The 69,962-nt window shown below is 52.7% G+C and overlaps 1 protein-coding gene across 1 annotated transcript; it reads left to right on the forward strand.

Annotated features, from left to right (window-relative positions):
* The first annotated feature begins 26,985 nt into the window (after positions 1 to 26,985).
* Positions 26,986 to 57,829, forward strand: PARP1 (poly(ADP-ribose) polymerase 1). Its single transcript, XM_045816932.1, has 23 exons — positions 26,986 to 27,284; positions 31,227 to 31,392; positions 32,162 to 32,277; positions 34,195 to 34,409; positions 35,961 to 36,060; positions 37,356 to 37,472; positions 38,134 to 38,310; positions 39,021 to 39,168; positions 40,215 to 40,355; positions 41,076 to 41,318; positions 41,517 to 41,585; positions 41,849 to 41,981; positions 44,001 to 44,196; positions 48,661 to 48,789; positions 50,021 to 50,104; positions 51,439 to 51,561; positions 52,156 to 52,284; positions 53,604 to 53,702; positions 54,189 to 54,341; positions 55,394 to 55,521; positions 56,267 to 56,328; positions 56,895 to 57,009; positions 57,279 to 57,829. The coding sequence occupies exons 1-23, from the start codon at positions 27,165 to 27,167 to the stop codon at positions 57,358 to 57,360; spliced, it is 3,045 nt and encodes a 1,014-aa protein (XP_045672888.1). The 5' UTR covers positions 26,986 to 27,164; the 3' UTR covers positions 57,361 to 57,829.
* The last annotated feature ends 12,133 nt before the right edge of the window (positions 57,830 to 69,962 follow it).

The raw sequence follows: 69,962 nt of genomic DNA on the forward strand, positions 1-69,962 counted from the left end.
AATATTCTCAGGAGGGGGGAAAAACAGTTATTTTTCAACTTGGGATTCTATATCCAGCCCCTATCAATGTGTTGCATTTTTCCAGATGTAAAGATTCTCAGATAAATTGCGCCCCGCCCCCCATGCATCCTGTCTTACAAAAGCTGCTGAAGGATGCGCTCCACCAGACCTAGGGTGTAAACCAGTTTAGAAGATACTGAGTCAGGAAGAGCAGAGCCAGGATTGGGCAGAGCAGCCAATGCAAGTCTCCGGATGATGGCTGTGAGCAGGCCTGCAGAGCAAGCAGACAGTGTGGAGCAGAGGGGGAGGATCTACTCGGGAAGAAGATGCCAGGGGGAAAAAAAATGGGATATTTTAAATGATAGGCTTCATCTCACCATTCAGAAATCATATTGTTGGGCATTTGCAAGCGCTAAAAGAGCAACTGGGGAAGAAATAAGGCCAGGAACATAGGAAACTAGGTAAATTCAAGAGGAGGTAACTATTAACCCCAAGATAAACAAAGGAAGGGAGGAAATATAATCACTGCATACTACTTGCTCTGCCACAAACAAATATTTACACAGTTATAATAATTCGACACTGCCTACTGATATGAACTCGAAACGCTGAAGCCATTATTCTGGGAAGGTAAGAGGCGGATAGGGAACGTGAAGAGAACACGTCCTCCCCTGCCATACTAGGATATGAACAGATCATTTCTAAACGTGGTCCGCTGAGAAAAGAAACACGAGCACATTACTCAGGGAGATGGAGGCAAATACCAGAAGACACAGCTCAGAGAGTCTTTGTTTCCTATGGCCTCATAACAAATAACCACAACCTGAGCACCTCAAAACAGCGCATGTTTATCATCTCACACTGGCCACAGGCCAGTAATCTAGGCATGGGCTTTGGCAGCATCTTACCTGGCCAAAACCATGATGTCGGCTGGGACTGGGTTCTCACCCAAAGGCTGGACCGAGGAAGAACTGTCTTCTAAACTCATTCAGGTTGCCTCATTCATTTCCTTGTGGTTGTACGACTAGAGCCCTGGCTTCCTGTGACCTGTTAGCAGGGGGCCACCCTCAGGCTTATAGACTACCGGAAGTCCCTAGAAACCACCCGCAGGTCCTTACCTTGTGGGCTTCTTTGTCACGGCCACTGACTTCATCCAGCTCACAAGGAGAGCCTCTGGACCCTGCCTGCTAAGGCGGAGTCCTCTGTAACGCAGCAGGACCATGGCACTGAAATACCCTCTCCATCGCCAGGAGAGCCTTGCTCTTGAGGGCTGCGAGCACCAGGAGGCCAGGGCCACTGGGGTCACCTTAAATCCTAGCCGGCCCAAAGACGTTATTTCTTTTTTAATTTTCTCCATATGTAAGAAATGCAAAATACACCCATTTTTTAACCAACAGTCTCTTCCCTGGAAGACAATAAGTGTAGCCGCTTTCTCTCATAACTTAAGCAATGAGTCTACGTACAAACGCACGTGCACCATAAAAACTGTGACACACGTATATCTTTTCCCCCTTTTTCTGGCAAAAGGGGGTGGAATGCTAGTGAATTCGCCTGCACCTCACTTTTTGCACGTCATATACCTTGAGCTCATTTTATATCAGGACATAAAGAGGTTCTCCATGGCTGTCCGCTGCTGCACAGCATTCACTGACCAGCCATGGACATTGAGGTCATTTTCCATCTCTTTCTACTGCAAGCAGTGCTGCAGTAAATATCTCCGAGGGGGGTCAGTTCACTAGGCTTGGCTTCTGGGAGGTGGGCCAGGAAAGGTCAGGGATCTAGCATTTTCATCATAAGCCCATTATCATTTCCCACGTGATTTTTTTTAACCACAGGCGCATATTACATTATAACTATAAAAAAGGGCTGTGTGATCTCTCCAGGGAGTGAGGGTGGCTCAGTGGGGAGCCCCTCTCGTCCTCACCCCCATTTGAGCAGGCATCCAAGTCCCGTCTGAGCTGCCAGCGCCCGCTCCCACTCAGACTCTCTTCTTTTTACTTCTCAGGGTTTATTGAGCATCTGCTACATGCCAGGCACTTGGAGGTTGGGACTTCAGAGAAAAATAACACTTTTCACTTCAGGCAAAATATCCCACTTGTCCCACTTAATGTGTAAGACCAAATGCGAACACAGCTTCTCCTGGGTTCTCAGGGGAGAAGCGGGCTCCTGGCCCCCTTGCCCGATGCCAGAGCCACCGAGAGCAGGAAGTGCATGCATCTGACTTCTGGGCGGGGTGGGGGGGCGGGGGATTTGTTTGGTGTTAAGGTCCTGCTCTCCAGTGGGTCCGAGGGGCAGCCCCAGGCAGCTGTGTGTGTCCTCGCTCCTTCAGACCCTCATCAGCCCCTTCTGGGTGGGTCTCGGCCAACCCCCCCAGGGGTCCCCATTTGCCAAACTATAAGGCTTTCCCCCACAAAAGGGCAAAACTAGAGAAACCCTCTGTGTTTCCTCCTTTTCTCACCCTCCCCTTTCTCTGCCCTCTCCCTGCTCTAACTGCAATTTTTTTTCTTCATTACAGTCACTTCTTGGCTTTAGCTGTGTCCCTGAATGTCTAAGGGGGGACAAGACTCTGTGGCCCTTCATTGGCCGTCTCCCTTTGGGCCATGGACAGTGGAGCTAGTGTTTGCAGAAGCGAGGAGGTAGGCACACACCTAGTCCGAACGGGGTGGGGCAGGGGGGTGCAGAATCAGGCCTTTGTGCTGCCTCGGTTTCCCAACAGCAATACATAATGATGAACTTGATCGCCATCAGAGTGATGTTTACGGAGCATCTCCTGAGCGGTAGACCATTTCATCCTCACGACAGCCTAGAAGACAGTGTTGCTACGATCCCTGCTTTGTGAATGAGGAAACCAGACTCCAGGAGACACCAACAATCTGCCCGCGGCCACACAGCTCCTGAGTGAAAAGCCAGTCTTTAAACCAGCACCCGCTTGTTTCTAGGGCCACGGCTCTTCATCTCTGAGTCGTGGGGTGCAGCCTCCCACTGCATGACAAACACATTTTCTGTTTTCTTTCTAGCCAGCATTGACCTGGTCAACAGCCCACACCGATACGCACCCGATCATCACAATGGTCTGGGTGCCGTGTTTCCAGCAGGTAAAAACCCACATAGCCCTGCAGTCGGCTGGCCCACATTTCTGCAGCTTGGCTGCAAGGACGGGAGACGCTGCATCAAACGCTGTGCCAAGAGCAAGGCTGCGCTTCAACACGAGGTCTCATCACGGCTTTACCTCCCAGGGTCCCCCAAGGTGACAAACCAGCAGGAGCCCTTCATGCTGCCCCCCACGCCCCAAGTCCTGCGGGTGCTGTCATGCTGGCAGCTGAGCCTGGCCCCAAGAGCCTTCTGCCCCCCGGAGAGCCAGATCAGAAAGGCCAGTGGCGTCAGGAAGGGGCAGTGGGCAGTTGGAGGAGGCGGAGGGTGAATGCACTGGCTACGGCCAACGGACAGAAGTGCGAAGATTTAAAGGGATCTGGAAGGGAGCCGGCAGGGCACGGAGAAGTGTTTTTTCCACCAGCCCCAGGCAGCAGCAGACAGGGTACTGGCCCTTCCGCCTCCTGCGGAGCAGGGCTTGCACGCTAGAGCCCCCTGCGCTGGCGTCGGAGCAAGGCCCTAAACAGGGAAGGTGAGCGTAAAGCTGGCCTCGGCACACGTCATCGGTCCCCGAGTGTCAGCTCTTTTCATGCTCGGTATTCTTGGAGGAGCTGCTGTGACTTGTCCTTCAGCGAGGTGGATGCTGTCCAAGACGCTGGGAACCTGGATTTTTGTTCGAAATCTCCCGATTTTCCGATATTGGTGACTAATGCGATTAGAACAAAAACAAAGGCGTGTGTGGATTTTACCTGGTCCCCTAAACCTGCACGCTCTGCCCTGTAGCCCGAGGCAGAAGTTCTGTGGCCCTTGGTAATGGGGTCCCCTCCACCCCTCACCCACTGGCAACCACTGATCTATCACCGGAGATTGGAAATTGGTTTGCATTTTCCAGAGTATTATGTAAATGAAACGTTAACAGTATGCATTCTTTTTTTTTTTTTTTTTTTTAGTCTGGCTTCTTCCACTCGGAATAACTTTGAGATTCATCCACACTGCTGCTTGTATCAGTCGTTCACTCCTTTTTATTACTGGTTATTCCATTACATAAACGTAGTAACTTTTTATTAAGTGCTTCCTATATGCCAGACACTGTAGCATTACTTCACCTACATGATCTCTTAGTCCTCAGATCCATTCACAAAGATGAATCGTGATCTCCACGCTGCAGCTGAGGCGAGCAAGGCTTGGAGAAGTTAAGGGAATTCCCGCCAGTTACTCAGCTTTCACTGCAGGACTTGAACTTAACGCCTTACTCCCCTGGGCATCCCTGCCATGTGTACCTGTCCCTACGAGGCCCTGGCCATCCCAGGAGTCCCAGGCTCTTCGGCGGCAAGATGCCTCTGACCTTCACCTCCAGCCCCACCCCGCAGGCTCTGGAGCACAGTGGAAAAGGGTCTGGCCGCCTCCGCACAGAACTCTTTGCACACTGGGCGTCACAGGAAAGGGGCGGAGCACCCGGGGGCTTGACCCCTGGCCGCCCAGCAACCCCGCCCCATGCCCACTGTTCGCAGAAGATCTTTAATAGACTCAGCTGGTTTCCGTGCCGGGGTGGGACACGCTGCCTGAGCCTATCAATAGAACGAGGCAGAAGGGTGACCAGGCGGCAGATGGCAGGGGTGGGCGGAGCGGCTCCTCAGTCGTGCTTCGGGTGGCGGTGAGAGACTCGGCTGCTGTGGGCCCCCATCGCTCCCCCGTCCCCTCCGTTCCCGCAGCCCGCTTGCACCGGGCTTCTTCATTCACAATCTGCCTTTTCCCTCTCCCCAGAGAGCCTGCAAAGGCCTCTGGGAGGGAGGCTGCCCGGCGACTGAGCACCAAGAAGCTTATGCCTTCGTGCCTCCATCTGGGAATCCCAGAGAGCACGCGCCAGCCTCAGGGTGCCTCCTCCAAGGGCCAGCAGGAAGGCAGGACTCACTGTCGCCGAAGGCTCCGTGTTCAGTGACTTCCACCCCAGCCCACCTGCCTCCAGCGGGACCACGCAGCATGAGGGCCTGGCTTCTGCCACCCGCCCTTCTCTCCTTGCTCCTTCTTTGGGGGAAGATTTCTTTTTCCCGGAACAAAAACCTGTTGATCTGCTCCCCCTCCACAGACCCTCTTCTTCAGTATCAAACTCCCTCAGTTCTTTCCTCAGAAGGCCTCCCTGCCCCCAGGAACTGGGCGGGGCTCTGCAAAAGTCCCCTCCCATGGGTCCCTTTTGGAGCGGGCATCGCACAATTCCCCATCAGTGAAATGCGGTGCCCGTGATGCCGCCAGCCCCACAGGACAGGGCCTCACTGGCCCCATTCCTCGTCATTCCCCCAGCACCCAGCACGGTGCCTGTGTCCAGCCGATGCTCAGTGAGTCATTGATTACTTGAAGTGAAGTTTTAATGCTCACAGAATTAAACAGTGCATTCTTTAGAGGTATGCGTAGTTAGTAAACCACATGGAAAGTCAAAAGAATCGTGCCCTCAAAAGCAGGACGGTGACCGCACACATTAGAGTGGCTGTTATGGAACCAAGGGACACAGACAGGAGAGAGCAAGTGTCGGTGAAGGTGTGGGGGGACTGGGGCTCCCGCGTGGTGCTGGTGGGAACGTGAGATGACGCAGCCGCTGTGGAAAAACAGACAGCGGTTTCTCAAAATGTTACACATAAAATTACATGTGACCCAGCAGTGCCACTTCTGGGCATGCATTGGCACAGAAGAATTGAAAGCGGGAACTCAGATATTTGCACCCCGATGGCCACAGCATCATGGTCACGATCTCCAGCCGGTGGAAGCAACCCAAATGTCTACCAGCAGATGAATGGATGACCAACATGTGGCGTATGCGTGCAATTAAATGTCACTGAGCCTTGAAAAGGAAGGAAATTTTGACCCAGGCTCCCCCATGGACGAACCTGGAGGACATCACGCTGGGTAAAACAAGCCAGGCACGAAGGGACGTATGACACGCATCCACCTACACGAGGCCCAGAGGAGTCTCATTCACAGAGGCAGGAAGCAGAACACAGGCTACTGGCGGCTGGGGAAGAGAGGAATAAAGAGTTACTACTGAACTCAGCTTATCAGCTTCAGCTGGCGATCATGATAACGTTCCAGAGAGGGATGGAGCACACCAGGGTGAGTGTCCTTAATGCCCCTGAACCGCACAGTTAAATACGGTTGCGATGGTGTGTTTCATGTTATGTGTGTTGTACCACATTCACAGAACACAAGGTGGTGGCCACCATGGGGGGAGGGGGTGGGACACACCGAGGCTACAGCTGCACCGGTGGCAGGTGTGCGGGTGCGCATTCTGTTACACTTAGGTAGACCGCTGCCTGTGTCCAGCCACCCCTGCTTCCTCTACTGCGGCGTGCGCCTGCCATGTACCCTGTTCTGTGAATCCTGAAACACACGTTTTAAAAACGTAATCCCTCTGACATTGGGATGCATCCCACAATCAACGTGATGAGAAAAGAACACCCCGTGCCACGGTGTATTTTGGTAAGTTTTTATCTTTCTCTGTGGGGCATAAAATAATGCCTGTCAATCAAGGCTTCTATCAACCGATGATGCCTTGGAGTAGATGAAACGCAGGGTATGGATTTGTAAGTAAAAACATGTCATAATGAAATTTTAAATAACAGCCTCGTTGGTGTGTAACTCACACAGAGTACAACTGGTGTAGGCAGAAAGAGGAGATGAGAGAATGGGCTGCTGGCGTGCTAGCCCGTGTTTATCAGCCAGCTCTGCGAGGAAAATACCCCGATCTGTACATTTGCCCATTTCCGTGGTGTAAACACACCCCCTTGAGAGACTGCAAACTACCGGCTCGATGCTGGCATTGGAAGAGAGGCTGACTGTCGGCCCTCGTGAGCCCGCCTGAGCCAGTGGGAGGAGGGGGGAGGCCTGGGAAGGTCTGGTCCACCTTTTCCCACCCTCCGTCCTGGCAGGGGCTGCATCTCCCTGGGGGCCCAGCTCCAGCCCACAGGTACCCGTCTGCCTACCACACCCTCTCCTACCTCTTCGGGTGGGGAATGGCTTCTCAATGGAGCCAACAGCCCCTGCTTGCCTCACTGTCCTAGTTTCCTTTCCCAGTTCTTCATTAACGCCCTTCCAAATGCCCGTAGAACATACCTTCTGTCTCCCACAGGACCTGGACTCAGGTAGGAGGCTTGCTCCTTTCTGCCGAGTGCACCAGAACGCCGTTCTGGCCCTGCCACGGTGAAGCGAGCAGGGGAGCGAGAAGTGAGCAGCGAGTCGGCCTGCGCCCCCTCTCCAGGGTCCCCACCCCCGGGCTCGTACACCGTCTCCCTCGTGTCTTGCACGTGTCCAAAACTCATTTGCTGAGTTGTACAGACTAAGATTCTCTCTTTTCCTCTCTCTCAAAAGTGCACTTTCACTCCTCATTTGAATCTTCTGTTGGGCCCATGCCCAGTGAGCCAGCGCCAGAGGGGGCTGGTATAAAGTCCTCCTAAAAAACTTACAGTAAAAAAAAAAAAAAAAAAAAATCCACAGTCCACTTATGAAAATGGCTGGATTTTGGACCAGAGTGGTTCATTTACATACACTTAGAAGAATTCGAAAGCCACGAAACCCTGGCCTGAGAACTAGGAATCAGCACAATGTGACTCAAACTCAAGGTGAAAGCCAAAGTGGTGACACGGCGTTCTGCAGTCTCGCCACCTTGTCCAGTGAGGACCACCAGCGTCCCTGCAGCCTGGTCGGCTAGGGTCTGCGAAGATGCAGTTCCTGCTGAGGTCCTGCCCCCACCCAGGCCGTTTACCCCACTGTGCCGAAGCCAGTGGTCTCCACGAGGTGCTCACACTCACCCCACCACTCAAGTGGGCTCCCGGGGTCCTGCCCATCTGCTGAGGGAAAGCTGGCTTGGGGGAGAGAGTGGATTCTTTCTGGAGAAGAGTGGGATGCGGGTTGGGAGTTGGACTGAGGTTTGCGGTAGTCAATCGTATGTGTCAACTTGGCTGGACCACGGTGCCCGGATGTGTGGTCAAACGTTATTCTGAATGTTTTTCTGAGGGTGTTTTGGATGATATTGACTTTGAATCAGTGACTTGGGGCAACGAGGCTTGCCCCCCGTAAGGTGAGTGGGCCTCGTCCAGTCAGCTGACTGTCTGAGTAGAACGAAAGACTGACCTTCCCTGAGCAAAAGGAAACTCTGCCAGGGGACGGCCTGCAGACTTGAGCCGCAGGGTTGGCGCTGCTTCCTGGGCCTCCAGCTGGACAGCTCGCCCCGCCAGCGCTGGACCTGCCGGCCTCCGTAGTCCTTCCTGCGAGCCAACTCCTCAAAATGCATCTTTCTTTACCTACACACATCCGGTTGGTTCCGTTTCTCTGAAGAACCCGATTAATGCACGGTTGGGGTTGTGAATGCATTAAGGGTTAGGGGTTACAGTTAGGGCTGGGATTGGGGTTCAAACTAGAGGAAGGACACGAGTTAGGGTTGGAACTGAGGTTCGGGTCGGCATTGATGTTGCAGTGGAGGCAGCAGATAGGGCTAGGGTTTGAGTGCACGTTAGAGTCTGGGTAAGAATTAGGGTTGGGTTGAAGTTCAGGTTCGTGTTCGGGTTAGAGTTAGGATTAGGATTAACTGTAGAATAGGGATCAAGGAGACGTAAGGTTAGGTTCAGGGTTAGTGTTAAAGCGATGATTGGTGTCAGGGTTAGTAGTGTTAGGGAGGGGCCACGTGCAGGGGTGTTCATCACATCGTGGCCTGAGGCTGGTGGAGGGAAAACAACTTCTCAAGGGCAGTTCAGGAGCTGAAAAGCCTTACTTTCCCCTTCTCCCCCTCCCCAATTATCTCCTAGACCTATCTTTTTTGGCTTACAGCTTTAGACTTTAGAGTTCCTCTGTAAAATCACAGGGTTTAGCGGTGGAAACCTTACACTCCTTGAAAAACTTACCCAATTCCTTGTGGCAAGTCCTGCTACCCTAACATCCATTCTCCCCTTCTTCACGGTAACGAAACCCTGATTTTATTTTGGGTTTCTGGCCATGCTCCCGGCTGAATGCTCCATCGCTAGAGTCTCTTCCAGCTGGGTGTGGCCTGCGACCACATCCTGGTCCTCAACAAGTGAGGACAGTGGTGGGTGAGACTTCCAGCACACCCCTCAAGGGAGCCCACGCACCTCTCTCCATCCCGTTCTTTTCCCTGCCGCCTTGGACCAGAGTTTAACCACTGCACAGTGCACCCTACCCCTGGGCTGCCTCACCCAGGCCTGCTTTCGTAATAAGAGAAAAATAAACTCTGTCGAGACCCTGTGATTTAGGGCATTACAGTTTTACACAGTCAAACCAGACCTCAGTTACCACGGCCCCTGATGTGGACGGTACCTGAAACCCCCACATCCAATCAAGAAAAAAAAAAATCTGTAAGTGGACCCATGCAGTTCAAACCCGGGTTGTTCAAGGGTCAGTGGTAGTTCCCTGGGTGGAGCAATCCAAAGGCCAAATCATGTACTGTGTAGGACACCTATTTGGCAAAACCCCAAATCCAGGAGAATGGCTACTTCTAGCGCAGGAAGGACAGAGATGCAGTCACAGAGGAGGAGAGAACCCTCCAACAGTGTTGGGAATTATCTGCTCCATAAGCGAGGTGGCGGCTCCTGGGCGTTCCACAGCCCAGCCCTCAGGGCGGTCTTAAAATTGCCGTCAGCGGTGATGATGTCGTTGTCGTTGCCTGAAAAGTGCCTTCACCGATTTTCTCACTTTGCTTTTCCTTCCGACGCAGGCACAGAACGACACGTGACACAGACCTAAGTCTGAAAGGCCTCTTTTGACAAGTGTAAAATAGGAACGTCGAAGTGACAGGACGGATACCGAAGAGAGGGCAGGAGAGGGGCGCCGAGCCGGTGGGCCGAGTGGGCGCAGGTCTGACCGGGGGTGAGGAGCCGGCTCTGGGGAGAATGCCGGGGACGGAACCAGGGAGCCGAGGAGGAGGCGCTAGGGGTGCGGCAGGAAAGTACACATCGGATCTGCCCTTTGAGAGATCTGAGTGCAGGGTGCAAGTGCTCTTCAATTATTTACTCCCTGTTTTTGCAAGTGCTTCTCCAGATGCGACCTAGCTCCAGGTCAGAGCTGTGGGGGTCGAGGCTTCTACAGGGTTGCCTTGGGTGAGTGGCTTTTATTTAGTATTAATGAATTTACGTCTGCCTTTTTGAAGAAAAAAAAAATAACCTGAGGTGAGGCAAATCCTAATCTCTCTGAATCTCGTTTTCTTCCTCTGACAAATTGGGCTCCTGAGGTCAAGTGGCCAGGTGGCCAGGTGACCAGGTGAGAGGCTGGGGAGATGAAATGGGAACCCAAGTGGAGCGTCAGCACAGCACCCGGGGCCCAGCAGGGCTCCAGAACGCGGGTTCCCTTCCCCCATCCACACATACTGTTGTTTGGTGGGATTCTAAGACTGTTTAAGATGAGATAACAGGCAGAGAAGCGCCCTAAAAGCAAAAACCCTCTGTAAATGCAAGTGATTATTGCCGTCTTTATTATTACTTTGATGGGCTCTGCAGACATGTAGTTCACAAAGGAAATAACTTGTAATAACAGCTTTCCAAGAAATTTCAGGTACTTTACACCTTTTCCAAAGCTCTAATGGCTTCAGTGGGGGAAGAAAGGTGGGCAGGGAGGCATTTTGAGTCCCTGTCCCTTCAAGACATTGGCAGGGAGAGGAAGAAAGAACTCAATGTTCTCCACCTCCACCTGAGCCGCCCAGGCGCGGAGACTGGGGACCAGCTGGGTTCCCTGGCTCAGAAGTGACCCATCCATCGGCCCACATATTGGGTTCCTGAGCAAGTGCTTTCTGCTCCTTGCAGCGTGGCCTGACAGTGAGGACACGGAGCTGTAGCTACCAGGCTGCACTGTTAATAATAAAACATCCTACAGCCAGGTCTGCCAGGGTCCTGCCTCACCACCCGCAGGGACTGCTCTGTCAAATGGGGAACCAGAACAGAACCTGGATAGGGCTTCCGCTGACTCAGCCATGGAGCCTTCTGGGAAACCTCCGCCCAGCTGACAGTCCCGTGGCAGCTCCTAGAGCCGGCTGCCGGAACCTCTAGGGGCCCCTGGGAAGACACAGAGGCACGCCACCCCCTAACTGCCCTGTCTCCCCTGGGTCAAAGACACATGTGAAGTGAGGTCTCAAGCTCACCTGCGCCTGATTTGCATAGGACTGCCAAATTTCTGCGCAGCCTTTGAGAGTCACTTCTATTTCTTCCCACCCACCCTGGAATCTTGTTCTTCCTGCAGCCCAGGAAAAGCTTGCCTCGTCCCACATGCCTGACAGCTCCTTTTGTGATTCCTGAGCACGAATCCCAACTGTCACCTGGGGCCGTGCAGCCTGAGTTGAACCTGTCACTATTTCCTGCTCCGTCGCCTCCCTAGCCACCTACACTCACCTGCTTCTAAAACTGCGCTGAAAGAATTCCCAGTTTATTTCCATCGATTCGCTCTACTCCTTTCAACTGAACTTATTTGACTTTTCCTTAAGAGCCTGATGGGCCCGGAGTCAGGGCCTGGCCCAGGCCTTCTTGGTGAATATTCCACTTGGCGCTCCTCTGCCCGCCAGCGTCCACGCGTTGCCCATGTCCACAGTGGAGAGGGGTGGCCGGTGGGCAGCCCTGCCCTGACCCCTCTCTTTCCCATCAGCCGGAGAGTCCTGTCCGAGACACTGGCCCAGCGGGCACCGCACAGCCATCCTCACATGCGAACAGGCACGCCACCACCCGGAACGGATAACATAGAAGGATACAGGAAGCAGAAACCGTCCAACCCTCCCCCTGAAGGAGGTCTGGGCATCAGAAGAAAGACACCTCTTAGCTCGTTAAGGGGCCGTCAGGCAGCCAGAAGGGTCTGCTCAGGCTGGAGATGACGGTTCCAGGGAAGGTCCTGCCCTCTGCCAACTCCGCATCTCCACCCACCCCCCCGCTGTCCCGCCCGACCCCCAGGTTCCTGGGCCTCAAAGTGCCACAGAAATGCTGGCTCTGATCCCAGAGAGGCCCCCAAGAAGGGTACCAGGACTGTTGAAATGAGATGATGGATGGAGGCTGCCAAAAAGCCAAGCACCCGGCACAGGTGAGCTGCTGGCGTTGGGTTGGGACACTTATTACTGTTATTAAGGTAAAGGGCTCTGCAGGCCCAAAAGCTAACAAGGGAGAAGTAAAAACAGCCAATCCAATAAGTGTGCCTTCCTCTTCCTGAAATCCCCGTACTGTGAGAAACAGAGAAGGAACAGAGAAGGCGAGTCTACAGAGCTGGAATCTATACACTTCCCCCTGCAATTTGCAATTCATTGTCTGTAAGGACTAGTGAACTCAGGGCCTCTCGTGCAGGGAGGGGTTCTAATGGGCTCAGTCAGGCAACACCCTCGCCCCGGGGCCTGTGCTGAGAGCAGGACAGGGCCAAGGCCGGGAGGCTCCTTTCTGCTCTTCCGGACCTTCCCTCGACTCCTGAGATCCTTCTGAGAAGACTGCCTGCTGCAGACAGAACTTTTCTCTCCCTGCTTGTCGGCGCCTCGGAGGGCTCAGTGCTCCCACTGAGCCACTGGCTGCAGGCTTGATGGGGGACCACGGCCCAGACCCCACCCTCAGTGCCTCCGATCTGACCTGACAGCCCCTCTCCACTCCTCTAAGACCTAGGACAGGAGGTCTAAGTGCCACCAGCTCTCCTGAGCAACATCTGCAAAAAGTCATTTAAAAAGCAGTTGGGTTTATAGCCTGCCCTCAGCCAGTTGTGCGGAAGCAGGTGTGGGAGTCGGAGCTCTGCCCTCAGCCCTGCAGGGAAACTGGAGGAGGTGACCCTGGTCTTCATGCCGCTCTGCCTCCTAGGTGGGGAGCGGGGGCGGGAGTGCCGCTCAAGTTCAAAGATCCTCCCTTCACCCCCTCACTCAGCAAAGTGGGCATGAGGTGGGGCCCCCAATCAGTCAAAGCAGGGTGGGCCTGGTGGAAGGTCAACCACAAGGAACTCTAGTCACCCACCTTGGTGTAACTCGTGGAAACCAACCAGAGGCAGCCTTTTCAAATTACTTATAATTGTTACAAGATCGTTCAACTCAGAAAAGATTATCCAGGACTAAATTATCTAAACGAACTCTTCTTATTTAAAATACATACATTCCTTTGGACTCAGAGTAAAAACCCACTAGTGCCTCACTTAACCTCTGGGTGGGTGTCTGGGACGGCTCCTTAGTCACCTTGCAAAACAGATATCCCCTCCCCCTAGCAGCAGCCCAGGCCAGCCTGCATGTTGGATCCAGTGTGGAGACTTGCTTAGGGACTATGGATTTTATGTGAAATAGCAACCTCAGCTACGGTGATCCTAGATTTGATAGCCAGAGGACGTGCTGGCTCTGTCACTCCCGCCCATCTGGTTGTAGGTGTTCGGACATGCAAATGAGCCAGTTAATGCACGTAGGATGAGGTGGCATTCATTAGGATGCAGGCGGCCCTCATGGGTTGGTTTTGAGGCATAACTCATACCTTCTACACGAATGTACCTCGGTCTCCGTCAGAACAGAATCAAACTTCCAGGGGCAGTTCTGTTTCTCCCAGTCCTTCCCAAACTGCCCCTTCCCAATGAGCCCCTTAGTGAGCGGGCAGTGAAGCCAGACCTGATCAGTTTCCCCAGCCGGAGACAGAGCTTATAAACGTCCAGTGTGCGGGAGCCATGTCTATCTGGCCCCTGCACCCCTAGCACGACACCCCCTGCAAACAACCACACAGGGATGCCAAACGGTCCTGGACAGGAACGGAAGCCCATGTCTGCTGCCCGAATCCCATACAGTCTGGGTAAAGTGGGCCTAGCAAGGGCCAATCATCATGCCTTGTCCTCCTGCCATCAGGATTGGTTTACAGAGGGACGTGTGACCGAACTGTGGCCAAACATAGGCTTCCCTGAGATGAACTGGGAGAGACTCTCCTTCCTCTGGAGTGGCCCAGGCAGGAGGATGGGAGCCAGGGCCATCAGCAGCCCTAGGGCCTGCATGCAAATAGCACAAGCAGTAGTGAGTGAGGCCAGAGGGAGAGAGAGAGAGACCCTGAGAACCTTGTGTGAGCAGTTGGATCTGGTTTGCCTAAGGCGACAGCAACCCTGTTGTGTAAGCAAATAGGGTTTGTATTTGCAAGACAGTTTGGTTTCCAGAAGCTCTGGTAATATGGTTGTATATTCACGCTTTTATTTTCCTATCTCCTTATGGTGTTCACAGAGCCAGTAATTAATACGTGTGACTCGCTAATGAAGGATGCTATACAGTAGCTAAAGTTCTTCCACCCTTCATCGTCTGCAGGTTACCGCAGCTCCAACCCCACTTTTGAAGTGCGTGCCCAGAAAATGTCCAGCTATCTCCTGGACAGTCTCAGTACCTGTTCACTTATCAGTTGCCACCTTGGCCACCCACCACTGCGTAGTCAGATTAAAAAAAAAGGAAATGGTTTGTAGGACAGGTGCGCCCAGGTTGTTATCACTCTGCCACTGTCTTCTAGAACCTAACACCAGCAGTCACAACCGTGAGCATACTAATAGTACACATTTATACTCCTCGAGGTATTTTACCACGTGGCCTGGTTACTCAGTCCAGCAGGTCCAAACATCCTGAACTCACCAGGGGTGATCAGGCCTTGGCCAACTGATTTCCCTGAAATCCCAAAGAAACGACTCAAGAAACCAGAATGACTATTTATATATATTAACTGAGAACGAGAAATATGGCGCTTAACATTTAATTGACAGGAAGAACGGAGAACTTACATCGTCTGCTCCGAACATGGCCTTCCTGGTAAGAGAATCGACTTGAGAAATTGAATTGAGAAAGTCACTGGGTAGCTGCGAAACCCGGCGAACGGTCTTGGATAGCCACATTCTTTATTTCCATTCACTTACAGTAATCAGATGCCTCACGCTTGTCCAGGGGGCAGAGGGCCATTTCCTCAGGTCAGAGCACCCGCTCCAGCAGGCAGCCACAGGCTTCTTAAGAAATTCCTGCACATTCACATACCAGCTCCCTTCTCACCTCCTTCGCGTACTGAAGTTGTTCTCATCATTCAAGGCCAATTTCAACAAAAGCCTCAGAAATGGGTAACCAAGAATAAGCAGGAGGTGGAACCCATCTCTGGTGGACACTCCTAGTTGTCTAGCCAGCATCCATTTCTCCTCCCTCCTGACAGAGCTCCAATTTAGTTCAGGTATCGTGTGCTTCAGAGGAAGTCAGGTTCCCACCAGCAGTAGGAGTAGGTCTGGTTAGTCTCAGGTAACTAACTCTCACATCCTTTGAAGTGATTGGTTCCAAAAAGGGCACGTGACCTCATTTACACCAATGAGATGCATGGCTTCTGGAAATTCGTCTGACATCCTTCCTGTAAACATTCTCCTTCTTGACCATGAAGCTAAATTTGGGCTTCCAACCTCTGCCAGCCTGAAGATGAAGCCGGCACCCAGAGGAGGGGCTGAGTGAGAGAAACAGCCAGAGGCTCTGGATGACGTCCACCCAGACAGGCGCCCATCTGAGGACCTGAGTATGCAGGACCATATCTGTCTTTATGGTTTCATTGAGTTGAGCCGTGTTTCTTATTCCTTGCAGCCATGAGCAGCCGGGGTGAAGCGCTCCCTCCTTTGAGGAATATTGGGAGAGATGGGCGTGTTTGTTTGGTATCCGAGGGCAGAGCATAATATGCTCATCTTCTTTAGCAAAGTTATTTGATTAGACTCCGAACCAGTGCAGGTGGAACCAGGACCCTCGCTACCAAATTCTAATTACCTAACTCACAGACTTCATTTCCTCTCCTTCATAAGCCAAGAGAAAGAGAAAAGGGTTGGGAAAGGTGAGATAATAAGGCTAGTGCTGGGGAGAGTTGGAGAGTTTTACATAAGAGAGCTTGGCCATGCGGGTGGGACCGTCACACCAGCCCACCAGCAGCTCCCCAAGTGGCAGATTCGGAGCTGGTGGGGTGGGGTGGGCGTCTGCAGGCCTGGGCTGGGCTGCTGCTGCTCTGTGTGGAGTGAGATATGGTGGCGGGGAGGGTGGGAAGGAGAGGAAGTAAGAGTTACAGCCTTCTTGAAAACTGGCCAAAGCCAGCCCCCAAGGCACCAAGAGCTTCATCTCTCTGTCTCCTGGATTCCTGCCTCAGCCTTTCCAGAGAAGACCGCTTCAACCTTCCTTTCTTTGAAGCACAAAATCATAAGCTACTAATATCCCCCCAAATATCCTTAAAATGCTGTCATATAGACTAAAACTGGGAAACAGAGAAAAACAAAAGTGGCTCAACCATGTACACAAGCCAGTTCTGGGAAGGAACTTCTGTTTCATTTCTTACAGAATTAAATGAGACACTATCCATGAGCTTCAGCCAGAGAGCTCCCCCTGATTCTACCACAGCATCTGGCCTGGAAAAGAGAAGACATAGAGAGAGGTCACGGGTGAACGGTGGCCTTGGGGACTAATAGTTGACTTGCCGTGCAGCCCTAGAGGGCAGGACTAAGGACTAACTCCAGGAGTTGGTCCTCCTGAGCTTTCTTCTCTCTGCCTCCTGCCATCTCCGCCCCCGGATCACCAACTAATGCTCTGGCTGGAAAAACAGCATCTTTGTGATGGACGCTCAGCAGGCAAAGTTACTGGTTTGCACGTGATGTACAGACAGCAAAGACCGGCTCCAGAGCAAGTCTGATGTGGGCCCTTGCCTGTACCTCTCCACAGTGAAGGAGAGGAGTTTGGCTGGGCAGAGAGGAGGTTCTCAGAAAAAGAAAAACAAAGGTCATCTGGGCCAAGACATGAGAGAAGGAAGCCTGATAGACTGCCTTTGTAATCTTGGATGAGTAAGTGTCTGCTAACAAAATCCAGAAGTCATGGAAGAAAATATTGGCAAATTCAAACGCACCAGTGAGGGGAAGTCATTGCAATTCCTATCTCAGACAGAGAGTTAATCTCCCTAATGTATAAAGACCTCCTAGAAATCAATAAAACAAAGACACAACTCAAAAGAAAAGTAGGCAAATATTAATAGATATTTCACAGAAAAAGGCAGTACGAATGGCTCTTAAGCAGGTGAAAGATGCCCAACCTCACACATCACAAAAGAATGCAAATTCAACCCTGGCTGGTGTGGCTCAGTGGACTGAGTGCCAGCCTGAGGACCAAAGGATTGCCGGTTCGATTCCCAGTGAGGGGACATGCCTGGGTTGCGGGCCAGGTCCCCCAGTAGGGGGCACTCAAGAGGCAACCACACATTGATGTTTCTCTCCCTCTCTTTCTCCTCCCTTCCCCTCTCTCTAAAAATAAATAAATAACATTTTTTAAAAGAATGCAAATTAAATCCTCATAGAGAAATATATAAAGAACTCTTGCAACTCAACATGAAGAAGAAAAATAACTCCATAAAAAATAGGAAACAGATTTGAAAGGACACTTTACAAAAGTTTACAAATGACCAAACACATGAAAAGATGCTCAACATCATTAATCATCAGGGAAATGCAAATTAAATCTATGATTAGATATCACTATATAGTCACTAGAATGGCTAAAACTTAAAAGACAGTCCAAAGTGTTGGCGAAAATGTAAAGCCTTTAGCAGCCTTACACTTTGTTGATGATGGGAGTGTGAAATGATACAGCTACTTTGGAAAGCAACCGGATAGTCTCTTATCAAGTTAAACATGCATGATTTGTGTAGCTTAGAAATTCCACTTCTTGGTATTTACTGAAGAGAAATGAAAACATATGAACACAAAGAGATTTATTTGTGCATGAATGTTTTTTAAGATTGTACTTATTTATTTTTAGACAGGGAAAAGGAGGGAGAAGGAGATGGAGAGAAACATCGATGTGTGAGAGAAACATCAGTGGGTTGCATCTCACACTCCCCAAACCAGGAACTTGGCCTGCAACCCAGGCATGTGCCCTGACTGGGAATCGAACCAGTGACCTTTTAGTGTGTAGGACAACCCCCAGTCCACTGAGCCACGCCAGTCAAGGCTGTCCATGAATGTTTATAGCTGCTTTATTCAGTGAAAATTCAGTGGCACTGGGAGGGAAAGATGTATTCATTTAAGTCAAGGAGCTAGAACCTCCTGGAGGTCAGGAAGTCAGCTCTGGTTCTCACAAGTCAACTGCCACAACCCACAGCAGAGGGGTGAGCCCTGGGACAAAGGGACAGATTGGTACCCAGGGGGTGGGAGTGGGTAAGAGGCTGGGCACTGCCATCCTGCAGCTTCCAGACACCAGGGGGCACTGCCATCCTGCAGAGGGGACAGCTACCACCATGCCCTGCCCCAAGACCCTGGGGGACACCTGCCAGACCCTAACTGTCCCCATCTCCGCCCAGACCTGTGCAGGGAAGGCTGGCAGCAGAGGTCCTGGGGCAGGGCGGGGTCTTCCAGGCTGAGACCCCACCCTCCAGAGGAGAGGTGGGCACCGAGACCCCACACCTGCTCCATTGTCCCCTTATTCTTCCTTACAAAAGCAGAAATCCATAAATTTACTAAGAAGGGCGCCGTCCTAGACATCCATAATCAGAATTATGGGAGTGAGACCCAGGAATCTCTCACTTTCCACCTCATCCTCCAGGCTCCTCCAGAACCTAAAGACTGGGAACCCCTGCCATCAGGCACTGAGCGCAGAAACACGGGGCGTGGTGCTGCAACCGTCCTCCCGCGCCCCCACACAGCTATGGACTTCCCTTGGCGGCACCCTTGCCCGTCTGTGGTCGGCTGCGGCGGCCGGCCAGACCACCAAGCCAGGACCGCACGGGACTGTGTCCATGGACAGACCCAGCTCCTCTCGGGACTTTCACGCCGAGCCAGCAGGGCCTGGTCCCGCAGGCCACCCCATCCTGCAATGCGACCCAAGTCCTCAGCCCTCCAGCCATGAGGCTCCCCTGAAGGAGTGTGATTTCCATGCTCCCCTTCCTCTCGGGTCTCCTTGCCTAGAGCTGGACATGCTCACCAAATAGGGTTCATCATGGCCTGGGGGCCCATCTCCCTCTGCTAGGTGTCTGGCCTCTCAAGGCCGCTACTGACCTCCATCTTCCTGAGGATCCGGGCAACAAGGCAAAGGGCCGGTCCTGACCCTCGGGCAGCCTGGGGTTAGCCCCGAGGGCGAACTCTGACTCCACCCACACTTCAGAACCCTCTGGGCAGCCAAAGGAGAGGAAGGAGGGACGAACAAGTGTGGGGACTCCCCAGAGGACACTTTTCCCCCATTAAGTTATTTTTTCCTTCGACGTCTCCTGGAGCTTTATGCCAGCCTGTCTGCAGCTGAGAGCATTGGGCAGATCAGTCAGGAAGGCCGGCACTCACTCCCCAGGGGCTTTGCCTCAGAAGAAGGGCATGTGGGCTGCTCCCCAGGACTCCCTGGCAACCGCCCAGGAGCATGTGGTGGCATCTGATGCCATGACAAGAGAGATGGGTGTTCCCAGCCCCTCCTCCTTTCTCAGTTCTGTCTGCAAAGCCAGGGCCTGAGGCTTGGTAAGACTTCCATCAAGGAGTCTGGGCCATGTCCATCACTCTGAAAGGCCAGCCATTCCCAGCTCCCACCCTGCCCCTCGCCCCGCCCCCACCCCATCTCCAGGAGAGTGGACAATGCAGCCCCCTGCCCAGTGCCTTCCCAGGCTCTCGGACCCCAGTGTTTCTCTCTACTCCAAGCCCAAAAAGACAGAACCCCCTCCCCCCACCTTCTCTGATCTCAGCTCCTGTTTGTCCTTCTGGAAGGAGGACACAGAGCCATGAGGCTCAGCTCCAGGAGTAAAACAGTCTCGCGTCCCCAGTACCCTGGCCAAGAGGAATGCCTGGCCCTGCCAGAAGTAAGCCAACGGGTCCCTCCCGGGGATAACCTAATTTGACTCACTTTCTGGTTCGGCACTGTCTCCAGCAGGGACGGAGCCTCCATTAATATGGTGGAGTCTGGAGCCCGCCACTGCCTGCCAAGCTTCCAGCTAATTGGAAATTGATGCCGGCCTCTGGGTAAGGGATAAATAAGCTTCTCTAGCAGCCCGAGGGCCCCGGGTCCTCACCCCAGGCCGTGCTCCCCGGTCCTGCAACCTGCCCTGACAGACACCATGTTCATCCTTCCAGCCACCCTTCCGGTGGACACATGGATACTCCCTCGGGGGTGCAGGTGCCCCAACAGGGAGCAGCCCAGCTCTCACCCCAGGCCCCACCGTCCCCTGTACAGTCCCAGGGTGTGGAAGGCAGTGTCAAATTCTTAACAAGACGACCTGCACAGCCCCTTTCCTCATTATAGGTGGATTTATGTTTTACCCATTTAAACATTGACAACAACACAAAAAAACTTTTAACTGTGGTCCAATCAGAGGAGTGACTCCATTTAACAGTGAGCCAATCCAGACTTTGGCGTGTGAACTGTAAAATTTTAAGTGTATCAAGCAAGGGCCATCTAACCAAGCAGTTGTTTTACTAGGGGCATCACGCAAGCCCCCCCACCAAGGGGTGGTTCTGGTTCATGTTGGGATAACCCCTGCCCTCTCAGAGCCACCCAGAACCAGAACTGGGGACCCCAAAAGGGGGCGCCCCTGGGAGTTAGGATGATGCTCCTGGCTCGGGGCTCTGTGTTTGTGTATCCGACTGTCTGGGAAGTGGGAACCGGCTGCCTGAGGCCCCGGCCCAGGCACAGACGATGAACTGGAACCCCAGGCTCCATCCGTGGCGGCAGAAGAGAGCGGAGCACGCCCTAGGCATTAGTCCCCAGGCCCGGCTCACCATCACTGCCCCTAACCAGCTCTTCCGCCACACTACCTGGGAAACCCCACGGACAGGACGGCCTCATGAGAGGAGTCTGTGGTCCTACCTGGTGTCCCCACTGGCAGTTCCTGGACAAAGGCCCAGATACCTGCTGATGGAGAAAGAGTCAGCTTTCAAGATGGGTCCCAATGACAGTGAACACTCCCTGCTCTCCCCTGGCCCTGCAGGGACCCCCGTTCCTCTGACATGAGCTGTGACCCCACAAGAGTCAAGACAGAAGTGTCGAGCCCTCAGCCAGGGACTGCAGCTCAGGCCCCAGGCCGAGGGGCCAAAGGGCCAAAGCCTCCCGACCAGGATCCATCCTCTACCCCAAGCCAGGGCTACTGTTGGGAGCACACTCAGCCTGTGCACAAAAGCAGAAGGGCGGAAGGCTCCCAGGAGCCCCTGCCTGCAGAGGTCCCTGTTGTCTGTGTCCTCAAGGCTGGGATTTCTGATCCTCAGGACAGAAAATTCTAGCCCTGACTGATGTAGTTCAGTTGGTTGGGCATTGTCCCGCAAAGCAAAAGGGCAGAAAATTCTGCCTCAGGCCCTGAAGGGCTGACACAAGAGGGGGCACCCAAACACCCCACTTTTATCTAAGGGCACACTGCCCACCGGAGAGGTCTCTACACCCATCAGCCCAACCTCCAAGCGGTAACCTGCAGGGCCTACCTGCCTGTGGCTTCCCCACCCACCAGGTGTCTTTTGTCCCAGCCTTTCAAGGAGGGGCTCCAGGGAGGGGGGCTCTCTTCCCTTGCTGTTGCGCATGCCCCCTGTACACTTCCTTCCTCTCTTTCTCTGCCCCAGAGACGTCTCTTGCAGAGACAGCCCTTGCAAGCTTGTGCAACCCTCTCATTCTCCAGATTCCTCCGTCTCTCCCTCACCCTGTGCTCACTCACTCACACCTCCCCAAACACCACCCCCACCGCCCTCCACCGCCATCTTCTCTCCAGGGCCTGAGAGTCTCTGCCTCGGCTCTCGGGCGAATGATTGAACACTCTCATTTATTTGCCAGGAGCTGTCTCTGCGGCTCTGGCCTCAGTAACTCACGCGCCAGCGGTCTACTGGGATGTGTATAATTCAGTGTTGAGAGGGCTCTGGGATGTGCTGTTTGAGATTAAAAGGAAAAAATGCCATGAAGGAGGCTTAGAGCAGATCAAAGCAGACTGGGGGGAGGCCAGGTGGGAGGCAGGGCTCTGCCCGTGCTGCTGTGCCTTAGAACCACCACGGGAGTCTTCAAGCCGAATGCTCCCCGAGGCCCGGCCCAGCCCAATTAAACAAAGCATCAGGACTTTTTAAAAAGCGTCCTTGGTGATTCTAAAGTTCACCCAGAGATGATGAGTTCACCCAGGGAGTGGGGAGGGAGAGAAAAGTTGGGTACACCCTGAGCCAAAGGGGTGTCAGGCCCACCCCTCACCTCCCCTTTAAGGCCATGCAAGTGTTCGACGCCAGAGGACAAGGGGACAGTAAATGCACCTGGCTCTAAAGGTGGCCCTGCCCAGTTTGGTGGTTCTGGAGGTAGAGTGGGGGCTCTGGCTGCTCAGACACCCCGGAGGGGCACTAAAGCAGCCTGGGCCTCTTGATTTTGTCTCCCTTCTTCCTGACCACCTCCCCTCCCCTGAGCCTGCACCACCATCCTCACCGTCTAGATCTTCCCAGCTCAGATGACACCTCCTACCCACTCAGCAAGCGAATGCATCGCACCTGCTGTGCACCTGGCCCAGGTTTCTGGAGCAGGAAGTGGAGGCACGCTTCCTGCCTGAAGCTGTTCACAAGCAGAGGGACCTTGGGAATCACCGGCAGTGCGGGACGTGCCATGGGGGTCCCGGGAGCCCGGAGGCAGGGCTTTGAAATCAACCAAGGTCTGCCCAAGGGGGCTTGCGGTTTTCTGGTAGGACGGGACACGTGAGCCAAGCTTAGAGCCCCTTAAGGGGGCACTAGGATTCCCTGGATGCTTTCTCAGTCCCTCATGGCCTCAATTAACAGTCCCTTTTCCCTGTGCCCACGGCATGCTGCCCCCTTTCTCTACCAGGTGACAGTGTGTACACGGATGCATCTGCAAACAGAGGGGAGGCCCTTGGATTCAAGGAGGGTGTCTCACTCACCTGGGTAACCCCAGGCCTAGCACGGCGCCTGGTGCACAGTAAGTACTCAACGAATGGTTGTTGAACTAAATACAATTATGGGTCTCACTTTCGCTGGGGAGGGAGCAGCAAAGCCAAGGCCTTCCATGTGGCCACATACTTAGACCTCCGTGGGCCCAGGCCCTGCATCTCCCTGCTGTCAGGACCTGTGTTCACTCCAAGCACCGGTGGGGAGAAGACGGGGCAGCTGAGGAGGTTTCTGAAACTGGGGCCTTGAAGAAAGCCAACAGCAAGAAGGAATGAGGAGGGCTGCGAGGCTCACAGGCAGGGTGAGGGGCCATGCAGATGCCCGCCCGGCAAGGAGGACGGGGAGCCAGGAGCCTGCAAGGACAGCCTCTCTGGAGGGCACCTAGTGGACAGGGCTGCTCCCACAAGGGGACCAGGCAGACCCCACAGATGTGCTCCAGGCCTGCGCACAATTCACAGAAGGGATAAAGGAGAAGGAGAGGGACTGAGCAGGGCCTGGGGGTGTTCTTGAAGAAGAAAGGGGGTAGGAGAAAAGACAGCTCACTGGCATGTGACCAGTGCACGTGATCAGAAGGCCAGTGTGGAAGGGAAACATGGCCGGAGGCCACGGGGAAACACTGAATGGCCAGCCTGGGGCTAGGCGCCCCTCACAGGACAAGCCCACTTAGGCCTCAATGCTTATCCCACCGGGGCGGGGGGTGGTCAAGGATCCGCCTGTGGGGGTTTTTTTGTTTGTTTGTTTTTCAGAATACAGTGGCTCAGGCCCTTCTGTCCCAGAGATTTTGATCTGGGCAGGAAGGGACCGTGAGATGTATGGTTTTGGGGTTTTTTTTTTTGGTAGGGGGAGTTGGAAATGAAGGAAATTAATATATGTAAAGTGCTTAGAAGGGCTCACATAAGAATTCAATAAATGTTAACTCCTTATTTATTATTATCCAAAAAGCGCGTATTGAATATCTACTCTGTGCAGCACTGGAATAATCAACGCTGATAAGCCAACACCACCGCCCTCTTGGGGTTGACAGCTTGTAAAGGGAGAGGTTGAAACGAGTGGATTCAAAGAGTGCTATATCCCATCCACCATCAAGGCCTGTCTTTCCTGCCCCCTAAATCCACCCACTTCTCTCCATCCTCACTGCCTGCAGCCCTGGTCCAGACCAGCATCCCTTCTTACCAGGATGGTTCCCTGGTTTTCTCTGCCTGCAGTCTTGCAACAGGGTTACAGGGGGGTTGTCTAAAGGCACCTCTTCCTCCTCCTCTCCTGCCAGTTCCCAAATCTCTCCTAGAGCATGCCACCAGCGGACAAAACAAGACAACCAAATGGGATGGACCAGATCTGGTGGCTTTCTTTCATTGACATCATGCACGCCTAGCGTGGTGCGGTTCCTGCGATGCGTGTGCAGGGTGTGTGTATTGGGCGCCATCTAGTGGACAGTGGGGCAACTTTTTTTCCAGGCTATGAATAAACTCCCCAAGCTGGAGGCCAGCTTCCTAATATCCCAGGCTTAGTACAGAGCAAGATTTAAAAATTAAAGATTACTCTTGACCCCACAATTAGGTCGATGTGGCAAAGGATATTTACAGCCTACAGGCACCCTGCCTATCACTGTGCTAAGTAGAGGCTTTCAACAATGAACCAGATGGCCTTTGACCTCAAGTATACCCAGGTTAGATGCATAAGCTAGCTATGGGAGTAGATTATTATAATATAGGATTCGGCATACAGCTGAGGAGAGTCCATGAGGTTAAACTAGTCTCTGGGCAGCTTTGAGAGGAGGCTTCTTCGGTTATGACCCCAGGGTTCAGTCCCGGGTCGTGGAGAGGGCCCTGCCCTCCATGCCCCACCCGAGGTTAATCCAGGTGACCGAAATCTGGCTCCCTGAGTCTGAATCATCACAGACCTGCTCACCGCCACTTCCCTACACCCCTGCCCATGCCTTCATCTCCCAATGAGAGAATGCCTCTTTCCAGAACAGTAGCCCTGAACTCACATAAAGTAATTGTGCTCCTATAGGGACAGCGTGGGGAGCGCATGGACAAGGCCAGCTGCGCTCTATCCCACTCTGCCACTCGGCAGTTGGGTGACCTTTGGAAAATCTCGTTACCTCAGGCCTCAGCTGTAAATCCAGGACACGGCTCCGAGACCTCTTCCCCTTTAAAAAGTCTGGAGTTTTTGCTGCATGCTATTATATTCCAGGGAATTAAATCCAACTCCATTACTTCTCAATAAGTCAAATAACAAATCACTGCATAATAGGGTTCTACTGTCATTCAAAAAATCAAATCTGAAAATAAATCGTGTGTATTTAGTCATAACAAAATTTCTTGCCCTCTAAAATTGTAGAGAAGACAGAAGCACAGAAAGTTGATGCTATTTAAAAAAAAAAAAAAAGCAAAGAATTTTTGAAAACTAAATCATAACAGTTGAAAAGTTCCTCTGTGGGAATATGGTTAGTAAATCTGCAATCTGATTAGAATTATGTAACAGTTTACAAAGCTGCTCTGTGTCACTAACACCAAGATGCTCAGCTGGATCATCATGGCACTGTGGGTGGGTGATGCAATTTCCCTCTTTTTTTTTTAAAGATTTTATTTATTTATTTTTAGAGAGGGAAGGAAGAAAGAGAGAAACATCAATGTGCAGTTGCTAGGGGCCATGGCCTGCAACCCAGGCATGTGTTCTGACTGGGAATCGAACCTGCGAACACTTTGGTTCACAGCCCACGCTCAATCCACTGAGCTATGCCAGCCAGGGCTGCAATTTCCCCTCTTGAACTGGAGAGATATCTGTAGCTTTATTTTCTTCCCTTTCTTCCTTTATATGTTGGAAAGGAAAAGGGGAGGGGAGGGGAGGGGAGGGGAGGATGGGGGAGGGGAGGAAAGAAAAAGGACTAAAATAAGATCAGCCAAGTCACTAAGAGTAGTACCTGGAGCCAACACACAGTCACCGCCAGACTTAGGAGCAAGTACGCTGGCCACAGATGGAGCTTGCCAATCAGCCTGTGGAACAGACATGGGTTTTATCTGCAACTTTTGGACAGAGTATACAGGAGCCAGAATGTTATCACCAAGAGGGCATTTAAGGATGACATAGTTGGCAACCCAGAGGCCAAATGATCATGCCTGATTTGGTTACTCTCCGAGTAAATTCTCTTATTTGTTCCATGACGTAATCCACTTATTCTCTTTACCTTCAACGTATTTAACACGTACTAATTTCGGGTTCTTGCCCACGTCTCATAATCTGCTTGCCTACTCAACATCCACGTCTCTTAAGTGACTAGCCTTCTTCCTCTCTGTGCTTTAGCAAGGTTTATGAGTTCCATTCACCCTAGTTACTTTTCTTGTCCTCTATAGCAGAGTTGAATATTCTCAAACACAGCATACACTGTTATAATCGTGTTTTCAACAAATAGAATAAAATGCATAGGATTGAAAAAGACACGTTATAAAAATAGAGTTCTACATTAAATAGCAAGATCTAGTAGCAGCAGGTCTTTTAACTACTGCAACTTCCAAGTAGTGATAAGCTTGACAACAAATACTGAGTTGTCTCCCACACCTGTGAAGTTATATGAAAACATCTGGATGACTGACTGCCAAAGTCACAGGTCTATTCATACTCCTGGGGTTTGTATTCATGCATTTAAATTCACTATTAAGGCGATGTTAGATTTCAGTATTTGGTCCCGACAGTCTGCAGACTGCAGTTAGCACCCCGCGGAGGGTCAGCTGGGGTTGACCTCCCTTGGGCAGAACAACCACATTCCGGAGCCGGCCCAGCGCCTTCCAAATCTAGCGCCCTCAGGGGACAGAGGACACCCTTGTCAAAAGGGAGTGAGGGTAGAATTAATTGGGAGAGCAAGGAAACTTCCTTCCAGGGAACAGAAAGGTTAAAGGGTGGTGCCGAATCCTCCCAGGAGCTACAGACTCAGAGGAAGCCCGGGCTCTGCGAGCAGCAGCAACGACAGCCCGCCTAACTCACGCAGCCGCAGGCGCCGCGGAAGCACCACCCACCGCCGCTGGCCTCCGGCGCGCGCGCCGGAGGCCCCGCCCCTTGAACGCGTGCGCCGGGGGCGTTCCCGCCGCCAGGCCTCAACAATCTATCCGGGAGCAGCGGGTGGTCGACGCTGCGTGCTCGGGCTCCGGAGGGGGGCGGGCTGACGGCCGACGCACGCACGCGAGGGGCGGTGAGGCGGTGGCAGCGTGTCTTCAGGGGGTGGCGTCGGCTCGCAGAGCTGCAGCGGCACGAGTAGGAGGATGGCGGAGTCCTCGGACAAGCTCTACCGGGTCGAGTACGCGAAGAGCGGGCGCGCCTCTTGCAAGAAATGCAGCGAGAGCATCCCCAAGGACTCGCTCCGGATGGCCATCATGGTGCAGGTGCGAGCGAGAGGGCCGCTTTGTGCGCGGCGGAGCTTCGTGTCCGGGAAGCGTGGGGGGAGGGCTCTCCCGGAGGAGCGGGACGAGCCGGCCCGGCGGAGCCCACTCGGGGCCTGTGGGCGCTGCTGCTCCGGACCTTCTGGAAGGCTTTACTGATCTTGAACGGAAAGCCCAGGAAACAGAGTTGGGAGCTGGGGGTGCTTTTTGCTTTGTAAAAATGAGGAACCGTTTCTGTTAACATTCGCCTCGGGGGAGGGGGGCGCGGCGCGGCGCGGAATGTGTGCGTGGTCTTTTGAGCCTCGTCTGATTTTTGCCTACTTTGTTCTGGAAGACTTTTTTGTTCTCCATTGATGGTGACGTCTGGCATGAGAGGATTCTGTTTTAGACCTATTTTTGGCTATTATTTCAACACCCGCTCACTTTCGGTTTTTTTAATTATGCAAAACTGCATGTCGGTGTCATTTTTGTACTGTGCATTCCCTTTTGACCTGATTTGTGGTTTAAAATAACATTTCCCAAAACTTTTCAGGTTCATAGTCGAGTTCTCTTGATGCAATTTGCTGCTCTCGGGTTTAAGTAAGAGTGACTTTGGGGGTTCCTCGCGGGGACTTGTTGACAGATTGGGGATCCCCCTTCTGCGTTCTCTTAGGCTTCGGAGATGCCCGTGGCTGTTGGAGTGGCCTGTGGGGTGGTATGTCTGAAAGTCCCTGCCAAGGGGTTCCTGCCTCCTCCAGCTTCATTTTGCTCCTGTGTGCCCGTGCAGTCCGGATTCTCACCTGCCCTGTCTCCCCACTTCCAACATAAAGCCATCTATTATCCAACCTTAGTGCTCATGGTCAGGGTAACTTGATTTTCCCTCCATGCAGGGAGGCAGTGATGTGTTTTAGAAATGACTGGAGAGCCCTTACTGAGGTTTCAATACTCCTGGGGCGGAGGGGAGTGGGTGTGAGTACTTGGGTCATCTCATTCCTGACCCAGCAGGGACTTGGGGCTGTTATCTGGGTATCCTCAGGGCTCACCTAGCTCAGTACCTGACACAGTATTTATTCATCCAGTACACACTCACTGAGCACCTAGGCCCTGTGTTGGCTGCTAGGAGCACAAAGAGAGACTCGGCCCTTGGAAGCTACACTTTGGTTAAAAGGCTGGTCAACATTGCTTCATAGGGGTGGATGCCACCTGCTGGAGCTGTGCCTTAGGCACTGTGTGTGCAGGACAGGAGTTTGGTTAGGAGTCCTTGCTCACAGAAGTGGCAGGAAGTTGAGGGTGAGGGTGGATTGGCAGATCTGCCACCCAAAGAGCCACCCCCCCCCCACGCCACCCACCGTCTTGGAACCTACCAGGAATGCATGGGCAGGCTGATCTTATGAAGCTCTCTCCTCCTGCAGGGGCTCTGAACCTGGGGTCTGTGGGGTATGGACAGCAGGTCCCTGAGTGTAGGTAAGAACTAACCTCCAGATGGAAGTCACTTCCTTCCGTTACCAGCATAAGCCCCAAAGGCGTATTTTAGCAGTACTTGTGGTTTTGTGTCACCATCGGTAATTACAGGTATTTTCATATCACCTTACATTGGTTGGGAATTTTCCTACATGTTCATTTACGCTCATCACTACTTCAAGATTACTGTGGGTAGCTCATGGGTTACTGTAGTCCAGTAAGCTTTTTTAAGTGTTTTGTTAACTGTCAGTGTAGTTGGTTCCCTTTGTGAGCCTTTGTCTTTTGTCCTGTACTTTTCAATGTAATGCAGACAAGGGGACACTCTTCTGTTGAGGACAGAAAAACTAAGTGTAGCCCGGGTGACGAGCAGGGACACTGAGGACAAGGAGGGAGGGGGCGTCTGTCGGGGAGTGGGGGATGGTTCCACTGAGGAACCAATTCCCAGACCCACTAAATTCTAACATTCTGGGCCCTCTTTTGGCAGACTTGATAGTGAAGGAGATTCTTTGTTATTAAAAGTAAGTTTGGTTATCAGTCATTGTCATTAGGGAGTGGAGTTTTAATTCAGAATATAAAGTTGGACTTCTAGACTGCGGGGGTGGAGGCTGCCAAAAAGAGGCCATTCTTCTCTCACTTGGATCTTAAAACCTCCTTTTACATTTGTTTGGGAGGCTTGTGCTGGGAGTATCAGATCCCTGAAACCTAAGCTGATCCGCCCTGGAGCAGCCTTGAGGGGATGAACCAGGCAGAGGCTGTGGCTGGTGAGCCTGCGCTCTCCCGTCTTGAGAGGGTTAGGGCACAGGAAGTCCTCAGAGAGGGTGTGATAAGGGTCCATCCCCTTCCTGGGGTGGGCGGGCAGTGGAGTGGCTGGGTGCGGACCCTGGTGTGGGGTAAGTGCTCAGCACACGAAGATTCTGCCGCTACCAGAGCCATGTGCCTGCCCAGCGATGGCCATAGTCTTTTGGCCTTGGCCCAGTTCCCTTCCTGTCACATTGTTCTCAGTCCTAAGGTCCCCGGCAAAGCCTTGCTTTGGTCCAAGGCTCTTCCTTTTGAGGACGCTGGGACCCCCAGTCACCCATGCATGGGAGCACTGCACCCAGACCAAGGTTGAGGGCAGGTGTGAGGCCCTGACGGAGCCGAGAAGATACGGCACAGCCATGAGTTGCAGTGTGGGGCAAAGCCACTGAGCTGCGTGTCCTCCTTTGCATGAGTGTGGCCAGCACTTGGCAGAGGAGAGCTAGACGGGCACCGAGGCAGGAAGAGCTGGGCAGAGGCCACTGCAGGTGTTGTCCAAGACGGCCTGGTGCTTGAGGATGCGTCTGCTGCCCTGGGGAGAGCGTGAGGACCAGAACGCAAGTTGCCCTGTCCCCACAACTCCACCTTGAAAGTTCTGTGCTGTTTATTTTTAACAGTGTTGTAATATTTTTGTTTCATGTGTGTAACATTTGACTTTCTGTTATGTAAAAGCAGGTGTTTGAGGCCTCCCTTGCTTCCGTCAGAACGATTTGTGTATTTTTAAGTAGCTCTTCCTGCCCAGCAGTGTAGTGGAGAGAACTGAGGTGTTGGTCCCTCCCCCTCGCTCAGAAGCAGTCGTGGGTGCCAAGGACCAAGTAAATGTCACTGTTCATCCCACTGTGACAGTCACTGTCACCTCCACTCTGTAAAGCCTTGGGAGTGCCTGGCACTGTGACAGTGAAAGGCCTGTTACTGTCCATTCGGTAACAACCCAGACGCAAAGGACAGAAAGGCTGCCGTGAGAGGTGACCGCTTTGCCACGTGGCCCAACTGCCCAGGACCTGCAGCAGGAAGTGGCAGGCTGGCGACCGGCCGCAGAGTCCTGTCGTCTGCCCTGGCTGGCCTGCTTTCCTGACCCGTTCCCTTCCCCGCTCCCTCCCCCCATCCCTTCCTCTCCATCCCTCTCTCACAGAAGTAAATTCATCCCACCTGCATCCGTGTGGCTGCTGCATGCCTGCCACTTGTCTGACACACTTTCTCGGCCTTGCTCATTATCTGGGGCTAGCTCCTCGTTATCCTAACTGCAGAGTCACTTCCAGGGCTGCGCAGGCCCTCTGAGTCTGGGCCTGCCTCTCCTGGGCAGACACGATGGGATTGGGACACGGAACAGGCATCCCTTGTGCGTGTCCTGTGCTCAGAGGGAAAGCCTCTCGCTGAAACGTAGTGGCAGGTGCTTAAAAAGGGAGCACGGGCAGAGTCCTGTTCAAAAATGCCACCGTCCCCAGGGTGTCCCGTGTCCTGAGAGTGTGGGCTTTAGCAGGCAGCAGCTTTCTTAGCTGTTAGGGAAGACCCTGGAGAGAGACGTGGAGCGGGGGCTGCTGTTTCCCTTCCGTCTGCAGCTTGTCCCGGGCCATGTGGGCACTCGGGCGAGCCGCCCCCGTGTCACAGAGAAGAAAACCAGGGCTGTTTTGCTATTGTGGGCTGGGCTCGAGGCCGCGTTGGAGATGAACTCAGTGTTCATTTACCTCCCTCCGATTCTCATCCTTCTAGTCTCCCATGTTCGATGGCAAAGTGCCACACTGGTACCACTTCTCCTGCTTCTGGAAGGTCGGCCACACCATCTGGCAGCCTGATGTCGAGGTGGATGGCTTCTCTGAGCTCCGGTGGGATGACCAGCAGAAAGTTAAAAAGACTGCGGAGGCCGGAGGAGTGACAGGTGCGTACACACCAGGGAGGCAGCGGGTGTCGCCGCCAACCCCAGAGCTTACGGGGAAGCTTTTCCGAGAGAGCAGAGAGACAGTTCTCCAGCTTGCCCGTCCCTGTTTCACACGTGTGCGTGCAGAGAAGCAAGGGTCTGTGTTACTTCAGCCCCACCTCATCGATCTAGCTCCATCCTAGTGCAGCATATTTTATTTTTCCAGATGCCTCAAATGTGGCCTTTAAAGTTGTTTTAATAGACTACTTTTTTAGAGCAGTTTTGGGTTCACAGCAAAATCACACAGAAAGTGGAGAGCAGAAGTCCCATATGCCCCCGGCCCCCCCTAGAAGCACGGCCCTCCCCCCCATCAGCGTCCTTCACCGGAGTGCGGCGTTTGTCTTACTCCTGGCGGAGCAGGGGCAGTCAGCCTTGGAGCTTATCTGAGTACTTTCTGCAGTGAGGGAGGGGCTCCGGGGGGAGCGGAGAGGGTGGGAAGGGAGACCTCCGGACTTTGTGTGTGTCAAGGATCCTGTCTGAGAAAGGTTTTTATTTTATGGCCAGAAAAGAAGCTCTGTCAACCAACCACCGGGTTAGAAATGGCGTAGATAAGAGGGACCAACTAAGATAGATAAGAGGATCCCTCAGAGGGATCCCTTCTGAGGGATCGCTCAGAACACACGGTGTCCTGGTAGAGGAACCCCGGGGAGGCGGGAGCGGGGGCGGACAGGGGCACCCGAGCTGCACTGACGCTGTGGAGACAAGCATCGCAACGTGTCTGCTTCTTCAGGCAAAGGCCAAGACGGAGTTGGGAGCAAGACGGAGAAGACGCTGGGCGACTTCGCAGTGGAGTACGCCAAGTCCAACAGGAGCACGTGCAAGGGTTGCCTGGAGAAGATAGAGAAGGTGAGCGCTCGGCGCACAGACCTGCTCTGGGTTTCTCACACCAGGTGTCACCAGTATCGCGAGAGGAAGGAGGAACGGGTTTAAGTGCAAGCTCAGCACTAGTGGTCAGAAGTAAAGGGAGGATCTTAGTCGAGACAGGAGGTGACTGTGACTTTTCTTCCAGCCAGATCCGGCCCTAATTACTCATGGCCCAGTCCTCATGGCTTTCAGCTGCATCTGCTGTTAGGAAACGGGGCTGGGGAGATGGGATTGGGAAGCGATTGCATAAAGGTCTCTTCTGGGCTTGGCAGCAGCTGAGAGAAGGCTGGTGGTCTGTGTTTTACAGCAGGGTAAGGTTTAAGGAGTGGGTTTCTTCCCCGGAGGAAGCCTCCGGGTTTCTTCTCCTTCACCAGAGGAACGTCCTTAGCCACTGTTTTCTACCAGTTGTCATCCCCGAAGGGTGACGGCCAGCGGGGCGGAGTGGGTGCTGTCTGAGTAGCAGGGGGACAAGCGTGGCAGGGCGGGCCTGTGTCCTCCGGCCTCGTCACTCTCCTCCAAGCTTACTAGTCTGAGGTTCCTGCCTCCTTGGAGTATGGTACCAGAAATTGGGGGTGGGGGGGCGTCAGTGGGATTTAGAAAGGAAAATCATGTCATAGCTGGATCTTCTTCAGCTGCCTTCAGCCACTGCAAATTTGAGGCAAAGGTTTAGGTTCCCAGGGGAGTGTCAGAAGCTGTGTGCTACTGCTGGGCCGGAAACGGAGCTTTGCAGAGCGCCAGCACCCCTCCTATGGAGTTGTCCAGATCTAGGGCTCACAAACGTGGAGCTCTCCTAGGGATGTCTGGCCTGGAACTGTGGGCCTGGGCAGGGTGGCAGGATGGGGTTGGATGGAACAGAGTGGGGGGTGGGGCAGAAAAGTCCCTGCTGGGAGGAGGGGCCTCCGGGCCTGCAGCATAGCGTCCCAGTGCAGTTCAAGGACACGGCTCTGCCCCAGCCTACTATGTTAGTGTTCTTACGCCTGTTCCAGGTCAGCAGAACATCCTCAGGAAATCCTTATGCTGACCAGTGCTCATTGGTGCCAGTTCCACACCAGTAGGAATCCCAATTTGGGGTGCAGTGAAGAAGGAAACTTTATTCAATGCAGACAGCTCAATGGTGATACAACACAGCCGTGAAAACAGCACCGTGGAGCTGGGGACATGCATTCCATCTTCAGTGGTCTCCCAGCCAGAGGGGCTTTTATGGACAGAAATCCCTGCCCCTGCTCTGTGGTTATTCCATCCTCGTGCAAATAAAGACTCCATATTCTCACAGTTTGGTCCAAAAGGCACTGTCCTGATTGGTCAGAATAGAGCCACTCTGATTGGCAGAGCTGTGCAGCTCTGATTGAATGGGGAAAGCCTCGTTTCTGTTGGTTGAAATAGAACTGCAGGAATTCTTGTAGAAGGGCTGACTCAGGTGGCAGAAACAGTGCAGGCAGGCAGTTCAGTGCAGGCTTGTCTCTGAAGTTCCTGTGTGTGGGCACTTCACGAATTTGCGTGAGAGGCAGAAACAGCTGCAAGACTCTGGTGTGTGTGTGTGTGTGTGTGTGTGTGTGTGTGTGTGTGTGTTTTGATGTTTTAATTTGAGTCCAGTTAGCCACCAGGAGCCTTTCTTAGTAGGCGTCTTCCTTCTCAGGGTTCACAGTTACCACTTCTTTGACTTGACCAGACAGGTAGGTAGGTAGCTAGTTGAATCTGAGCCCATTTACAAGGGGGATGCTGGGCCTAGAAGGTAGCACACAGTTCCGCACACAGTTCCTGGTGACATCAAAGAGCCAAAGTCTCCCAACAGCCCTTGCATGGCCCGTGGGGTGGACCCGAGGTCTTTCTCTGGACAGGTTGGCTTGGTCACCCCTGGGCCTTCATGTGTCACCATCCTTTCTTGTCTCTCTCCTGCAGGGCCAGGTGCGCCTCTCCAAGAAGATGCTGGACCCCGAGAAGCCCCAGCTGGGCATGATCGATCGCTGGTACCACCCACACTGCTTTGTTGAGAACAGGGAGGAGCTGAACTTCCGGCCCGAGTACAGTGCGAGCCAGCTCAAGGGCTTCGGCCTGCTTGCTGCCGAGGATAAGGAAGACCTGAAGAAGCAGCTCCCGGGAGTCAAGAGCGAAGGGTGGGTGGAGGGCTGTGTGGGTTGCGAGGGCAGTTCAGTGAGGGGCTGGATGGAGGCCCAGAGACCTCACAGATTGTATACCACTGCTGTGCTTCCTCCTTGCTGGCCTTGGGAGAGCCAGGGATGCAGGCGGGGGCCAGTGCAAGCTGAGCGCTCTGCCCTTTCCTGGCCGTGGTAGCAGAGGACTGCGGGGTGCTCCTAGTGGTCTGACCCTGTGACCCCTGCACGACCCACCTCCCCATCCCCACGGCCTCCTCCTGTGTGGGTGTGTTCCTTTGTGATTGGATGTCTCTGAGAAACGGTGCTTGGGAAGATCACGACAGTTTTTAATTGGGGTAGCAGAGCAGTCGATGAGACACTCCCTAGTTTAGAGTTCAGACCGATACGGATTTCATACAGTTCAGGACGGGAAGCCCTACCAGTGACTTACCTGGAGTCCGGGAGCCCTTCTTACTCGTTCCGGTTTTTCTTCTGCTGGTGCAGACAGGCTCACCCAGGGAGATGTGGCAGGGCCGTGCTGTGCACCGTGCCCCTGGGACGGTGGCTGCACCGTGTTAGGATCAGGGTGACCCTGACGTCCCCAAGCAGCTATCCTGCAGTGTCTCAGTTCACAGCACACGAGTTCATTGCGCAGCACGTGTGGCTCGGGCCTCCGAGAAAACGGGGAGATGGGGCCGTGGATCAAATCATCAGGGCACTGCAGCACGTGATGTAGCTGTGGGGAGCTGAGCGCAGGCGTGTGCCGCAACAGCCACCAGAATCGATGGAGCGCTTGCGGCATGTGAGGCGCTGTGAGAAACACTGTCGGCGGGGCGTTTCACTTCATCGTCCCCATAGTCCTGGAGGGCAGATGGCATCCTTGTCTCTGTTTTCAAGGATAAGGAAGAAGTGCAAGGGTTCAGCGCAGGTCTGTGGAGCTCAGACAGCTGAAGTGGAGTCTTGACCACTGTGGCTCTCCTGCCCTGTTCTCTTGAGGGCTGCCGGTGACCCTCGGTGCCCTCCTCGCGGCAGGGGTCACGCTGCCGAACCCTGTCACCCGTGTTGGCTGGCCCAGCTGAGGCAGGCTGCTCCGCAGTGCCTAGGCTGGCGCTCCTGTGGGCTTTGAACTGCAGTGCAGTCTCACCTCAGAACAGCCGCTTCGCCTTTGGAGCGGCCCTGTGTTTTAGCTGGAAAGGCCCAGCCCCTGACCCTTCTGCTTTGCCTTTCTGCCCCTTAGCTGCAGGCTTTCTCCCTGCCAGGAGCCTTCCAGGCTGTCCCGTTAGTGTCAGGAGGTACATGGGGGTTTTGGCATCAGATGGAGCCCGAGCCTCGGATCCTGTGCCGCGTTGTTCCGAGGCCCTGGAGCAGCACCAAACCCCCCCCCCCCCCACCCCCCCCCCACCCCCGGGCGGCAGCAGAGTGTGTTCTGGAGTGGGAGGGGTCAGTGCGAACACGGCCCCAGCGGACAGCAGGCAGGGCCTGCAGAGGAGAGGAGATGAGACCTTGCGGCACCCAGGCCACTGCGTTTCAGCGTTTTCATGGCTCTGGTTCTTCTGTGTCCACCTCTTTCAGAAAGAGGAAAGGCGACGAGGTAGATGGAGTGGACCGAGTGCCCAAGAAGAAGTCTAAAAAAGAGAAAGACAAGGACAGTAAGCTTGAGAAGGCCCTCAAGGTGAGTCCTGAGCTGTGTGTGTCCTTCCGCCGGTCCATGTCGGCTCTCCTCCCCCATTCTGGGAAGAAGGGTCAGGAAGGTGTCCGCGTCCCACTTCCCGAGAGACCTTTAAGAATTCCCAAGGCAATAGCTGTTGTTTAAAAGCGTGGCTCTCCCCCCGGTGGCTTTCTCCTCTCCTCCAAAGAAACAGGTCTCACTTGGAGGAGAACCCACGTTAGACGCCAGGTGCCAGACCGGCAGCCGGGCCGAGGCGAGAGCCGAGAGGTCAGTGCCCACCCACCAGCTTCCCGCTGCGGCCACACTGCGCGTTGCCGCACACCTGGACCTGCAGGGTCGCTTGTGACCACCGGAGATGATCAACTTTAAGGATGCCGAAGGTTCTTAGCATAGGCACAAACGCCTTGAAGCGACAAAGTTTCATATTTTTTACATGAAAGTTTCTAGTTTAAAAAAAAAAGGAATAGAAGGCAATATGGTGAAGAAGGGAAAACTGCCCATAGATCCGTCGTCACCGACCAGAGATTCATCACTCTTCGTTATACATGCATCGAAGCAGAGTACAAATTATTGATCAGAAAACGCTGGGTGTTTGGGGAGCTGGGGGAGAACACTTACTTTCTTTTGGGAACTTGATTTCCGTGAGCCATCCGCTTGGCGCTCTCATGTGAGCGTTCAGTTTCGCCCAGTGGTAGAAAAATTCAAAGCAGTTTCTGGTGGTTCCGGTTGTTTGGTAAAAATGACAGGTTTGGCGTGGTTGCCCTCTGTGCAAAATGAGTCTGTTACAGTCCAAACCTGGCTGCTTTAGAGCCGGGCGCTGTTTTGAACTGAGGAAATAGGTGCTTGGGCACCCCCCTCCATGCTTTCAGACTGATGGGGAGCAGCCATGCCCGCCTCCCTTAGGTGCCAGATGTCGGGCCAGTAAGCTGGGTGCTTCCGAGCTCTTTCCTGGGTCTCCTGGGGGGGATGTCGGCGGAGTTGGTTCCCGGGACCCTTGTTCCTGGACTGCAGCTCTCCGCACGTCCCTCAGTGGTCTCCTCCCCGCCCCCCACAGTGTCCCCCGAGAGACCGCGCTCGGGGTTTGCTCTGGTGTCCCCGTCCCCCCCCCCCCCCCGGAGGCAGGGTGGGGAGCGCACTTCCCTGTGGAGGAGGATGGCTTGGGGGCGAGGGGGGGGCAGCTCAGTGAGTCGTGTTGTGGGGGAGGTGGGGGACAGGCAAGACCACTGGGGTCTCCTCCGGTTGCTGGGTTTCTGTCTTGGAAAAGAGCTGGTTCCTCAGCAGCTGCATCTTGTCCGTAGGCCCAGAATGACCTGATCTGGAACATCAAGGACGAGCTGAAGAAGGTGTGCTCGACGAACGACCTGAAGGAAATGCTCATCTTCAACAAGCAGCAAGTGCCCTCCGGGGAGTCGGCGGTGAGCTGCCTTTGTGTTAAGTGAGACGCATGGGAGGCGGCCAGGTCGCCGTGGAGCGACGGTCCTCTCGGACTGTGGGAGGCCCTCCGGTCAAACACCTGCTGGTATTCATTGGGGGGAATGACAGCTCCGTAGTTGTGTTGCATGGTTATCGCCATCATGGTCACCATTTCCCAGTGGCACAAGGGGGCCGTTCTCCAGGCCCTTCCAGACATCTGAACACAGGGTAGCCCTCGGTGTAGACTGTTGGTGAGGGCCGAGGGGGCCTTACATCTGCCGTGTGTGTTCATGCCACGCCGGCCTGAGGGGCCCTCCCTGCCGCCCTCTGCCCACACCGCCCAAGGCTGTGAGGTCTGCGGGGGGCTGAGGCCGCCTAGGGAGACCGGTTTCCCCAGCAGGCCCTGCCCTGCTGTTTCTCTCTGGAGGAGGGGTGGGCCCTGCTCCTTGTGCAGAAGCAGTGGGTGCTCTCTCCGCCCCCGAGGGAAGCAGGAACTGCAGGGACGTGCGTGGAATTAGAGTGCAAACATCGAGGCGCCACCCGTACACCCGCTGGCCGGGGGGTGTCAGTGAGGGGAGGCTGGGCAGACCCTTCACCCCAAATGCTAGCAGCATCTCCTGTAGCCGCCCCTTTTTTTCTGACGCGTCTCTTCCCTGGCCTCAGATCTTGGACCGCGTGGCCGACGGCATGGTGTTCGGCGCTCTCCTTCCCTGCGCGGAGTGCTCGGGCCAGCTGGTTTTCAAGAGCGATGCTTACTACTGTACTGGGGACGTCACCGCCTGGACCAAGTGCACGGTGAAGACACAGGCACCCAACCGGAAGGAGTGGGTGACCCCAAAGGTAAGTGGGGAGGACTCCAGGGTCTGTTGGCAGAAAAACACGACCCACACCCTCTAGGTTACTGCGACTGCAGGGCGGTGTTCTCAGACTTCCTCACGTCTGGTCCACGCTCGATCAGAGCGTGAAGTCACGTTGTTGGTTCCGTGTGTCTAAGAACCGCACACTGCCCTGGCTGGGGTGGCTCAGAAACCCCCGGCGGGGGGTGGGGGATGAGCTGCGCTCATGGCATAATTTGTGTTGCATACGGATTGTCCTTGGCCTCGGCAGCTGTGTTTCCGTCTAAGGAGGGCAGGGCATGGCCCTAGTTTCCATCTGAGTGATGATCTGTTTCCCAGTCTGTGCAGTCCTGGGGGCTTTTGGTGGTGGGATGGGCATGTGAGGGGAACGACTGGAGAACGAGGCCTGGAGGAGGTAGCGAGGTTTCAGCAGTGGTCCGCGGGCTGTAAGCTGATTTTTCTTTAAGGAATGTGCTTTTTTAAAGCATCCATAGTACGAGCTCTACCATAAATGCAGAAGCGTCAGAAATGAGTGCCATGTCTGTAATAATACTGTATTTCATACTGGAAGCCTCACATTTTTTCATGTTATTCTTTATTGTGAACAAAAAAAAAAAAAAGATTCTTAATTTGGACAAGAAAAATCCTCTTTGTACTATTAAGTGGTTATTTCATGGGAGAACTGGTTTCCTAACTGACACTTAAATTCTTTAGGAATTCCAAGAAATCTCATACCTCAAGAAACTGAAGGTCAAAAAGCAGGACCGTATATTCCCCCCTGAGCCCAGCGCCCCAGTGGTGGCAGCACCCCCGCCTTCTGCAGCCTCGGCGCCTGTTACTGTGAACTCCTCCGCCCCACCAGGTAGAGCTCCAGGGGCACCAGGGGTGGGGGGCGAGCTGGGGTCCTGCTCCTTGGGGGAACGGGATGTCTTTCTGGGTTCACTGCTTCTGATCCCGTGAGGAAGCCCTGTCCCTCCACCCCAGCGGGAGATGGAAGGTTGGGAGGGAGGTGGCCTGGAAAGGCAGCGAGCCCGGCCTCACCGCACTACAGAGCATCTCGGGGTCTCGCCTGCCTGCCTCGGGGCGGCCCTGCACCCATCAGTCATCCTGAGCCTGACGTGGTGCTGGGGCCTCTGGCGAACAGAGAGCTGCTGCATGTGTTGGCAGCAGAGGAAGGTGCTGATCCGTTGTTGTTCTCCACACCGACAAAGACAGACCAGTCTGGGGTTTTGTCAGGAAAAGAGACCCACTGCCTTCCTTGCTCGGGGTCAGGTGGAGGACTTTCGGGACTTTTCGCTGCGGCAGCTCTTGTTCTCAGGATGTGGCGCCGGCACTGCATCCCATCGGCCGTAACCACGGCGCACCCCTGGCCTGGGGCCTTCTGGCCTGGGTGTACTGCCGGACGCGTGGAATAGTAGGGTTTTCTCTCTGCCTGGAATGGGTCGTCTCGGGTCATTGTGATCAAAGCTTTCAGTGACCATCAAGTGTAATTTTGTCTACTAAGCATTGCATAAGAAATGGCACTTTGTCTTTAGGTGAGGAATGGGGGGAGAAGAATAATAAAAGTAATTGGGAGTTAACGTGACCTACCTCTCTGCTTCCCATCCACTGCCAGCCTCCTGATCCCTGGTCCCCAAGTACAGCCTTTCTGTGCCCAGGGATGAGTGGGTTCTCAGGTGACACTTTGCCACCCTGGCCTCTGCTTTCCCACCAGCCCTTCACTTCTGTTTTCATACGCTTCCCTCTGGAGAAGCTAGTGTCAGAGGGGTGCTGAGGCTGACCAGGGGCCCTGCGGGCTGTCCTGGCTTTCCCCCGGGAGCTTGCTGCCTGGTCTCCTGCGCCCACTGCCCCTGCCCGCCACCCTTCCTGGGAGCAGCCCGGCTTCACCGTTCTGTCCCCCCACCCCAGATAAGCCGTTGTCCAACATGAAGATCCTGACGCTGGGCAAACTCTCGCGGAACAAGGATGAAGTGAAGGCCACGGTTGAGAAACTCGGGGGGAAGTTGACGGGGACCGCCAACAAGGCCTCCCTGTGCATTAGCACCAAAAGTGAGTTTCCTCTTACCGGCGAGCCCGAGGTGATGCGCTCTCTGCCTCTTGCAGCTGGGATGAGCGTTCGATGAGGCTGAGTGCTCGCCTACCACGGTGTCTCCCGGCAGCGCCGCAGCTCTGGGTCTGCGGGGGGACGGAGGGGGGTGGGGGCGGCCAGCGTGTGTGCCTCGTGCTGCCGCTCAGACCGCAGCGCGGCCGGGCACCTTCTGTTCCCCGCTCAAGGCTGCAGGCGCCTATTCTCGGCCCTGGCACTCTGCCACGAGGCGTTGGTAGGTTTGCTGCCAAAACAAAAGTTCACAATTTAAGTGTATTTGGGAAGTGCCGTTAAGACAAAGGTAAGTAGGTTTCTTTGCAACATTACTACACTAGCAGTCATTACAATAAGTTTCCAAGACCAGAGAAATAATAGACAGCATTTCCTGGATGTATTTGACCTCAGCGTCCTCCTTCCGTGGAATGGTTATTAACGTCTCATTCTGTGGAAGGGTCTGGAGAAGGTGGCATTAACTTACCATGCCTCGGAGAAAGGGGGGTGTGGCTGGTGAGAGATAGCTGCGAAAATACCCCGGGAGCACTGGATTCGGGAGGAAAGGAGAGCTGTGGGAGGTGGGGGTTTGGAAGTAATCAATAAATAGAACTCTAGTAATTAGAGATGAGCTTTAAACTTATTTAGCTTTTCTTTTTCTTTTTTTTTTTTTTTCTCCCTGATTTGAACAGAGGAGGTGGAGAAGATGAGTAAAAAGATGGAGGAAGTGAAAGAGGGCAACATCCGTGTCGTGTCTGAGGATTTCCTCCAGGACGTCGCCGCCTCGACCAAGAGCCTCCGGGAGCTGGTCTCCGCCCACGTGCTGTCGCCCTGGGGTGCCGAGGTAAAGACCGAGCCTGTTGCAGTCGTGGCTCCGAGTGGGAAGTCGGGGGCTGCGGCCTCGAAGAAGAGCAAGGGCCCCGTCAAGGAGGAAGGTGAGACCCTGAGCTGCCGTCCCCGGGGCCCCGTCCTGCCGCGGGTCATGGCCTGTCCCGTGTCTGGGTGGGGAGCGGCACGCATGTGCCATGTTGGCGCATGACGCAAGTGAAAATGACCCACTTGCCTCGCCTTCCAGCTTCCCCTTTAAAATTTGTTTTTAATAGAATGTTCTCATTTCTCTGTCCCCTTCCAAGCAATCAACAAGTCTGAAAAGACAATGAAATTAACCCTTAAAGGAGGAGCTGCTGTTGATCCTGATTCTGGTGAGCAAATGGGAGTGATGGGAGCAGAGTGGGGCCCACCTTTGCTCTCGTGCCTCCTAGGGTCCTCCCCCCGCCCCCGTCCTGCCCTGGGAACACTCCCACGATGTCTCCTGGGAAACCCGAAGGGGGCGGTGGAGTACCCAGGCCGGTGCGGACCCCCCCTCTGCACGCAGACCCCGCTCCCTGAGCACGCCAGCCCCCACTCCCCAAGCACGCCAGCCCCCGTCAGGGCGGAGGCTGCAGGAGCCCTGCCTCCCTGACAGGTCTGGAGCACTCTGCGCACGTCCTGGAGAAAGGCGGGAAGGTCTTCAGCGCCACCCTCGGCCTGGTGGACATCGTGAAGGGGACCAACTCGTACTACAAGCTGCAGCTCCTGGAGGACGACAAAGGCAGCAGGTGTGTTCCGGGGGCGGGAGCGCGCCGAGGCAGCGGTGTCCGTGACCGGCGTGGGCCTGTCCTGCTGGGCTGTCAGCCTCACGGAACCCACGGTTTCTCAGCCCCGGGGGGACTCGGCCTCCTCCCAAAGAAGATGGCGAACAATGAGGCTTTTAGTGAGCGGGGTGGCGAGCCACCGCTGCCGGACAGCCTTGCTCTTCCGTCCCGTCGGGCCACCTTCCCGGGGTGCAGTGTCGCACCACCCCCCAGCTCTCTTCTCGCAGCCGCTTGAGGATTCTAGGTGTCCTGACACCTCTCCACGTGCTCTTACCGAACTTACTCTTTAATGCTACTTCACACTCTAAACATTTGGGGGGTTTGCCTTTCTCGTTTTTGTTTGTGTTTTTTTAAGCTGGTGGGGCTGGGCCGGCTCCCACCGTCGGCACCCCCACCGGTCGACCGTCCCTCACTGCAGCCAGCGTGAGGTGTGGGAGCTGGGTGCAGGTCGGAAGTGTGTGAAAGGAACTCTTGCTGAATTCTGACGGTGAAAAGACATTTTTAAAAGTCACTTTCATATGTTACACTTGACCTTTTCTTCTTAGCACTGGAAAACCATTTACTTACTGGAACTCCAGGAGATCCAGAAAGGTTTACTGGTGGAAAGGCAAACCCCTGTGGTAACGGTAGCCCAAGGAGTGACAGGGCAGCCCCTGCCAGCCCCTGCCAGCCTCGGCTTGTAAGCACTGTCAAGGCTGAAGTCCTTCCGGTCCCCTCAGCTGTTCGTCAGACCTGTCCTTTCGAAAGTGAGCGTCCGAGATGACCACAAAGAGGACAGAGTATTTGGTTGGCTACTAGGAATTTCTGAAGAAATAACCCTTGCCTGTCATTTAGTTTATCACCTACTCTTGTCAGAGATTCGAAAGTCAGAAATGGTTACTTGCTTGTAAAATGGACCTTCCAAAAGCTAGATATATAGATATATATATCTATATGTCATATTGCAGGAGAAGGAATAGGGTGTGTGTAGAAACGCGCAGAGTGTCGTGGTCTGGTAAGTGACAGGCAGCGAGAATGCACTTTTCCCCGCTAGCAAGGAATTCTAGTGCTGACTGGCCGTGTGCATGTTCCTGGTGGCCTAGACTTACGGGTCTTCAGAGTGAAAGAGCAGTGTGGGCTGTAGGGTCAGAAGCTGGGTTTCAGGATAGGTCGGTGTGCGGTTTTACAGACATTTCCACAGAAACAACCCAACAGGGTAAGTTCATGTGCCTTTGAGCAGGAGCCCAGAAAACAGGAGGAACCCCCAAATTTTCTTTGAACTCTGGTTTTGCCTTAAAAATGTATAAAGTCTAGTATTTGGATTTCTAATATTACACTTGTGGTGATACAAAATTTAACTTACTCAGTAGATCCACTAAGAAAAATTAATGTAGCCAAAGCTAGGCAGCACAGGAGCTGCAGGCCACCCGTGACGTGTTCCCTGTGGAGACGGCGACGCAGGGGTGGCCTGGGTCCCAGAGCGGCCGACTAGGTGTGTGGCTGTCCCACCCCTTCCCGCTTCCTCACGTCTCGGCTTCTGGGTGGAACCAAAAGTTATTCAGTGTTTTTTAGGGTGTGTTGTTAACGGTTGCCTCTCTCTAAATGCACATGGCTTCCAGGTGATACTTTCTTTGGGGAGCGGAACTGGGTGTTTTTACGGAAAGGTCTGCAGGCTCCAGGGTTTGGTCCTCGAGCCTGGCTGCCAGCTCCAAACTGAAGCTGTTCTTGGGCACTTGATACAGTCCATTTGAAAGGACATTCTTTAATTACTTTAAACTTACTATAGTCCTTAACTCAGTAAAAGTAAAATAAAGGTCTTTTGTTACAACGCTACTTCCGTTGTTCCTCTGTGTCAGTCACCGTGGTTTTGGGGTGTTGGCCGTCTTTGTCACCCGAGTGGAATGGCAGGGGAGGGAAGCCCCTCCTGAAACAGGACCAGCTAACCCACAGGCGTGCGTCTGATGCTCCTCCTTTCCCTCCCTGCTCCTCCCCCCCCCCCCCCAGGTACTGGATATTCAGGTCCTGGGGCCGCGTGGGCACGATGATCGGCAGTAACAAGCTGGAGCAGATGCCGTCCAAGGAGGATGCCATTGAGCACTTTACAAAATTATATGAAGAAAAAACCGGGAATGCCTGGCACTCCGAAAACTTCACAAAATACCCCAAAAAGTTCTACCCCCTGGAGATTGACTACGGCCAGGTAATCACTTAATGCTCTGACACCATCTAGTTAAAGTAAAAGGGGTACCATATTCTTTTCAAAACGCGCCACAGATCAGATGGCATCGCTGGTGAGTGCTACCAAATACTTAGAGAATTAACACAAGTCCTTCACAAACTCTTCAAAAAGAAGAGAAGAGGAAGAGACACTCCCAGCTCATTGTATGAGGCCAGTGTCACCCTAATACCAGAGCGGATAAAGACATCACAGGAAAGCCCTAACCTGTTTGACTCGGTTGAAGTGTTGCCCTGTACACTGAAAAGGTCATGAGTTCAATTCCCGGTCAGGGCACATAACCCAGGTTGTGGGTTTGATCCCTGGTTGGAGCACGTATGAAAAGGCATCTCTCTCCTCCTGTCCTCTGCACTGCCCCCCACCCTCTCCTTCCCCCCCTCTTCCTCCCTCCCTTCCCTCCTCCCTTCCCTTCTTTCTTTCTCTCTCTGCTTTCCTCTCTAAAGCAATGAAAAATTGTCCTTGGGTGAGGATTTTAAAAAAAAAACCTAAAGACCAATAACCTTTTGAAGATAGATGCAAAACCCTCAACAAAGTACTAACAAGCTGAATATAGCAGCATATAAGGGTTACACACCGCGGCTGCATGGAATTCATCCCAGGAATGCAAGGGTGGTTCAACGTATGACAGTCAATCCATGTAACGTGACATGAGTAGAATGAAGGACGGAAGCCACATGATCATCCTAATAGGCAAGGAAACAGCAGCTTCGTTCATAAGATCATCCCCACCATGAAGTATGAGATGGAAACTTGGTGTGTTGGCAGCTTTGAGACCCTCAAAGAGGAGGTCTTTGAGGTTTTTCCTTAAACACAACAGGAAGCAGTTGAAATTCCAGGTGAGATTTTTTAACTGAACCCATGTTCATGCTGGATCATGTGACTGGGTTTATCATCAGAGTAGAATTCTAGTGACATTCTCTGCTAGGTCACGGTTTTCTTGTTCGATTTTATTGTGATATAATTGGTATATGACATTAGTTCCAGCTGTGCCATGTCATGATTCATATTTGTATGTATTGCAGTGATCAGCACATTGTCTAGTTAACATCCATCATCTGACATGTAGTTATAAAAAGGTTGTTTCTTGGGATGAGAATTTTTAAGGTCCACTCTCAACTTTCAGATTTACAATACTGTATTACCAACTATAGTGACAGTAATGTACATTACACCCCATGGCTTACTTAATTTATAACTAAAAGCTTGCAGCTTTTGAAGTGTTTCATCCAATTTGTCCATCCCACCCCCTACTTCCTGCCTCTGGCAACTGCCAGTCTCTTTTCTGTGTCTGTTGGCTTGTTTGAGGGTTTGGGGGTTTTTCCCTTGGGACTTTCTTTGTTTCTTTGGGGTTTTGTTTTTGTTTTTTTAGATTCCACATATAAGTGAGATTATACAGTATTAGTCTTCCCCTGAGTTGTTTCACTTAGTGTAATACCCTTAATGTTGTTGAAAATGGCAAGACTTTTTATGGCTGAGTAATATTCCATTGTGTATATAAACCATATTGTCTATCCATTCATCTGTCAGTGGACACTTAGGTTGTCTCCATGTAAATAATGCTTCAGTGCACGTGGTTGGGGGGGTATCTTTTTGAATGCGTACTTTCATTTTCTTCAAATAAATACCCAGAAGTAGAATTCCTGGGTCGTAAGATAGTTCTGTTTTTTAATATTTTGAGGAAACTTTGTACTGTGCACTACAGTGGCTGCACCAATGCACAGTGCACCAGGGTTCCCTTTCCTCCACTCCTTGCCAGTAAACAGGTGTGCACTGATACCTCACTGTGGCTTTGATCGGCATGTCCCTGGTGATGAGTCCTGTTGAGCATCTTTTCATGTCACTGTTGGCCATCTGCGTGTCTTTGGGAAAGTGGCTAATCAAGTCCTCTGCCCATTTTTTAATCAGATTGTTTAGTTTAGGTGTTTGTTTTTGCTATTTAGTTGTATGAATTCTTTATATATTTTGGTTATTAGCCCCTTATCGGATATGTGTTTGCCAGTATTTTCTCCCATTTGCTGTATTACCTTTCATTTTGTTGTTTCCTTTGCTGTGCAGGTAGGTCACAAAGTCGGGACTGGGCACAGTCCCAAATTATGTCCTAATAATTTCCTGAAATCTGTACTATCTATATCTGAAGCTTGGCCGTCTCCCTCGGTGTGTTACCAGGCAGCATTTTGGCTGATATTTTTATAGCTATTTGTTTTGACAAAATGCTGACCACCTTTTTATTTTATTTATTTATTTATTGCATTTTTTTCCTGTTACCATTTATCCACCTTATACCACTTCCGCCTCCCCTGCCCACCACCCCACAATCACCACACTGAAAATCTATTACTTTTGTTTGTTTGTTTGTTTTTAAGATTGTTAGTTTTATTTTAGAGACGGGGAAGGGAAGGAGAAAGAAAGAGAGAGAAACATAAATAATTGGTTGCCTCTTGTACGTGCCCCGACCAGGAACTGAACCTGCAACCCAGGCATGTGCCCTGACTGGGATTTGAGCCGGCGCCCTTCCACTTTCCAGGACAGTGCCCAACCAACTGAGCTACACCAGGCAGGGCAGAAAACCTACTGATTTTATAATGAAGGTGGTACATGTTTGTTTTGCAGAAGGAAGGAAATTTATAGATAGGTACAGATTTTGATTCCAAATCTTTGAGGGCTAGAATGTCTCGAAGGGAGAACTCCCTGGTTTACAGTTTCATGAGCTCTCACCATTAAACGCAGAATGTAACACTTGTGTAACATCGACGTTGAGACCTTGGGCTTTTAGGGTGTGACAGACATGGTCTGGCTCAACAGCACCCCCTACTGAGTTCCCATTGCAAAAAAGCTTTAAAATTTTTTAAGGAAAACTGAGGGTCAAAAAATGAAAATTGCTCAGAATTAACCACAATTAAAAAGACTCAGTATATGTCTTTTCAGTCATCTTTTACTTCACAGGCACTTTCCACGCCATAAAATTGGAATTTTTTTCTCACATACTGTGTTGTGACCACTAAAGCAATTTAAAATATTTTAGTAGCCACATTTTAAAAAGCAAAGGAAGCAGTGAGGCCAATACTAATAATTTCTTTAACCTAGTATATCCAAAATGCGATTTCAACATGTGGTTGATAACAACAAAATTATTTTATTTTTTTCTTTGAAATCTAGTATATTTTTAACCTTTACAGTACATCTCAATTTAGACTGGCCATATTTCAAAACCAGTGGCTACTGTAATTAATTGATGTAGAGAATCATTTCTTAAGGCTGTATAGAATTCCATCCTGTGGGTAGTCATAATTCATAATTTACCAAACAATGCTACATGGATTTCCCTCCAATTAGGGATTTAGATTAGTTTCAGGTGTTTGATATAACAATACTGATACACACATACATACCTATACCTCTGTGGTGGTTTGCATTATAGGTGGAGTTCCTGGCTCGCAGAGTATGTGCATTTAAATAAGGTTTTGACACATTAGTAGTCTGTCCTTGGTGACACATTAGTAGTTTTGACGCATAAGTAGTTCGACGCATTAGTAGAACCAAAGATCGGTGCATTTAGGGCTCAGTGTTCCGGTGTTCGGATCCCCTGTGACGCTGGCGGCAGCTGCCATGGACACTAATGCAACTCAGGTTTCTTCTCTCTGGGGTTTGGCTCAGCCCAGCAGATCCCAGAATCAAATCCTAGCACCAGTTACCTTCACTGGAAGCAAACATCAAACACTATTCGTTGCTAAGGACACTGATGGGCAGTGTAGTCCCTGTCCTCGCGTGGTTCAAAAGTGAGAAGAATTAAGGCATTTCCAATACAGCGGGGGTCGAGTCTCACACTATTACAGTTAGGATGTGCGGTCCCAGGGAGGGAGGGCTGATGTTAGGGTGCACTTGAACACTGTCAAGCCACCTGGCAGGAACGGGGAGTGGTTGCTCGATCCTTTGGGGCTGTAGGAAAGGCTGTATGAGCTCAGTCGGCCCTGGGATAAGGCAGTGCAAGAGAAGTGGGAGAGAATTTGTCCAGTGTCCCCTTCATCCAAGGCTTGCCAGCACTTCCAAGGTGGGCATGAGTGGGCACTGGGCAGATCCCCACGCAGGGCACCAGCAACCCGAGGGTGGGGGCGATGCGCCGGAAGTGGTGCGGGCCCGAGGGGAGTGCAGGTGCCTTCAGAGCAGCCTGCACAGGGCTGGGTGCTGCTGCAGTGGCGGCTGAAGTAAGAATCTGGGGCAGCAGAGGACTGGGGGGTGCGCCGGAAGTGTCTGGTCCCTCTGTCAACCCACATTCCTCCTGGCACCTGCTGCCCAAGCCCTGTTGATTAACACATGACCCTTTGGCTGGTGACACTCCATCTGCAGCCCAAACACCACCACCACCTTCGATTGCTTAATTGGGTCTCTTACTGGTTTTCTTTTCCTTCGCAACACACCTTTCCCCCAAAGGATGAAGAGGCAGTGAAAAAGCTGACGGTAAACCCTGGCACCAAGTCCAAGCTCCCCAAGCCGGTGCAGAACCTCATTAAGATGATCTTTGATGTGGAAAGTATGAAGAAAGCCATGGTGGAATATGAGGTTAGTGCACTTTAGTGTTTTATCCGTGAACACCTGCTGGGGTCCATGGTTGGAGTGCTGAGTGGGTGACGAGCCCAGTGGCTATTCTTGTTGGATTCGGCCACTCTACCCGTCCTTAAGCCTGAGTCACATGCGGGTTGCGGAGGCTCGGAGGGCCTGCGAAGCATTGTTGGACTTGCTGTGAGATGTAGGGCGTGTTGTGGAGAGCTGTCTCCTGGGTTCCCGGTTCTCCTTGCACTCTCTCCTCTTGTTTCCATGGTAGGGTCTGTGGCCAGCTTTTTTGCGGCCAAACCAGACGGGCCATCTGGAGTTATCCTGGCAAGTCCAGGGCGTAGCCCACTTCCAGTAAAAGAACTGCTGTGACCCCCACTGGCAGAGATGCAGGGAACTTCTGACGCTTCCTGCATCAAAGTTCACACCAGCTGTTCTTAGGAAGGAGTTGGTTTCCAGGCTGGGTGGGATGGGGTTGCTGGGCAGGGAGGGGGTTCGTCCCACTCTCCTATCCAGGGCGGAATATCCTACATGTCGTTTCCAGCTTCCTGTGTTCTGGTTTTCTACAACTCGGAAGTTCTCGACTCTTATCAGACCCAAGTCTCTGTAAAATGACATCTTAATGCTGTTTTCCACTCGGACAAGTAACCAGTGTCCCAGGAAGAGAAGGGCTGGAGCCCTGCTGCTGGGACAGGCAGGCGGCAGAGTGGGGCGCCCGCTCCCAGCCTGATGGGCTGGTTCCACATGGGGTCGGGGCGACCAGGTGGAGAGTAAAGGCCGTAACCCTGGGAGTTTCATCCCCAGCAGGGGGGCCTGGCACTCCCTGTGAGGGGGTGAATCCTGAGCCGAGAGCCAAGTGCTGCTGCGGTGGGGGGTGCACTATGCCCAGAGCCCAGCCTGCAGCTCTGGAGGCCTCCCTGTGCTGCAGGTGTGGCTCCTGGACCCTGCGGCATCTCACTTCAAAGTTGGTTGGGAATTAATGCTGTTACCTCCCAGCAGTGCTGGGCTGCTTCACATCATAACGCAGGGGTAGGGGAGCCCTGACTGGCTTACCCATGAGGTGGCAAGAATCTTCCCATAGACTGCCGGGGTCTATGCAGTGGGGATCAGGCTGCAAAGTCTGTGAAGTCTGACTGCTTCCAGCAGGGCCCCAGAGGCCTGAGAAGGTGAACGCCCGCCTGTCCCATCACCACGCTGCACAGTGCTTGGCTTTCAGAGGGGAAATGCCCTGTCTCCTCAGATTGACCTCCAGAAGATGCCCCTGGGGAAGCTGAGCAAAAGGCAGATCCAGGCCGCCTACTCCATCCTCAGTGAGGTCCAGCAGGTAAGCGAGGGGCCCGCCCCTGCCCCGTCTCAGCTGCCCGGTGGGTCTCCCGGGCCACCCTCTCTTGGCTGACCCCTCATCTGGGGGGTGCAGCAGTACATTTACTCAAGGTTAATGGACATAAATTCACGATGATTTAGATCTTTGTCAGCTCAAGTATGACAAGTGTTGCCACTTGTGAAAGAGGATCACAAAACTTATGAGTTATCACTGTTTTCAGTGATCAGATACATGATAAACTTCCTGTAAACTCGATGAGGAGTTTGATTCTCCTACCTCATACAGAATCTTATTTTGTGTGCCCTTGAGAGTTAGGCTGAATTTATTTTGCAGTTACTAAGAAGTCATCAGTTAGAAAGCTAGGTAATGTCTTACTTTCATTTGTGTTTCCCCCATCCACAGAACATTTGAGCTGTGCCCTGGGGGGCTCCACTTGCATTTGGGGGTGGTGGGGCAGGTGAGAGAAGAAAAGCACCCAGGAAGCCGAGGTCAGGCCAGGGAAGTGGCCTTCCTAGCTGGAGCTGGAATGGGGGCCCTGAAGTGTAGGAGTTCCATGCACGTCGAGCTGGTCTGGAGCACTGGCCTCCTGGTGCCACCCACCGTCAGATGTGAAAGGCTCTCCTCAGCCTAAGCTCTTTCCCGTCCCAGAATCCCCGGGTGGAGGGGCTGGGACAGTGACCTTCCCCATCACACAGAGTGAACTGCAGCAGACAGAGGTTCTGTGACCCGCAGGGGCCGGTGTCCCTGCGAGAAGCAGATGTGCAGCTTTGAGCTTGCAGGGGCCGGCACGCTGCCTCTGCCACCCTGGGCCCACCTGGCGTGTCCGCCGAGTGTGCAGTGTTCTGGGGCCAGCCCTTCGGTGCCTGGCCACCTGGGCCTCCTGAAAATAAATTCCTTGCCTTAAAGATGAGGTTCAGCGGATGAAGGGGGCCAGACTGCATTGTATAGCAGTGAGTTTTTTCCCCTTTTAACATCTATCATGAGAAGTTTTCACACTTGGAAAAAGTTGAGAGAATTTTACAGCACTTCCTACGAGCCCACCACCCGGATGCTGCAGCTGGCATTTTGCATAGCGGGTCTGTGACTGCACAGCTCTTTGTACAAATGAGATTTTACGGGAAGGGGATTGTGTGCTGACTCTCACAGTTTGAGGGTGGGGGTCCTGGCACTGTAGGGTGGTGTGACAGCAACAGGAAGGTGGCCGTCTTGGAAATTTCCCTGCGCCCTCGGGACTCCACAGCAGCACCCGCTTTCTCGAGGAGAGAGCCCAGCCACATGCTGGGGGCCCAGAGCGCCTGCCTCAGCCCGTGTTCCCTCTGTCCCCTCCCTTAAAGGCACTGTCCCAGGGCAACAGCGACTCCCAGATCCTGGATCTTTCCAATCGCTTCTACACCTTGATCCCCCACGACTTCGGGATGAAGAAGCCTCCGCTCCTGAACAACGCAGACAGTGTGCAGGTTAGCACAGGGGTCCAGGAGGGACCCTCGGGTCCGCCGGGCTGGGGTGCTGCTCGGAGTGCTGCCCTGCTGCGGCTCCCTCTTCACGTCCTGGCCTCTAAGGGCAGGAGTCCGTTCCGGGAGGGCCGCTTCCGTGCTGTCATTTTGCAGTGCGGTTTCTACCCGCACGGGTGGGGGCCAGACACAGGCAGAACAGACGGTTTTTCCTGCCTTGCTCCCCTCGTCAGTTTGGGGGGAGGAGCCGTGGGAGTGGGACAGCCTCTCACACTCTTCTCCCTGGCTTCCCTCCCTGCCTCGCCAGGGGGCCCGAGATAAGTGGCCCCTGTCACCAGTGTGTGCAAGAGGGGAGGCTGGTCCTGCCGTAGGCTCATGGCTTTCCCTCCTCCTCCCACAAGGACCCCCCCTTAGCCTTCCAAGAGAGCCTCAGTGGTGTTCACTGTAAACAGGTGGCAGGCTGCTCCCGACCAGCCGGGAACGCCCCCCTTCGCTGCCCATCTGAGCCGCTGTCTGCGTGTAGATCTTCTGTCCCCAAACCGGGCAGATCTTTCCCCCTCACTTTGGTACCCAACTCGAGGTCTTTGCTTGTTCCTCCAGGCCAAAGTGGAAATGCTGGACAACCTGCTGGACATCGAGGTGGCCTACAGTCTGCTCAAGGGCGGGTCTGATGACAGCAGCAAGGACCCCATCGATGTCAACTACGAGAAGCTCAAAACTGACATTAAGGTACGAGGGCCCACCCTTTCTGGAGCATCCTGGCCGCTCATGCCCAGAGCCGTGTCCCCAGACTTAAATGCATCAATCTCCCGGAGAGCTTCCCAAAACAGACTGCTGGGGTCCAAGAGCTGGCCTTTCTGTCGAGTCCCAGGTGCTGTCGGTGGCCCTTCGAGAACCTCAGAGTATCTCTCTCGCCTACAGATCAGGACCTTGTCTGCGCGGTGGGCTGCATCTCGGTGTGGGTTTTGGGGGGCCTTACAGAAAGGCCTTTTTTCCTTAATCTAGAGAGGATCGCTGTTTTTGAAAACTGTTGTGGCAGGAACCCTAGGAGGTTTGTGGCAGGTGTCCCATTTCAGAAGTGGCAGTGCCTGGTGGCAGCTGTCATAAAGATGCAAAGCCTGCGTTCACGTTCTCCAGTGGAAGTGGCTGTGTTGACGCACGGAGTCCCTGCACTTCCGCGATGGAGACTCGAGCAGAAACCCCCCTGCCCGGGCTGACCGGGGGGAACTTTTTGCCTCAGCTCCTAGCTTGGGCCACTGTGGTCTCCTCGCCCACGTGCTTCTGCTCGGGGCCTGTGTCCTTCCCTGCAGTGCCGCAGGGTTTGCATTGACCAGCGTCCGGTGCACCTGCAGGGCCCATTCCCATCACCAAAAAGAGCCCTTGTCCCTTGCTTAGGACAAAGTGTAGATCTGCAGGTCCAAGCGGGCTGAGACGCTAAATGGCATTTGTTTTGCCCCATGGGCACCCTTGTGATGGGAATGCTCTGGGATCAGTCATTTGTGGGGGGGTTGTTCTTGTTCTCAGTTATAGTTCTGAAGCTTTTTAATTAGGAGCAGAATTCCTAGATATTTCCGAACCTTGGATAAAAATATGAACACAGGACACACAGCCTTTCCCATAACACACTTCTGGTTGGTTGAGCACAGACCACATTAACTGGCGGACAGGTTGGTGGTGGGCCGGCACTCTGAGCCACAGCGTGTGTGGCCCCGAGGAGTCGAGATGGAGCCTCCATCCCCGTTCTCAGGATCTGGAGTTAGCTGAGTCCTCGCTGCTTTTGATTGCACGTCTTGGCTGTGGGGCATCTCCTAGCCCACATGTCTGACCGTTACCTGGGAGCTGGTGCCCAGTTCTGAAGGCTCTCTGTGGGACCACTGGCCTGGGATCTCCCGGCCGTGGGGCCTCGGACATGGACTCTCACTCCCATTGGGCTTTTCTGAGGGCCGTGGTGTGGTCTGTACGTCAGCTGAGCTCGGGACTATTCTCCCCACCTCTGGGCGGCTCTCCTGGGGCCTTCTTGCTCCAATTCCAAGACACCTTTCCCCTAGGTGGTGGACAAAGATTCCGAGGAAGCCAAGATCATCAGGAAGTATGTTAAGAACACCCATGCAACCACACACAATGCATACGACCTGAAAGTCCTCGAGGTAGGAACCTCTCCCTCTCCCCCCCCCCCCCCCCGGCTCTTCCCGCTCCTTCCTCCACCCTGGACCTGGGTGGGAAAGAGTGGGTTACTTTGTTTGAAACAACCAGAGGAAGTGACTCACTTGTTGAGCCGAAAAATTAGTAGTCTCATGGTTTGGGAGTGGCTTTATTCTCTTTTAAAGGGCATTTGTATCCTAAAACCTGGTCTTAGAATTGTAAATTATTATTAGAGATCCGAAATGAAGTGTCTCAGGTCCACACCTGCTGCACCTGTTACTTGTTTTCATAGCTCGACTCTGCTAGATGGGACCTTGGCCGGTCAGGCTGCTCCATCCACCTGACTGGACCACCTTGCACGCCCCGAGGTCTGGGAGGTGTCCTAGCTCTAGGGACAACTGCTCGGTTCTCCTGTATCTGGTCGGGTTCTTGGGTTGACCCCAGTAACAAATGGCTTCTTTCATCTCTCCTTTACCCAATTCCCCGACCAGATCTTCAAGATTGAGCGTGAAGGGGAGAGCCAGCGCTACAAGCCGTTCAAGGAGCTGCACAACCGGAGGTTGCTGTGGCACGGGTCCAGAACTACCAACTTCGCGGGGATACTGTCGCAGGGTCTCCGGATAGCGCCCCCAGAGGCGCCTGTGGTACGTGCCTGCCCTGGAGAGTGTGGGCAGTCCCTGCCCCTGCGGCTGGTTCCACGAGGAGCTTTATAGATACTCAGGTGGTACCTCACCTGCCCCAGTGCGCCAGGGGCCTTGTTTGAAGAGGTGGGTGTTGGCTCGGCCCTGGCTGGCGGGTGGCCGGTGCCATCCATCCCTCTCCAGGTCCCAAGCGCAGCCCGGGGGAGCGCCTTCACCACGTTCTCCCGGCCCCGACTCCGGCGAGGGCGCCACGCGTGTGTCAGGCAGAGTTTCTGGAACAGAAGGAGTGAGGTGCTCAGGCCCTGCTGTGCGTGCTCACTGGAGCCCTGGCATGCAAAGGACAGGCTTGGGCCGAAGGCCAGGCTGAGTTTCCACCTGCCTGTACCACTTCCCAGCCAGGCGACCTCCACGAGCTCCAGTGTCTTCCTCTCAAGAGAACATGGCAGTAAATGAATAAGGTCCTGCCGGGCTCCCCAGACACACGGGATTGTTAGGTCACCCGCCGGACTGCAGCAGTGACCAGCTGGACAGTTGTTACTGGACAGTTACTTGGAGGAGGTCTTCCAAGCCTCTCGTCTTGGGGTTGTACAAAGCGGGGAGGGGAGAGGTTCAGTGCCTCGCTAGTGCTGTGCAGGAGCTCGTGATTTGGTCGGATGACCCGATCTCTCTGAATCTCCTGTTTCCCTTACGAAAGGGACTAAAAATAATAGCCAGCGTTTATTGGGTGTTCACATGTGCCGGGTTCCAGTTTAACTAGCATGTATTAACTCATTTAGTTTCCACAACAGCCCCATGAGGTTCTTTTCCCCGGTTCAGAGAAAGAAAGTGGGGTCCAGGAGACTAAGTACTTCTTGCGGCCCCTCGGTGCCTGGCAGGCCCGGGTCCTGGACAGGCTGTCCTGGGGTTCAGAAGGTGCCCTGCTGGGGGCGTTGAGAGGGTTGGAAGTGGCTGTTGCAGCGCTCAGCTCGGCGCCGGGCCCACTGGCACTCGGGAGTAGGTGGTGCTGCTCACTTCCCTTTGGAAGGTTCTCAGCCGTCCCTTTTCCAACCTTCCAGACAGGCTACATGTTTGGCAAAGGGATCTATTTTGCCGACATGGTCTCCAAGAGTGCCAACTACTGCCACACGTCTCAGGGAGACCCAGTAGGCTTAGTCCTGTTGGGAGAAGTTGCCCTTGGAAACATGTGAGTACGCCTGGCTCTGGGGCTGGTGGCTCCTGCTGGGGCGGAAAGGGTGGCTCTGGGAGAGCTCCCCTTGGCTGGGAGGTGACCCTGGAAATTCCCCTCCAAAACAACAGGGCCCACCAGTTAGGCGGTAGGTAGCGGAAAACCGTTTAAGTGAAATGAATGAGGGAGATAGAGGAAGGCCTCACCAAACCGAAAGACCAGGGTACAGCCAGGCCTCAGGAACTGGTAGTGTCCTTTGTATTTTTCTGGGGACTGGGAAGCAGAGAGGTTGACTTGCACAGAGGATGGTCACCCCACAGCCCCCTCCCCTTGCTGATGTTTAGAGACCAACTCAGACTGAACTGGAGTCAATCCCAGTTCTAAATACCCTGATAGAGAAAATCTGATTGGTCCAGCTTGGACTGGGTCCGTTTTGGTTCCATCAGCTGTAGCCCACAAAAGCAGGGCCTGTGATAGGCCAGGGGCCTGGGGATCAAGGACTGGACAAAACCCTCCAGAGTGGCGGGCCACAGCGCTGAACAGAACCTTCCCTAAGAGTGCCTCCAGAGCGGTGATCGTCGGCACAGGCTGTTAGGAAAGAACCACACCTTCAGTTTCTAAAGCCAGAGTGGGAGGGAGCTCCTAGCAGTGAAGCTGGATTCAGTTCTCTGGAGTTTCTCTTTCTCTCACTTGACCTTGTTCTGCAAATCAGAAGAGCTCTGTGTCCCGGGGGGCTCTCCTGAGACTGTCCTCTCTTTAATAGGTATGAACTGAAGCATGCTTTGCACGTCAACAAGTTACCCAAGGGCAAGCACAGTGTCAAAGGTAACGTGTTTCTAAAGCTGCTGGTATATCCCCAGACACCCTGGACGGCACAGGAGGGAGCTTTCTTTCCCCCAGAAGACTGCATTCCTGTGGCTAGCTGTTAAACAGCTGGGGATTCATTTAAAGAGTTTCACTCTCTGTACACTCTCTGTGGCTGCAGCCAGCATCGCAAATGCTGTGGGAGAGTCTTGGTTTGAGCACCAGTAACCAGGTACACTGGCATTGTGTTTTAACCTGACCCGCAGCTCCAGCACTGAGGGACCTCTCGGGACCCAGGGGCACCTGGAGCATCTTGGATTGTGGAGCCCATAGCACCTGATGAGTTAGGAGCCCCAACTGCCTGACTAAAGTGACGGCTTTGGAATTCTGTTCAGCAGAAATAATCGCTTAAGGCTGGTGTCCTGGGAACTTGATTTATAATGCAGTTTTTTATCTGGAAGAAAGAGTGTAGAATTTGTACATCTTGAAAGTGAACGCACAAACCCAAAATAAATGGACCTCATCTTCCTGGAACATTCTCAACGCCTGTTCTCACAGTTCATCTCTCTCTGCCTTCTGTTTTGCAGGTTTGGGCAAGACCACCCCTGACCCTTCAGCTAGTATTGCTCTGGATGGGGTAGAGGTTCCTCTGGGGACTGGGATTTCGTCCGGTGTCAACGACACCTGTCTGCTGTATAACGAGTATCCTTTCCCGAGTGGTCTCTGTGAGCCTGAGGGGTGTTCTGGGACTGTCAGGTTGCTTGTGCAGCCACTTACCCTGGGCAGACTGGTGAGAATCTGTCCTTTAGTGCACCTCACGGTGAGTAGTGCCCCCCACCGGTCTCTCCCTTTACCGGGTGAGACCCTGATGCCCTCCTCTGTGGTATGAGCCCAGCGTTCTGCCAGGTTTGGGGGCGCATGCGGCCCCTCCACCATGAAACCATTTGCTCCTTGACACACTTCCCCTCCAGGTACATTGTCTACGATACTGCTCAGGTGAATCTGAAGTATCTGCTGAAGCTGAAGTTTAACTTCAAGACGTCCCTGTGGTGAACTGACGCGTGGCCGAGCCGCAGCCCCAGGACTCTGGTATGGCTGTGCCTGGTGTGCTCTGCGCCGGCCGACCCGGGGAGGCCTCGGCTGGGTTGCCGAGGGCACGCCTTCACTGCACCTCCTTCGAGAGACGCGAACACTTGGTCACATGTCACACAGTGTTTCCCGGCTTTTCACATCCGTTGTTCAGGTTGGCCTTGGGTGGGTTATTTGGGGATTTTTTTTTTCCCTGCCAGCCGTAACCCTGGTAGGTACAGCTAACATTAGAGAAGGAATTGGGGAGAGAGGGGGGTTTGTCTAGACTAGTCCTAACAAAAGAGCTAAGCCACGTAGAGCTTCTGATTTACTGGTTTCCCTAGGAAAGGAAAAAAATAACCCTCCACCCTTCTAAGTTTTCGTCCTTAGCGTTGGTTTTGGAAAAACGTTAAGCATTTATTTTAAGGTAAAAATAAAAACTAATTTCATAATATTTAGATTTTTTTCTTTCGATTTGTCACCTGTTTTGTTTTTGGGGGGGCGGTGACCAAAAGGGGGAACATCAACAGTTCCTCTTACTTAGAAATAAAAGGTGCTTCCTTTTCTAGAGACACTTGAATGTGGAAATTCTCAGAATACGTAGTATAGCAAATTAAAAGTTGCATTTGAACTTCTCTGCTTCCCTATGAGCAGTTTTGTCTTTCAAATTAAAACTATATTGCTGATATATTTAAGGGCTAATAATAACTCGGAATTAATATGAAAACGACTTCTGTGTTTGTGCAATGTGTGTTTGGTCTCGCTCCGACTAGGGACCTAGTTAGTCTTCATGGTACGAGGTCCACAAAGACCACGGGGAGATTGTGCCCACGTTTGTGAAAAGCCAAGACGTGCCAAGCAGCAGACAGGGCGTTGCCCAGCTGAGAGGCAGAAAACCAAACCCCAGAGCCCAGAACGCACTCCACTTCAGCGGGTTAGACACATTACGGGGGTAAGCTCACGTCAGCCTATTGTTCTGTGGGGTGGTGTTTTACATACATATACCACATTGCCTCAACTGCTGCTGTTTTTTTGGCACTGATGCTTAAGTGTTTACATTAAGTTCCTTGAAAGCTGAGGTATAGTATCTTATGACATTTTTTGACCTTTTACAGAAAGAGAATAGGGCCCTGGCCAGTGTGGCTCAGTTGGTTACAGCATCATCCTATGGACCGCAGGCCTGTGGGTTCAGTTCCCAATCAGGGTAACCCAGATTCCAGGTTCCGTCCCCAGTAGGGGTGCGCACAAGAAGGCGACCAGTTGATTGATGTTTCTCTCTCACATTGATGTTTCTCTCTCTCTCTTTCTCTTTTTCCCCCTCCCTCTCTCTCTCTCTCTGAAAGCAAAGAAAGAAGTGTTTTTAGGTGAGGATAATTTTTTTATTATTTAAGAAAGAGAATCGGAATTGTGGGCCTGAAGGCAGAGCCACAGGCAAGAGAAGGCAGCAGAGAGAGCCTTTGTCTCAAGCGCAAAAGCTGCACTGGGTTTTTTGGTAAGGGAGACAAAGGACATAGCGTTCAAGACAGGAAAGAAGAAAAACGCGTTTTCTCTGAATCGAGCTACATATAAGTGATTATGAGAACATGTGCCGTTTCTGAACTACGGTTCTGTCCTAGAGAAGCCATGTTTGTGACTTCCTGCAGTTAATATGAGGGCCGTGCAAACCTGAGTTAAGGTGTTAGATTTCAGACACGGAAACACAGCAAGTCTGCTTGGTAGCAAGGGAGTTCCAACTATTTCAGAGTCCTTAATTTTTACATGAAAATCCTTAGCACCTTTGACCTTAGACCCCACCCCCTGACCTGTCCTGATTAGCCATCCATTCAATAAATGGCTGTCAGGCTCCCTGGATCCCGAATATTCCGTATTCCGTTTTTTATCAGCACAGAGAGAGGCAATTACCCTCACAGTACCTGATTAAACAAAGTATTTTTAGGCTGGAGTGATTGCTTAGTGGGTTCTCTGTAATCATAGCTGATTTCTTAAAGAGAGATTAGCATTTCTTCAAAATTTCTCTTCAGAAAGAGGGTACCCACCACATACAATACCTCAGTGTGCACGTTTTGGTTTTCTTCCACTTTAAAAATTCAAGTCTTATCTGGGTGCAGCAGAAATGTGTGCACCCTGAGATCAAAATTTTATTTTAAAAAAACAAACTTAAAAAATAAGCCCCGCCCCCAGATGCAGTGTGCTGAGACAAGAGGCAGGTGCTACACTGTACCTCCGGGCGAGCTGCCTCCCTCCCACCTGTGCCTGGAGTGCCCTTGGCCAGCAGCGGCTGCCCAGGGCCGGGTGGCTCACATTTCAGACCACATTGTTCCTTGCGGTGACCATTTGCATGGTTTTAAATATTCTAAGCGTGATGTTAGCCAATGGGCTTTGCATTGGCAGTTCTCTCACTGCACACCCAGTGTGGCCCTCCTTTGGAGGTGGAGAGGAGTTCTTTCAGCCTTCCAGGTCCTGTCTGTGAAGCTGCTGGGGAGAGGTCGCTCCAGAACCCCACCTTGGGTGGCCCCTGGCACTGTGCCTTCAGGCAGTGCCCTGAATAAAGTCCAGGAGTGGCCTGGCCCCGATGGTGTGCACAGTGCATCCTCTGTTAAGTGTTCACACTGAAAACCTGCAAGGTGCATTGGCCTTTGGCCTCCAGAAGCCTTGTCTCCTTACTGTGGGAACCTGAATATCGGGAACGGGTTTATCCTCAACCTGTTGGGCTGGTTTTGTAACCCCGCCGTGTTACCCAGGTACTTTCAGGATTTTGTATTTCCCAAAGTAGTGTCACTTCCTTTCCCTTAAGTTTTGTGTTTCATCTCCCAAAAGGTTGGGATTTACCTATTTATTCATTTGTTTTACTTTAAGGAATGATTTTTTTTTTTTTTAATCACTTCTTCAGGTAGGGCCTTTCACACTGAGACTCACGTGGGGCTGGGTTTTGAGGTCTGGTACAGCAGTAGCATGCCACTGCCTCCTGACTTCTGTCCTTTAATCTCTGCCTGGAACATTACATGGCAGCTTCTGTTTGTCCCTTTTCCTTGTTTGTTTATTTGTTTTTAAGAACTTACTTCTTTTTAGACAGGGAAAGGAGAGGGAGAGAAACATCAGTGTGTGGTTGTCTCTTTCACGCCCCCTACTGGGGACCTGGCCCACAATCCAGGCATGTGTCCTGCCTGGGAATTGAACCAGCAGCCCTGTGGTTCACAGGCTGGCGCTTAATCCACTGAGCCACAGCAGCCAGTGTTTGCCCCTTTTGCTTGCTTAATAGAGCAGTGCTAGTTTTCTCATTGTTTACTAGTCTCTAAAGTAGGTAACCTAGGTTATAAAAAGAGACTATTCTATGAGAGATACTGTTGTGTGCCCCTACCCCACCCCCAAGTACCAGTGATAGGTGAAGCAGAGGTCAGGCCCCAAAGGAGAGAGAGCCCCTGTATTCCGGGGGTCATCTGAGCCGAGGCTCCCAATGTCTCATCTTTTCTACCAAGCTTCTGACGGCATCAAACCTTTCTGAATCCCTGAAATCTTTTGGTGCCTACATCTCAGTTGTTTTGAGAGTAGGTGCTATTCCCTCTGGTTCCTGACCTTGATATGCCCTCAGTGATTTTCAGCGGTTACTGCTCAAGTCCCAAGGGAGGGTTTTGCTAGTGTATGAGTGTCTAGGTAAACATGGAGAAACCAGGAACCAGAACAAAGAAACAATCCTGTGCTTAGTAGGGAGCTGCTGGGCAGTCTTGGGAGAAAGGGCGTAGTGCTGGCTGTCTGGGGGATCTTAGGCCCAGCTTCCCAGTTTCCTTTGAAACCTCACTATGAAACTGGTTTTCCCTCGCAGTGTGACTTCATCCCCCCAGTCCTTCCCGTCATCCACCTTGACGGAAGGGACCGAATTCTCCAACACTGTCCCCCGGGCCCAGCCCCGCTTCCCAGGAAGGCCTTCTGGGGCTCAGAATAGCCTGGCTGCTGTCTCAGCAGATGGCCAGGCTAATTTTAGCCACGTGGCGCTCACCCAGGGACCAGGCTGGACTTTTTAGATTTGAATAAGCCAGTGTGCAACTTTGGTTTGGAGCCAATAATACAGCTAGTTGTTGTGATCTGTGTGTCTGCCTAGAACTTGACAGACATTCCAGAAATGTAACTTTTAGAGAATTTTGTTTCTCTGAACCAACAAGAACCAAAACTACAGAGCCAGCGGGCAGTGGAGGTTCTGAGGACAAGCCAGGAGGACCACGAGAAGCAGGTGGTGACCCCAGCCCCTGCCTTGCTCTCACTGACGCAGGCAGGTGGCAGGTCCTCAGTGTCCGGGGCACTCCGACCTCATTGTTCTCTTTGTCAACACGGAAGAAGAAAGCCAGCCCATTAACTTCCCTGCCCAGCCTGTAAACTTTCACTGCTGGAGGGTGGGCTGCTTTTCGATGCTGCGGGAGAACTGTGATCAGGAAGAAGTGGACTAGAGGAGCCATCGGAACCTCAAGACGACCTTATCAGAGGTAGGCAGATGTGGAAAAAACTAGGGTCAGAGAAGGAGACCATTCAGGGTCCCGATACAGGCTGGAATTGAGCGGCTTGAGAACCTGTATTTCCCAGAACAATGTTCCCTACTCATCACCACCACCCCACCCAGAGAAGACGTCAGCAGGGTGAGGAAACCGGACTCAAGTTCAAAGCTTCCTAAGCTGGGTCTGTGAACTCACAGAAGATGCTTGGTGCTCATCAGGAAGTCTTTCAGCTACAAGAAGAGTAAGGTCCAACTAACAACTGCTCAGCCTTACGGTTGAGCCTTATGGTGGTGGAGGATACATTGATCTCTTGTCAAGAAGTGGACAGTGGCAGGATTAGCTCATTCAGTTCAGTGTTTCTCTTGGTCTTCCCTTCATGGTTGCAAGATGACAGCTGGACTTCCAGCATCAACATCCAAAGGCAGAAAAAGAGGAGTTAGCTAGCCTCTTGTCCTTCTCTTGGTTCCAGAGAGAAAAACTGTCTCTACCGCCCCCAGCAGACCCATCTCGTCGGCAAGGGTTGGGACACAATGCCAGAGAGAGCTGCAAGGGAGCTTGGACATGGAACACCTCCCTGATACTTTCAGCCTGTGTAGGGGAGGGCGGGCTCTGTCTACCATTAAGGACCAAAAGAGTCGGCAGTGGCTGAGTGCATGTCGCTCCCTGGAAGTTCAGGCACCAGCACACTTCCGGGCTCGGGGTCCGCAGGCGCCGGCGATTTCTCAGTGGCCCACGAGCGCAAAGACTTTCAGGAACGCAGCTATAGAGAGTCAGTCATTCAGGCTCCCTCAGCTGCTCTAACATTCTGTGATTTTTGTGGAGAAAGGCCTAAGTCATCCCAGAAAGAGAAACAGTTGCCCAGAATAGTTTCAATGGCAATGCCTAGTGCTAATCTCACAGGCTTCGATGACACTGCTGAGGCCATCATCAGGCGCCCCTGCGACAACCAAACTCAGCTTTTTCTCAGGCTGGTTTTTTGCCGTGAGCCCCGTTGTCCTTGCCCAGAGAATGGACCAGCCCTGCTAGTCTGGAGTCGAAATCCTTTGCCAGATTCCAATGGTTCTGGTGGTGATTCCATTCCTCCTTGGGGCGGTGCCCAGAACAGAGGGGGAACGGCTCCAGCTGGCCGTGGCAATCTGAGATCCGCCAGGGCTGCAGCCTGGCCTCAGGCACCTCCCACGCTCTCCCCAGTGCGGGGACCACCTCCGGGCAGGCCCTGGCTTGGGGCAGCAACTGAGGAAGCACATAGGACACCCCTGCCAACCTAACAGACGCTTGACAAAACCCGTCTCATCTACGTTGTGTTGAACAAGCGCACCTTTGAGTCAAACCATTGGTTTTCCTCCCACTGCCCTTCTAAGGTGGTTCAGTGAGGGACTCTCCTGTCACTGGCAGGAGACTCTGCAGGCAGGCCCGGTGACTTCTCCCCTCTGTGGGAGACAGATGGGCTTTCACACCCACCGTGAGCACCTGGCATGCCCGGTGCAAGATCACAACCAAACCTTGGAACGTAATTTAGCATTACCGTGACTGCTTCCCTTGGCTCAGCTGTGACTGCTTCCCTTGACTCAGCTGGACCTGCTTCAGGCCGGAGGCCTGCGGTGGGAAAGAAAGAGGCATTTGCTCTCCTCTGTGTCTCAGCCTCTGAACTTCCTGTCCCAGATTCTAGGCAGTTTGGGGGACCCCCCAGGAGGTGAGGGGGGCAAAGACTGGGCGACAGGAAGGGTCTTCCCTGCACTGACTCCTGGCTGACCTGGCTCATGCAGGTATGTGACACCGCCCCTTAGGGTACTTTCATCGGCTTTTCAGGGGGTTCCTACTGGGCCCCTCGGACTGGCAGGTGCATGTCTGTTGCGGTCACCTGTGCCGGTCTCAACGCCCGGGCACTCCCCTCCAGCTTCCTACCGCCAGGCTCCCCCGGTCACCCACACATCCCTTGTTCTGACCACCTCCAGGAGCGTGCCCACTGCCCAGAGCCATGCTCTGCCAGCCTCTCCTGCCAAGCAGGTCAGCCCCGTGTCTCCCAGGAGAGAGGCAGGCCCCGGCCCTCCGGGCTCCCAGCTGAGAGTTACAGATAAGCCCTCCAAGGAGACAGGCCACCCACCGCCCCTTTATAGGGGAAGGGGATGGGCTCATGCCGCAGATTTCTTCTAGGACAGCCTTCCTACGAAGTGCGGTCTCCACACACTGACCCCCTTTTCCATCCCGACCGAAATCCTGAGCATCCTGAGTCCTAGAACTCTTCTCTCGGACCATAGAACTCTTCTCTTGGACCAGATCCTTTTCATACCTGTTGTGTTTTTGTAATCCTCACTCTAGGACATGGTTATTGATTTTAGGGAGAAAGGAACAGAAACATCAATGTGGGAAACATCCATCAGTTGCCTCCTGTACACACCCCAGCTGGGGATTGAACCTGCAACCTAGGCATGTTCCCTGATGGAGCATCGAACCCACAACCTTTTGGTGTACAGGACGACACTCCAACCAAGTGAGCCACCTGGCCAGGGCCTCACACCTGTGTCATTTTGAAGTCCTCCTCAGCTTTCCCCTGACAGACCCTGGGTGCCCTCAGCCCCAGGCAGAAGGCACTGTGGCCGGGCACACAGGCGCCTATGGGTGGCTTTCTGCTGGTGCCTCTTCAAGGCAGTCACCTGCCCGCTCCTTAGGTACTTCAGCTCAGGCAGCCACCGGAAGTAAAGTCAGCATTTCCAGGTCAGGAAGAACCCCTGTACCCTGTACTAAAAACCCTGTGCTCCGTCGATATTCTGCCCCAGTGCTCAGCTAAGACATTTCAAGGGCAGTGAATAAGCATATTAGATTTTACCCCTTGGGTCCATCACAACACTGGACTGAGAAAGCCATTTTCCATCTAGAAGCCTTTAAATACTTCCCTCCAGTTTGAAAACAAAATCGTTACCAAGAAACGATTTTATAGAAAGCCTTGAAAAACATCCAAGCAGAAAAATCAAATCCATTCTCATTGCAAGGAACCTTCGTGGAACCACCATCTTGGAAATTATGCCTGTTTAGTAGAAAGCAAGCAAGTGGACAAATTAAGGTGTCGGGGACTCAGGGAGCGAATCTGGGCGCCTCTCTTGCCGGGCTGTCCTTCGTCTTCTCCGACTGGACGAGAGAACCACCCTCACTTGCAAAATCCACGGTCCTGCTTGCACTCCTGCTTGCACTCCACCTCACAGCGCGCGAGGTCTCGAAACCTCAGTCAGTCTTCCTCTTGAATGGAGTCTCAGTTCCCGATCTGTCCGTGTCAGTGGCTCGGCACCTCTGCTCTCCTCCGGAATGAAATGCAGGGACAGAGTAAGTTGCAAGGACCTTGGATGGAAAATCCAGAAGGAGGAAAAGAAAGGTAAATAAACGGTGAAAGCAAGAAGGGCTTGAACAATGGCAGGGGTGGAATCTTGAGGGTTTTGTTGCTTGGCCGGGTTTTCCCTCTCCTTGCATTTTCCCTAATCATGGGCTATTAGATTGTGTCTGTGGAATTTAACTTAGCAATTCCACAAAGAGGCTCTGGAATCTGTGAAACCTCTACTTGGACCCGTGAGATTTTGTTGCATGTGGGTGTGATTTTAACGTGTGCACAGTTTTTGATAATCCTCTCCTCAAACAGTGGAAGTGAATTCTTCTCCCCTTCGGTGTAGGCTGTATTCAGTGACTTGCGTCCAGCACACGGGTCATAAAAGGCGTTGTGGCTTCCTCCTTGCCCTCCCTCTCTCTTAGACCATTTGCGCTGGGGGAACCCAGCCACCGGGGTGCGAGGGATGCCATCTGCCCTCACCAGCCTAGGAAGGAGCCAGCTCAGGAGGGGGTCTTCCAAACCCACTCAGGACTTAGGATCAGGGTCTCTCAACCTTGGCACTGTTAACATTTGTGGGGGCTCTCGTGAGTTCTGGAAAAGGTTTAACGGAATCTCTGGCCTCTACTCACTAGATGTCCATACGCCCTTAGTGGCCAAGAAAAATGTCTCCAGAGGTTGCCCAATGTCAGCTGGGGGGCAAAGCCACCCCTGGTTGAGTGCCACTGTATTGGGTGCCTGAGGCCTTCATTAACATCTTGACTTGAACATCATGAGCCAGAATCACTCAGCTAAACTGCTTCCAATTCCTGACCCACAGAAACTGAGATAATAAGCCACTAAATTCTTGGGGGTGATTTATTATGTAGCAACAAGTAACCAATTCAAAGGGCATGTGCATTTTTTCAAGGAAAAGAAGGGTCCTTACCTTTAGTTTTCTCAGGGCACTCCTGACCCTAACAGGTTTCAGACCCTCACATCTGGTCCAGCTTCCTAGCCCATGTAAAAATCCTTCCCAAGCATCCGTAGGTGTTGGTCAGTTCCTGGAAATGCTCATGCAATGTTGGTTTGACCTTTTCCAGTAATCCTGCTTCAGGAGGTCACTGTCACACAGAAGAACTTGACAGGGTCTAAGCCAAAGTCTCCCTGAGTCCACTTGTGTAGCTGGGGACCTGTGTTTTATTCCAATTGCCTTCCTAGCTCCTCAGTCCCTATCAGGATTTAGTTTTTCTCTGCCCTGCCTTTTTTTTTTTTTTTTCTTTTTAAGACCCTTACTAACTGGTGCACTAATTCTTTTTCTGCGGGTTATCAGCCAGCAAAAGGCAGGGTCTTTTAAGACCATTGCATGGTCTGTTAAGCAATTCCGGAAATAAGCGCATCAGGCAGATCAGTTTTGTGACTGGGCCCTCCCGTTGCACACGGGCCCAGAGTACAGGCTGTCGGCCACTACCAGCTGCTCGTCCCTTCTGTACAATCCCCCGAGGTCATGCCCATCAGTCCCCTGGACTGCAGTGATGTTTACGATTTTCTGCGTCAAGTCCGAAGACTCCCACCAATCCTCACTCACCTGTTGATCCTCCTTCCCTGGACTGCTTCCTTGCAGGCTTCTCTCTCCTTGGTTGAAATCCAACATGATGCTTTTCCTTTGCTGCTTTGAAATGGGTCCAGCTCTATTACTTCTAAAGCAGGCCATCATAGGTCAGAACAACTTGCCAGAAACAAAATAGGTGCAGGAAGAAAAGCCATGGAGGAATGAACCTCACCTTTGCAGAATTCTTACAACCACGGGGAATGCATAGGATGGACATTCACTGGCTGAGAGCCCAGGCTGTAGGAGACGTTTGCTTGTGCTCATTGGTTCAGGGTGCGCACAGCACAGCTTGCTCTCATTGGCTAAGAATACATGCACAGTACTCTGAGAGCAAAGAAAGTTATTACTAAAGTACTGTGAATAATTGTGTTGGTATTGTTTTTAAAGGAAAAATTTCTAAAGGCAAATAACCTTATAATGAAATTGTTCTATGCAGGATGGCATATATAAGGGTATGCGTATGTATTCTCACTCTCCTAACTAGAAAATAGAGTAAGTGAATTAAAAGCATTTGTCTCTGGTAAAGGCATAAAAACTTAATTTCTTTAAAGATTTTCCTTTTTTTTTTTTTTTTTTAGAGAGAGAGAGGGGAAGGGAGGGAGGAAGAGAGGGAGAGAAACATCGATGTGAGAGAGAAACACGATCGGTTGCCCCTCACACGTGCCCCAACCAGGGACCCAATCCACAACCAAGGCATGAGCCCCGACAAGGAATCAAACCGGAAACTTTTCACTTTGCAGGATGATGCCCAACCCTCTGAGCCACACTGGTCAGGGCTAAAATTTTAATTTGATTCTTGAACTTTCAGATGCCTTCTGCTGTCACCCCTGATAAACTTGACAAACTATCAAGAAGCAGTTGATATGATTGTGTGTTTCCCCCTTTTAGACTGAATCCTGGTGGGCGGGGCCCATGTCCTGTGTATGTTCGTGTTCCTCAGGCCTCCTTGTGCGCTTAGTGAGACTGTGCACTGCCCAAGGCCGCCCACCAAGGGGACAAACGGCAGCTGGAATCCAGCCTGCCCTCCCTAACCCAGCTCTGTGCCTTGGGGTCCTGGTCTGCCTGGAGGGGGTGTGCTTTGTCTGTCTGACCCGTACCTTGTTCTCATTCCCTAACAGTGCCTTTTGGTTTCTCCTGAGCATTGTGGGAACCCAAAATGTTGTTTGAACAGGAAATGAGTCAATGAATACATGAATGGACATACTTTGCTTTCAGTGGAGGTGAATGGGTGAAGCAGACACTTTTTGCCAGCCCAACAATCATTCCTCTCCTTCCTGGTCCCATTTTTTTTCCTGGTACTCACCCCTCCTCCGTTCCTTCCCCCAAACTCAGGGTAAATCCTGTGGAGTCTTAAGACAGTGGTTCTCAGTCTTGGTTATACGTTACAATCACCTGGGGAGACTTACAGAATCCTTCAGGGCACACCCCAGACCATTTCCCCGGGTGATTCCACATGTCGCACCTGGTTGATAACCTGCCACCACTGACCCAAGCCATGGGTGGTGGTCCCATTCCCTTTGCTGGCACGTCAGTTAGGAAAGAGCACGTGGCCCAGCCCTGGCCGGTGACGCATGAGGGGAAGTCTGCTGAGGGCTTTTGGAAGTGAGGTCCTCGCCGATGGGAAGTAGAAGAGGCAGCTCCTCCCACCAGGCGTTGCGGGGCCTGGGTGCCCAGACTCGCTGTGACCAGCAGTCACTCCGAGAGGAGCCCTGCAGGACAAGCGGATGTGCTGGGAAAGGCCAGGCGACAAGAGAGAAGGGCCCCGTCCCTGATAGCCTCCCCAAGTGCACGGCCTCCTCCAGGAGGCTCGTCACCTGAGACAGTACCGTTCCTTCGTTGTGTCAAATCATTCAAGTCAGTGCATTATGTTACTTAGAAATGTATCAACAAATAGTTAAGAATCTCAATACATAAAGGACTTTTAAAAGATTTTCCTCATTGGAGGCAAAGTTCAGTGACTGTGTGTGTGTGTGTGTGTGTGTGTGTGTGTGTGTGTTCCCCCCAAAAGGAACAGCCACCTGTGAGAAGCAAATGCAACAGAACATGAGGGCAGAGGAGGAGAGGGACATAAAAAGCCAACAGCTAAATATAGACAAAATTCCATACACATAGTTCGGGAGGAAATTATGCTTTAGAAGAGGGCTTAGAATGATGCAGGGAGAAGTTAAAAATGCTTATGATTAATGGAGATGGCCTATGGTCTGCTGAACACACAGGCCTGGGGGAGGATTCGAATGAGAGAACTAAGGTGGTAGGAGAGGAAACAAGTGCCAGGGCCGGGGGTGGGAGCCGGTGCACGCACAGATAGTTGTTAAATATCTGCGGCCTTTGTGCACGCAGGTGACAGTACATCCAGGAACACCTGCAACCAAACTACAAGGTCTGCTCTCAGACGGCGATTGGAGAGCGCTCTGTCCTCCACGTGAGATGCACAAATGACTATCGCTGGAATCCACCAGCAAACTGGTTGATCAAGAAGCCAGTTGCTGGCTCAGGACGGGCATGCCTTTGGAGTGCGGAGCAAGGAAAATCAGCACCGGTGCTGGAGTAATTCTGGAAGGGACTGGGATGTAGAGCTGGGTCTTGAAATGCACAGAGGGTTTGTTTGGGCGTAGAAAGTGCAAGGGACTGAACGACATCACAGTGGGCGAACTCTCGGTGACCGCTCCCTGGCCGTTGCTGCAGGCCAGCTCACTCCTGTGATTGTGATGCTCCAGAGACAAGTACGTTATTGACACAGTAGAATCTGCTGTGACTAAGGGTGTTTAATTTGAAAAATGCCAAGTATCCCATTCACACAGGAGAATGTATGAACTCGAGAGTGACCAGTGTAACCCAGCACCACCCTTTTCGATGCTGGCAGTTTTTTTATAGATTTTATTTATTTATAGAGAGGGGGAAGGGAGGAAGAAAAAGAGGGAGAAACATCAATGTACAAGAGAAACATTGATCAGATGTCTCTCGTATGTGTCCCAACTGGGGACCAAACCCACAACCCAGGCATGTACCCTGATTGGGAATCAAACCGGCAGCCTTTTGGTTCTCAGGCTGGCGCTCAACCCACTGAGTCACACTAGCCAGGGACAATATTAGCAATTTTTCTTTTTTTTGTTTATATTTTATTTATTTATTTTTAGAGAGGGAAGGGTGGGAGATAGAGAGAGAGAGAGAGAGAGAGAGAGAGAGAAATATCAATGTG

The sequence above is a fragment of the Phyllostomus hastatus genome, unplaced genomic scaffold (assembly GCF_019186645.2).
Source record: "Phyllostomus hastatus isolate PE091 unplaced genomic scaffold, TTU_PhHast_1.1 phas_contig_148, whole genome shotgun sequence".
NCBI lineage: Eukaryota > Metazoa > Chordata > Mammalia > Chiroptera > Phyllostomidae > Phyllostomus > Phyllostomus hastatus.

Excerpts from the sequence above, each read along its gene's own strand:
- PARP1 (XM_045816932.1), top strand. The coding sequence starts at position 27,165 with ATGGCGGAGTCCTCGGACAAGCTCTACCGGGTCGAGTACGCGAAGAGC. Across the intron at positions 39,169-40,214 it reads GAACTCCTCCGCCCCACCAG|ATAAGCCGTTGTCCAACATG; the intron begins GTAGAGCTCCAG and ends CCCCCACCCCAG. Across the intron at positions 41,586-41,848 it reads TGCTGTTGATCCTGATTCTG|GTCTGGAGCACTCTGCGCAC; the intron begins GTGAGCAAATGG and ends CCTCCCTGACAG.